Source organism: Tasmannia lanceolata, unplaced genomic scaffold (assembly GCF_043159265.1).
Source record: "Tasmannia lanceolata isolate RefF3 unplaced genomic scaffold, GAP_Taslan_0.1 ptg000006l, whole genome shotgun sequence".
Lineage (NCBI taxonomy): Eukaryota > Viridiplantae > Streptophyta > Magnoliopsida > Canellales > Winteraceae > Tasmannia > Tasmannia lanceolata.
In genome coordinates, this window is record NW_027518683.1 from 39063546 (window position 1) to 39135634 (window position 72089).

General features: G+C 40.1%; 2 protein-coding genes and 1 long non-coding RNA gene across 5 annotated transcripts; all 3 read right to left on the reverse strand.

Annotated features, from left to right (window-relative positions):
• Nucleotides 1-7326: 7326 nt before the first annotated feature.
• Nucleotides 7327-39480, reverse strand: LOC143880285 (GroES-like zinc-binding alcohol dehydrogenase family protein). Of its 2 annotated transcripts, XM_077383138.1 has the most exons (7): nt 38911-39480; nt 31428-31536; nt 14889-14980; nt 14088-14346; nt 13322-13465; nt 7596-7705; nt 7327-7505 (listed from the first exon to the last, which is right to left on the reverse strand). In XM_077383138.1, the coding sequence occupies exons 1-6, from the start codon at nt 39249-39251 to the stop codon at nt 7610-7612; spliced, it is 1041 nt and encodes a 346-aa protein (XP_077239253.1). In that variant the 5' UTR covers nt 39252-39480; the 3' UTR covers nt 7327-7505; nt 7596-7609. The 2 variants fall into 2 exon arrangements, with proteins under 2 accessions (XP_077239253.1, XP_077239252.1); XM_077383137.1 differs by having other exon boundaries at nt 7327-7705; nt 38911-39477.
• Nucleotides 39481-42853: 3373 nt separating this feature from the next.
• LOC143878981 (uncharacterized) lies at nt 42854-43883 on the reverse strand. Its single transcript, XM_077381193.1, has 2 exons — nt 43548-43883; nt 42854-43444 (listed from the first exon to the last, which is right to left on the reverse strand). Exons 1-2 carry the CDS (start codon nt 43881-43883, stop codon nt 42854-42856), a joined length of 927 nt encoding a protein of 308 aa, XP_077237308.1.
• A 1455-nt stretch (nt 43884-45338) lies between these two features.
• On the reverse strand, nt 45339-47165 carry LOC143878590 (uncharacterized). Of its 2 annotated transcripts, none has more exons than XR_013251030.1 (3): nt 46836-47165; nt 45813-45878; nt 45339-45474 (listed from the first exon to the last, which is right to left on the reverse strand). It is a non-coding gene; the product is annotated as an uncharacterized LOC143878590 (long non-coding RNA). The 2 variants fall into 2 exon arrangements; XR_013251031.1 differs by lacking the exon at nt 45339-45474 and adding an exon at nt 45481-45683.
• Between the last annotated feature and the right edge of the window lie 24924 nt (nt 47166-72089).

Consider the following 72089-nt stretch of genomic DNA (forward strand, 5'->3'; position numbering starts at 1 on the left):
CTGAGGCTTGGAGCGGGAAAGGTTATTAATTTCAGCTGATGGAGGCTTCCTGAATTCTCTGGTATTCGGGTTACTTCGGTTGAATACACCTTGAGCCATAGCCTCCTCTATTTGGGTGCCTGCCACGATAAAGTGTTTGAAGTCTGGATAATATTGCAATGACATGTGATACTGGAGTTGGGGGGAAATATTTTTCATGATTATTTGAACCTGCTCTTCCTCAGAAGGGCGCTCCATCATCTGGGCTGCTAGTCTCCTCCATCTTTTCACAAAGGTTAGAAAAGATCCTTCGAGTCTTGCTTGGTTCTCTCTAAATCATTTCTAGTGATTTCCGTCCCATCATCATATTTGAATTGCTTGATGAATTGTTCACACATTCAATCCTCAGAAGGTGATCATGAGTTTGCTGAGGATCATCTCTACGACATTCCTCTAGAGGAGGATACAGGAGCTCGTGAGGCTAAGCTTGACTGAGACCAAGGCCATGACACACTCATTATCCATAGGGTCATGATGTCTCCTAGGGTGCCTAGTCCAGATAGATGGTTGCAAAGTAATATTTTCCACACTACATGCACATCAGGAGGAAAACTTTACACCATCATTGTTGATAGTGGGAGTCTGGAGAATTTGGTTTCCCAGTTAATGGTCGATAGGCTCAAATTGAAGAATGAAAAGCTTAATCGACCTTACAACATCGTATGGTTTAAAGGAGGAGTCGAAGTGCCCGTCACACACCGATGTCTTGTGAACTTTTCCATTGGAAACGTTTACAAAGACGAAGTCTGGTGCGATGTGGCTCCTTTAGAGGTATATCATATTTTGCTAGGGCGTCCTTGGCAGTTCGACCGTAATGACGGGGAGCGAAATACGTACTCATTCGTGAAAGACAGTACCCGCATTACATTGAATCTTGTAAAGGATCCACCTAAGCCGTCTAGGAGTGTGCCAGCACCACATGAGCCACTTAGAGTGGGTGCTCTACCCAAAGGAAAGGAGCTGACACTATTCTTGTCACGATCTGATTTCGAGGACGCTTGTAGAGAAGCGAACATGATCTTTGTCCTCGTACCGAAGGAAGAGCCAGATAGTTCACCTATCCCGCCTGAGATATTGTCATTATTGGAGGAGTTTCGTGATTTAGTTCCTGATGATTTACCAGATGGACTCCCTCCTTTGCGTGACATTCAACATTGCATCGATCTTGTCCCAGGCGCAAGCTTACCTCACTTGCCACATTATCGCATGAGCCCGACTGAGTATGAGGAGTTACATCGACAGCTCTTGGACTTGTTGAAGAAGGGTTACATAAAAGAGAGCATGAGTCCATGCGAAGTTCCCGCCCTTCTAACTCTCAAGAAAGATGGGATGTGGAGGATGTGCGTTGATAGTCGCGCCATCAACAAGATAACTGTCAAGTATAGGTTTCCCATACCTAGGCTCGATGACATGTTAGACATGTTGAGTGGTGCACGTACATTCTCTAAGATCTAAGAGCGGATATCATAGATTCGTATACGGCCTGGCGACGAATGGAAAACCGCCTTTAAGACTTTGAGGGTCTTTATGAGTGGATGTTCATTCCATTTGGTTTGTCTAACGCACCCAGCACCTTCATGCGTGTGATGAACCAGGTATTACGGCCCTTTATAGGGAAGTTCGTCGTCGTTTATTTCGATGATATCCTTATTTATAGCAAGAACCCTAGCGAGCATGCTTCCCACATGCGTCAAGTCTTCCTTGTCTCGAGGGAAAACAAGTTGTTTGCGAACCTCAAGAAGTGTGTTTTCTTGACAGATAGTTTGACTTTCTTGGGATATATCGTGTCGGCCGAGGGCATTAAAGTCGATCCCATCAAAATCAAGGCCATAAGGAGTTGGCCAGTGCCGACATCGATTAGTGACGTGCAACGATTCCACGGGCTTGCATCTTTCTATAGGCGATTTATTCGCAACTTTAGCTCCGTAATCGCGCCAGTCACAGAGTGCATGAAGCGAGGTGTATTCGAGTGGACTCCCGAGGCTGATCAGAGTTTTAACCTCATAAGAACCAAAATGACGAATGCTCCCATCTTAGCACTCCCGAATTTCAGTAAAGTCTTTGAGGTTGATTGCGATGCCTCTCAAGTAGGTATTGGAGCTGTCCTCTGTCAAGCGGGGCGCCCAGTGGCCTGCTTCAGCGAGAAGCTGAACGATGCAAGGTTGAGGTACTCGACCTATGATGTTGAATTTTATGCCATCATCCAAGCTCTCAAACATTGGAGGCACTACCTGGTCCAGCGTGAATTTGTGCTTAATTCTGACCATGAAGCATTGCGCTACATAAATTCCCAGCGTACTTTAAATAAGCGCCATGCTAAGTGGGTTACTTTTCTACAAGAGTACACATTCAATCTTAAGCACAAAGCAGGGGTTCAGAATCGTACTGCAGATGCCTTGAGTAGGAGGACATATCTACTTGTTACTATGAGACCAGCAGTTGTCTCGCTTGATTCCCTTAAGGACCATTATCTGACCGATCCATTTTTTGGTTCTATTTGGGAGTCATGTCAGTAGACAGGAGCGGATCCTAGTTCGACATATGCTGTTCATGAGGGATTCATGTTCCATGGCACTCGCTTATGCATCCCAGAGAGTTCTTTACGTGAGAAATTGATTCAGGAACTTCATAGTGGTGGTTTAGTGGGTCATTTTGGGCAAGCAAAGACCCTTGCTCAGGTCAAGCAAAGGTACTTTTGGCCTAGGTTAAAACGGGACGTGATTCGCTATGTACGTCAGTGCCGAATATGTCAGTCATTTAAAGGTCAGGCCCAGAATACAGGTTTGTACTCTCCTTTGCCTATTCCTAGTAGACCATGGGATGATGTCAGCATGGACTTTGTCACAGGTTTACCCCAAACTGCTAGGAAGTTCGATTCAGTTTTTGTGGTTGTCGATAGATTCTCTAAAATGTCACATTTCATCCCATGCAAGAAAACTAAAGATGCCAGTCACGTTGCTAATTTATTCTTTAGGGAGGTTATTCGTCTGCATGGAGTCCCTAGGTCATTCACTTCAGATAGGGATACTAGAGTTTTGAGTCATTTTTGGAGAACTCTATGGAGCAAAATGGGGACTAAACTTCAATTCAGTAGCGCAATCATCCCCAGACAAATGGGCAAACAGAGGTGGTTAATCGCAGCTTGGGAAATTTATTGGGATGTTTAGCTGGAGAGAGACCACATCAGTGGGACTTGATTCTACATCAAGTAGAATTTGCATATAATAGTTCCACTTGCAGATCCACTGGCAGATCACCCTTTGAGATTGTTTATGGCTATCCTATTCCCCATTTACTTGATCGTACCCCCATACCATACCCCGGACGTAGCAGTGCTGAAGCCGAGGACCTCACTCAGCACATAAAAGAGGTACAACAAGAGGTGTTGGAGCGGTTGCGTGCTAGCACTGAGAAATATAAGGCAGCAGCAGATCGCCACCACCGAGAGCAGACATTCAGCGAGGGTGATTGGGTGATGGCTTACTTTCGACGAGAGCGTTTTCCAGTTGGATCCTATGGCAAGTTGAAGCGGAAGAAGTATGCACCTTACAAAATTTTGAAGCGGTTGGGCCCCAATGCCTATTTATTGGACCTCCCTGTGGATGGTTCGACGTCTCCCGTCTTCAACGTTGCCGACCTGTACCAGTTTCATGTAGATCCACCAGAGCACAGATCAGACGACATCAACACACTACCATTTCGAGAGAGCACTTTCACCGATGAGCAGATTGAGGACATTGTTGATGTGAGGACGACAGATACCCACCACGGATCACATCGGCGATACCTTGTTCGATGGAGGGATTGTCCGTTGACGGCTTACACTTGGATTGATAAGACAGAGTTACGCAGGCTTCACGAGGATTTATTTCAGCGCCTTACAGAAGTTTACTCGACGGAGTCGAGTTCTTCCCGAGAACCTGATGTGATCCTCACCGTTGGATCATTTGGACCACTATTTTATTTATTTATTATTATTATTTTGTGGTTATTGCACTTATTTTCGCTATTTGTATTTCCCAGATGTGAAGGGATGTTCACATCACCTAGGGCCCACCCTTTTGCGTGCACTTTAGCCTTTTATTTTATTAGTTTCATTACGATTGACCATTTTACCCTTAGTGCATATTTTCTTATGTGTTGTAGGAGGGATAGATTAGTATTTTTGCTTGACTTAAGTCACTTAAGTTATGATTTGTTATTTTTGGTTGAGATTGGGTCCACATAACATGATATATAAGAGAGTGGTGGAGGAGAGCAATCCTTTTTTTTTTTTTTACGTATTGTGAAAACCCAAAAAAAAAGGAGCCGTCAGCCCTCCTCTCCTTCCACGCCCTAGGGCGTCCCACTTCTCTCCCTCCAACTCACAGAAAGGTGAGTTCTTCCCCTCTTTTCTATCTTCTTCTCCTCTCAACCCCCTTTTATTCTCTTTCTCTCACCCCATCCCCTCACCATCGATCTTATTTCTTCATCTTTATCTCTCCCTTTTCCAATCTTATTTCTTCATCTTTATCTCTCCCTTTTCTATTCCATCTATTACAACCTACCTTATGAACCAACAATCTTTGTTTCTTCTTCCCCATCTTCTTTTCTCTAACCTTTTCACTTCTCTTCTTGCCCTTTCTTGGTTTATTAATTGATGGTAACTGCTGCCCTACTTGAAAAATATGCCGACGGGCTTCTCGACCGCTCTCTTTTGGTCTCTTTCAAGCTTTTGGGTTGAGGTATTGCTGCGTTTGTCGGGAAATATCGTGTTAGCACCCTTAAAACCCTCTTTCTTGACTAGTTAGACCGTTATTTCATGGTAGGTTTATGTCTTTACCCCTTAGTAGTGATTTAGGTTATTTTCATCCTAAAATAAGACCCGTGGGCCCTAGTTTTAATGATTTATGTTTCTGGACAGCAAGCATTAATAAATCTGATTTTCAGTTTTATGGACCTTTACATGTAGGGCTGCAACTCGAGCCGGGTTTTACCCGACCCGCATCGACCCGACCCGAAAATAGCCTGGGTTGGGTTCAGGTTTCATGGGTTTCGGGTCGAGCCGGGTTGAGCATTCAAAAGCCCGCATGAATCTCGAGTCGAGCCGGTTTTAAGGGGCCCGACCCGACCCGACCCGAGTTACATAAGTTATAGTATGTACATTTTTTTCTATTGTTAGTTAAAAGTTAAAAGTGAAAACCCACGCACCAACTGTTATTGCGTGTGAGTGTAATTTCTGCTTCTATGAGTTGAGTTGATTCAAGTGTTTGATTCAGCATTGTTTGATTGTAATTACAACATTGTTTGATTACAGCATTGTTTGATTCAAGTGTAATGTTAGTGTAATTACATCATTGTTTGATTCAAGTGTAATTTCTGCTTCTATGAGTTGAGTTGCCTTGCCAAACAAGAATTTTCCTTAAAAAATTGCGTCAACGTGAAAAAACCCGAACCGACTCGACCCGACCCGAGATTTATCATGGGTAGGGCCGGGTTTGGGAATCGTGGGTTTTCCGAAAAAAAACCCGACCCGAGATATTTCTCGGGTAGGGTTGGGTTCTCCAAAACCCGACCCGCCCGACCCGAGTTGCAGCGCCTTATGAATGCTATGGAACTTTTATATTCGATTACAATTTGATTTAGCATCTTTTCGCATTGATTTCTATCTCAACGGCTAACGTTACATGGGTTTTCTAAGCTGAAATTTGTTGCTTCTGTTTCCTTAATTATTTGGGCATAATATGGCTATGAAAACTTGAAATATTATTCCCCACGAGCTCCAATTTAGGTCTTGGCGGTTGTCGCGAGCCTCCGGTTTGCACCAACACTTCATTGTAGAGGGTGATTCTTCAAATACGATAAGCTGGGCCTTTGAAATCTCCAATGCTCTCTGGCATCTCCACAACTTCATCATTGAAATTAAGGACTTGGTTCACAAAATTCAACCGGTATTAAGAAGGCATCCACAAATGGAATGGCGGATGAACTAGCTAAACAGGGCGTGATACTGGAATCGCTGGTACTTCATGTTGAGCCGGAGATCATTTGACTAGAGTAGCCTGTATCTATTTCCTTGTATTTCTCGATGTATCTTGGGATGGATCTCTATCTCATCAGGGGACATCTTGTCCCCTGTTCCTTTTGAAGTCAATGAACTTCAATTTTCAAAAAAAAAACTAAGACAAAACAAAAGAACAGAGCATCTGTTGAAAGATGAGCATTTGACAAAAATCGGACGTTTATTTATTTTTTAATGGATTGTACACTAATTATTTTATGAACCCCTAAATTTAAAAATCACTAGAAAATTTTCAAGATAGAAAATATTAGTTGTTCATATTATTACACAATTGTTAAATTTTTCTAAGCATTTTAATTTTCATACTAAACTTACCTCTTAATTTCATAATCGATCATTATCTTCAAACCCAAACGAGTAAAGACCAAAAACTTAAGACCTACTATTTAACAAATTGCATTATTAATTAATAGATTCTATTTTGAGGTTGTTGACTTCTTGATTTTCTTCTTTCTATGCAATATCATCACTAAGTTGCTTTATTTTTCTTTTCATCTTTCTCTCTTATTTTTCTGTTTTTCCTATAAATTAATTCATTAGAGAGCAAGCCTTTGGCGCAACAGTAAGGTTGCTCCATTGTGACCTGGTGGTCACGGAGACAGCCTCTTTGCAAAGCAGGGGTAAGGGTGCGTACATCTAGCCCTCCCCAGACCCCGCAATGGCCGGAGCCTCATGCACTGGGCCGCCCTATAAATTAATTCATTAATGCTATCACAGTGACGAACCATGGTTGGACCTTCGGACCAAACAGGTCCATTTTTAAAACATTGCATTCTGGTTATCTAAAACTTCAAACAAACAATGGACTAGAAATTTCGGGCACCAATTTCGTAGTCCCACCTGAAATTGTAGCCTCCTAACCTCTTGGTACATTTCACAGGACCCGTACCAGTTCACAAGGTGGCCTCGCTACTCACATCAATGGAAGTGAGTGGACTTAAATCCGCACAGGCTACTAATCATTCTCTGTTTGGGAATAATGAAAAGGAAAATGATATGGAGACCGTGAGGACCATAGTTGGAGAGACCTACAATGAGAATCCGCCATGTGTGCAACAAAAAAATTACTTTTTTGCTGATTTTCATAAACCTAAGGCATGCTCACGTCACTTGTGATTTTTTTGGCGAGAACCTATTTGTTAGGTCTCCTACTTGGTTGCACTTTAGGTCTCCGTAGCATTACTCTAATGAAAATTGTCATAAACACCATCACAGAAGAAAACACATGCAACTCAAAAGCTTCTGCATTGTTAGATTTATTATATGTCACTGTTTTTATTTACAGTCTTGTCTTCACTGGTGGCGCCTTTCAATCCTGAAATTCACAATTCGCTAATGGATTCTGAATTCAGACAGTTAGGACGATTATTTAGGTATCATCTAATATGTTGATGTACACAAATTCCTATAAGAGGGGTACAATGCAGGAGGGAATTACATTGGAAAGCTACATGTATTCAAATGAAAAAGAAAACCCTTTTCACTGAAATGATACCTGGTTAGAAAAGATCAAAGCTTGGATTTTATGGTTTCATGATCCTCGAAAGTGATCATCACCTTGCCGATAGCTTTACGTTCTTTGATAGCAGAGAATGCAAGGCTTGCCTGTAAAGAGAATAAAGTAAAGATCAAAATAAAATATTGTATTCTGAAATGGCATGGTGACCATATCTGTCCATTGTTGACTGACTAACATTCACTGCTAAGATGTGGATGTGCTTCCCTCCGGTTCGAAACCTTTCATTCAACTAAGTTTTTTTTTTTTTTTGATGGTTAAGCTGGGGTTGGGCAAGACCCCCACCAGATATATTGAACCAAAAAGAAAATTACATGAAAGGAGGAGAAGTTGTCAAAGGACAACTAACTCAATGGCTCGGGCTCCATGAGCCAAACAAGAGCGTGAGCTCAACAATAAGGGAAAGTCAAAAAAAAAACATTACAAACGTAAATACATCTCCCCAGATATATCTCTACTTATGGAATCCCTCAGATAATTCGGAATACATTGAAGAGGAATATTCAGACTCTTACAGGGGTAGTCCCTTTTTGAAAGAAGATCAGCCACAGAATTTGCTTCTCTCCATATATGAGTTATCCTCCAGTCTATAGTGTTCAAAAATTTCCAACACTTACTGATCTCAGAAAGATTCTTCCATGGCGGGTCAGAGAGCTTTGCAAAGGAATTTACGGCGAAATTTGAGTCGGCTTCAATCCACAGATGTGTGATCCCCAGTCTTTTTGCCACTTCCACCCCAATGCAAATAGCCTTAATTTCCAGAGAGAAGATCTCGTCCTTTTGAGTGTTCACAGAGAAACAATGAAGAACCTCTCCATTCGAGTCCCTAAGAGTTCCCCCAAGTCCTCCCCCTTCATCTGATAAGGACGCATCGGTGTTGAGCTTGTATTCCCCTCGAATTGGAGGAATCCATCTGCAGAACTTATTCTGTTTAAGCTTCCGGATGCATTTTAGGCCGAAGTTACTAGCCATCCGGATTTTTTGGTCGTCACTATCATAAAAAACGTTGAGGCTTCGCACTTTCAGCTTGACATCATCTAAAATTTGTTGAAGAACCACACTTTTGTGGTTGAATTTTTTATCAAAAATTCTGCGATTACGCTCTTTCCACAATCTGTAGATAGAAGCAGCAAAGGCAACTCTGATGATTACTGCACTCTGACCCTTGCCTCTCCACTGGGTGCGGATCCACTCTTCCTCTGCCCTGAGAGTTCGTTTCAGTGATCGATGAAACCCACAAAGCCTGAGGATGGATTTCCAAATCCAAGCAGAATAACCACAGCGAAAGAAAAGGTGATCGATGGATTCTTTTTCAGAATGGCAGAGAGGGCATCTTTCATCGATGGACGAGTTTCTGAATATGATGTGATCTCTGGTAAGGAGCTTAAGATGAAGGGCCTTCCAAGCCATTAGAGCATGCCTAGGAACATGACCACTAAACCATAGAGTAGAAGCCCAATTCACACTAGCATGCTTCTTTCTGATTTCAGACCAGGCGCTTTTTACCGAAAAATTTCCGTCCACTGAAGGCATCCACACTGCTCTGTTCTTCGGGTCTTCATGAAATAGCGCTTTAATCAAGAGAGGACACCCTTAGCTGACTCAAGTGTTCCTTCTGTGAAGACCATAAGGTCATCAGCGAATAGAACATGAGTAATTGCAACTACTCCCTGATTAAAGGGAGTTTTGATTCAACTAAGTTCCGATTACAGTAGAGGTCCGGCAACTAAGGTTTAGAAACCCCAAATCAGACAGAGTAAGTTTGATCACACATTCACACTCAGAACCTATGGTTTTAAAACTTGAAAAGCTGGCCAACTACTTGATCGAACTTTGGGAGGACCACAAGTTCTCAATCAGATTTTTGAGTCGTCACTCAATCAAGCTATATTTGGGATGTTAAGAAAACCATGTTAACGCCCTTAATTCCACAAGTATTCATTGAGATGCATTGACTAACCAAAGAAAATGTGTGCCATGTCAGCTGACAGGCATCGTGGGTAAGCAGAGTTAAAATACGAAAACTTTCATTCAAGAGAGGGATATGACGTCGGTGAAAGATTTTTTTAGCCGCCGACCCGGCGTGGGTTTGGACGCTAATCCCATCCACTGTGTTTGTGGCACTAGTCTTGATTGGGCGTCTCCGACCTTTCTAGATTTACTCGATAGTGGATACTCGACCCAGGAAGCTTTTTCTTCAATTGGGATTTTCAACAGTTGCTGCCGGAGTTCTTTGATAGTTCTGGGCAGGGAAGCAGGATTCGTACCTGAGGGTGGGGATTAGCAATTCCCCGAATCGCGAATCGGAATCGTGATTCGATTCGATTTCCCGATTCTGGGGAATCCTGAATCGATTCCGTCGGAACCACGATTCCCAATTTATGGAAACCCCGATTCCCACTTTATAGGAACCCCGATTCCCAGGCGATTCCCTGCGAATCCCAACTCCCCAGCGACTCCCGGCGAATCTCCGGCGATTCCCCGACGAATCCCCGGCGAATCTCTGGCAAACCCACGATTCCCGCTTCCAACCATCCCAGGAGCCTTCGATTCCCGCTTTCGAATCCCGAATCGAATCCCGCTTTCGATTCCCGCACTGGCAACCTTGGTTCTGGGCCAAAAGGGACACGATCACCCCTCGTAGCCCCCCAGATCTTTGCCTCGATCGATTGGTGCTCAAGAAGATTTGGATTTATTGACTCGCCATCTTGACCTCAGAAATGGTTTCACTCGAGGAAAACAGTTTGTTTCAACTCATAACGCGAGTGACTGGAGATGCTCTATGTGCAGATACCATAACTTTGGGACTAGGCGTGTATGTAGAAAATGTTTGGAGCCAGAAAACAGGAATCTGGCTAATGCTGGCAGACAAACGCGTTCTAGGCAGCTATGGATTCCGAAGATGCCTCATCAATCCATCCTGGAACCCTCTAAGGGTGGTATCCCCGTAATATCTATCCCTAATGAAGTAATCATCGAAAGGAAGTACTTTCTGAAAATTGTTCAGTTGGCACCTTAAGAAACAGAGTTCTACCGGAAGAAATTGGGTCTTGGGCTAAACGACAATGGGCTCTGCCCCATCTTAGCAAACCTTTCTGCTTGTGGGTCCTCTATCGATGCTCTTTCCCTTTGAATCCCAAAGCCAAGCTATCTCCATTTTGCGAAAAGGGAGTGATGCCTTGGGAGGTTACCTTCTGTCTCTCCATCCTTGGTCTCCCATTTTGTCTACGGGTGCAAGATCGGTTAGGCTTAGATTCTCTAACATCCCCCCTCATGCCTGGTCATTGTCCACGGTGGAGATGTTGGGTCAGCACTTTGGTCAAGTTCTGGAATCTAAATTGTCGGGTAGCCATGAATATTGTATGGAATTTGCTACTGTCAAAGTATTAACTCCATTATGGAATTGTTTGTCATCCTTTATTAACATAATGGTAGATTCCAGGATTTTCCCAATCGATGTTAGGTTGGTGGAGGAGCCTTTAAAGCCCACTAATGACTTTCTGGAAAAAAGCAATCCGGTGGACTCGGAGCAAGGCGACCTGGTAGACTCAGCTCCGGTGGAAGACGGACCCTTCATCCACCTCGGGAATGGCTATTCCAAAAGAAGTGTTGAAAGGTCCTGTCCTTTTACAGGATGGGATTTCGTCTTATCCCAAGAAAATTTCAAGTAAGAAGTTATTAAAAGCTAAATCTAGCATTCCCGCGAGGAAAGGTACTAGAAAGGATTTTTTTTTACGGCAACCACCAACCCGATACCAATAGAGAAATCAGTAAAAGTCAAAAAACGTTTTTTTTGGAAGGAAGAAGAAAAAAATAATTCCGGAGAAAATAACCTCGAAAAATTCAAACAAGAAAACCAATAGTCAGTCATCAAGGAACTTCGCTGTCATAAAAAATGCTAGACCCCAAAAATGGCTGAAGGGGCGAGGAATGAATATTGAGAAAAAATATTTATTAGCTACAAAAGGGGGGTTGTCTAAAAGAAACTTCTTGGGTTCATATCAGAGAGAACAACCAAGGAATACCAGCCTAGCATCCAAGTTTAAATTTCTTCTAAAAGACTTTGATAAACCTTTCCGTCCTCTTGCCCCCTCTATGGATCCTACCCCTACTTCTCCTCTAAGTATTCAGGAGCTTGTTCCGTTTGAGGTAAGCGACCTTCAATTTCTTCGCGACTTACAGTATGATGAACAATTGGCGATCGTTGAATGTCCAACTCCCAAAGAAATTTACATGTCTATTTTGAAAAATCAATGGAAGCAATTCAAACGGGAAGCTCTGGCTAACAAAGAAAGCTTCCTCCAGATTTCAGGTATGACCGACCCAAAGGACGCATTTGTTCAGATTTATAAGATTAATTTTTTTAGAAGGCTTTAGAAGAAGAGTGTATTGAGCGGTGTCAGGGTTGGGAGAAGGCTAAGGCTATTGAGATTGATCGACTGGAGAAGTTATTAGGTCTCTCTGATGGAGTATCCCAGGTGTCTCGAGACACCCTTGACCAGGAAGTTAGCTTAGAGATTCGCAAACAGATGGGTGAGGATGAGGATAGGCAGGAAGTGGATTCTAGAATGGTTGATTTCCTGGATTCAGAAGAGGATGATGTCGACCCTCGTGAGGAAATGAACGAAATTCTGGCAATAGGAGATGTATTCGAAATTGGTTTTGATGAAAATTTGGAAGCAACAAAGAACCTGTTTCGCTCGATGGCTATTAGGACATTGAAGGAACACAGAAAATTGGATAAGGAGAAGGAGAACAAGGGGGGCGAGCGTAGTAAATAATCAACCTTCTGGCCCCAAGGAAGGGAAAAAAAAAGGAGAAAAAAGGAAAAACACAGAGACGAAGAAAAGAAAGAAAAAGAAAGGAGTAGAGAAAAAGAGTAGAAAAAGTGTAAATAGGATTGGAAAATAGGGAAGGATTGGGAAGGATAGGTGTAGACAAATACCGGAAAGATGGTTTAGTCGGAAGGATTGGAGTCTAAGTTAATTGAAGGTTGGTTTCACTGGTTGGTGGAGAAGTTATGCTACCTAAAGGTTTAATCCTCAGAATTACAATTTGTAGATTTAATTCCCTTGGGCACTTTGACTAGTAGCTTGCTGAAGTTTGAGGGATTCGTTCTCTTGCTTTTTTCTGTCTGGATATTCTAGCTGGGCTAGAAGTAAATGGTGGCCTTTCACATAAAGATGTGCACATACTGTGTGGAATGCAAAATGATAGAAAATAGTTTTTCTGTAATATATGGCTATATATACACCATATCAATGTTTTGCTTTCCCTTTGGACTGGGGTCGGCATGTCAACCCAGTCCACTTTAATATTTTGTAATGCTGTTTGGGACTACTGGTCCCATCTGCTATCTTAATATTAATGAAATATGTCAACTTTCAAAAAAAAAAAAAAAGATGCATTGACTAAGCAAGTTGTCAAGCACTCATTAAGTTTTTAAGAACTAAGCTGAATTGTTCGAAATTATGCTGCCCATCCATGGGTTACCATGGTTGAATATTTGTTGCTACTAGGGAGCTCAAGGGTTTTTCCTGACCTCTTGTGATGCATGGTGCAGGTAATTAACTTGGAATTTTTGCTCATGGTCGGAAACTTTGCAATAGGTGACCACTTCCAATCAGATATTTGGATGGGTAAACAAATAAAATTGAAATAAACGAAAACAAATAAACAATTAGGTGGAGTAATAAGTCCCTGACCTGTGATAGACTGTAAGCATGAGAAATATGGATGGTTATCAAGCCCCTCACTAGCCATGAAAACAGCTCCTTCATACTGTCATAAAGAACATGAGGTTGATGTATTGTGTAGCTTCCCCAGTAGAGTCCATGTACTGTCCAGTTCTAAAATACAACAGAAATGCAAGTAAAAGTTAGCATTTACATTCCGATCTGCAAGAAATTCTGGAAATATTGGAAGCCAACAACAGTTAGAAATTGCAATCAGCAAATCACAGTTTAACTAAGCAAAACATCATTTAAATGAAGTTTAAAAAGTCCAAATATCAACTTTGGACATGAGGACAACCCAAGTCCGAGTCCGCTAAGGCTTTGGTTCAACACTCAACCAATTTTTGAAGTTTAAAAAGCTTATGATGTAATCTGATTACAAGGCTCAAGTACTCAACTAAGTTTTTCGAGTATTTGACTGATAGTTTCAAGTACAAGATAAACATTTTTTATTCTTTGAATGCTTGAGCAAGTATTTTGGGGCGTTACTTAACCAAAGGTAAATGATATCTATTTTTCATCGCATCCAGTTGACTTTGCAAGTTTAGACTACTCAATCAAGTGTATACGCACTGATTTAAACTTTATATGATATCATGAAAAATAGATAACAACTACAAAGGCAAATTGGGATCGTATTGCGATTTGGACACTAAATAAAATTGCAGTTGAGGCAGTGCTAGAAACATAACCATGACACTAGGCAATCATACGACTTTAAAATCACAAGGTGTACCTTAACAAGAGCAATATTTGCTGGAATGACAGGAACGTCTCCACTTGCAAATCCTATGACCAAAATATTTGCTCCCCAATTCAATAGCTTCATGCTTTCCTTTGTAAGCTTGCCCCCAACTGGATCATAAAGAACATCAACCCCTTTGAGATTTCTTGCCTTCAGGAACCCCTTCACACTTTCTATAATGCTGCCTTTACTTAAGTCAACAACATGGTCAATTCCCAATGACTCGAGAAACTGCACTTTTTCAGCACCCCTGAAATCCAAAATTATGTTCAAAGCATGAATTATCTCCTCTATCATATTTGGTGAAATTCAAGTTTATAAACAGTCAAATAGCGACATGACTAAGCGTAGAGGTGCAACTCGAGTCGGGTGCAACCCGAACCCATCGGGTTGAGTTCGGGTCAGGTTCGGGTTGAGTTTTCTCAACCCGGGTTCAATTCGGGCCGGGTTTGGGTTGAGGGTTTTGGCAACTAGACCCGAGTGAAACCCGACATTTTTTCATCAAATTTTTTTTTGTAAGCTTAAAAACTCAGGTTGGGTCGGGTTGAACTCGGGTCGGGTCATGTTCAGGTCGTGTTCAGGATGGAAAAAGGGCCCCTTGGGTCGGGTCGGGTTGAACCTCGTCAGGATGGAATCATGGAAATAGGGTTCGGGTTGGAAAAAGAGTTCCTCGGGTCGGGTCGGGTCAGGTTGGCCTCAACCCGACCCAAGACCTGAGTTGCATCCTTAACTAATGGAAACAATAATGAAATTTGAGCTCCTGCCTTGTTTAGCTGATATGTAAGCAAATACCTAGCAACAGCGATGACAATGGCACCGCAAACCTTTCCTATCTGTACAGCTGAGACCCCAACACCACCAGCCGCACCAAGAACAAGCAAGACCTGCATTCTATCAAAATCACTTAGGCTTTTGCAGTCGACGTACACAAAAGCATCTCAGCAAGTTCATTTGATTGTTTACACAAGAAAATTGATTAATAAACAAAAATTTCATTCTGTTAAACAACAAATGTATTTGTCAGACTCAATAGGAATCAGTAAAATACACCAGCCTAGCCTATTTTCACAGATGTATAATTTATCAAATAGGACGACGCCGAATTAGTGTAGTACTAGTGGTTTATTTTTGTGAGACATTAATACATAGAATACATTATAAGGCAATTAGGAAATAATTACCTCTTGTCAATCACATAGTATAGTAATATTGTTAAACAAATTAAATGAAGAAAATAAGGAACAACTGAAAATATGCAGATGTATTGGTCCAACATAACTCTGAAGTCAATTCATGAAAAAAATTTCCAAGCATGCTTGATATATGTTACCTTCCCAATTTAGATGCACTCATGCACATGCATTGATCTAGTTGACAATGGCAACCCAGGCCTCAAAACACATCTTTTTTATCACAGTCAAATGGATTTGTGTATGGATGGACTGTGCGATGTTTTATCTGCATGCTCTACTTGGGCTATGATAAACATGAGTTGATCTGCTTTCGTTTCTGTTTTTTCTGAGATAGTTCGATCCATTTCAAACTTCAAACCATCCTACTAGTGTTGGTTTGTTTCCAACAAGCTGCAGCAAGTTCCTACATACAATTTTAGGGGGTTAGTCGCCCATGCTTTTGAAGACTGTGTGATGGGGACCATCCTAAGGTCCAAATGATAATTTTTAGGCATCTTTTTAAGTCCCTTATGTAATAGAAGGGGTACCACATTGATTTGCTATTTGATATTGAGAGCCTCTTAGAGAAAAGGCTTCTTTACCTTCTTATTTGGTGAGAGCCAAAGATTATTTGGTGAGATGCCAAAGAAACTAATGATGTGAAACCTTGAGATAAGTAGATTACTTCTTAAGTTCTTATTACTCGTCATTTATTGTTTCTACTAATCCTTTCGCTCTTTTTTTGGGTTTTTTCCCATAAACCACCTTCCCGGGAACCCCAAACCTATTAATCTCAGCCAAAACATCTTACATTATTTTCATCTATGTGTTACCCAAAACCCCTAAAATATCAATTATAAAAAAAGTTTCAAACCTTAGAAATATCGTTCAAATCCATCCATACCCTACGTCCCTTGCGTTTTGTCCCAAAATTATTTTACACCTTCCCGGCATATGTTGCACCCCTCCAAACCTATCATTAAACTCGTAGAAATATTTTCCCAATCTAATCACCTATTTTAGGACTCAAACCCTTAATTTTCATCCATCATTTGCACCCATATTCCCTACCACAATAGTTTATATACCATCATGGCATAAATCTATAACTTCCCGGCGTGTTTGGATACCTCTAAACCTACCCAAAGCCCTCTTTGAGGTCCAAAATCTTCTTCATAGGCATATTACTAATTTTTTGAGACCTTGTGAGATTTTGTATGTGAGATCGGAATATATTATTCGCGGGGTTGCTGAAATTTCCTGATTTTGAGAATGGGGACTTCTTGAAATCCTCGCTACTTGCATGCTTATGTGTAAATTGATTAAATCGTTAAATTTACTCATGGATGACCATAGAATCTCTGTTGTTTAACCATAATTTCGTGGTCGAATCATAGAAATTGCATGCTATCCATATTTACGACACTTTTGTTATTTATCCCTTTCATATTCCTGTACGTCCGTCCAAAAGATGATAGTTTGTCACGCTCCTTCCAGTTTCTAGATAACCCCATACAAGTACAAGTGTGATTCGTCCTACATTAGATTACAAAAAACTTGATAATTTGACATCCTTGTTCAAGTTTCTAGATAACCTCATACAAGTGTCCATTTCGGAAAAAAAAAACCTCATACAAGTGATTCGTCTTGCATCAGAATTGGTATCAGAGCAAAGTCTTAGTCAGTCCTTCAATCGTCCTACATCACAGTGTGAACTCTTGGAAACTATCCTTGATACTCAGGGACTTAGGAGTTGGGACTTTGAAAGCACGGACATCTAGGCTCTTGTGGACTTACATGAACTTTGATGGGATCTTCAAAGTCATGCAGGAATTGAAGTTACATTAGTCGTCAACAAATGTGTGACTTTAAAGTCTTGATATGTTTAACATTCAATGTTTTACCTTCTTTTTTTTAAATTGACAATTTCATTGATACTATGAAGATTACATTGGGACCAGGGATCCCTACCTGCATTACATAGAATCAATTAAGGGTGGCCAAGAGCATACTCCTAGGCCAGTAAAAACCAACAGAAGTGATCTTATGGGTCAACCGCTACAGTGAGGTCCACACTTCCATGCGCTGCCACCCTGCCGAATAACTATTTCACTTTCCTTTCAAATTCTTCTTCTACTACCACAGCCGAAAGTGTCTTCACTATTCCCCCTTCCTTTCCTTCACACTACCCAATGGTCTCAATTGAATCGAATCCAAGAAAAAGTGCCATATTTGTGGGCCCCATCAAGTCATATGTGTGACGTGCCACGTCACACAGACTTCTCCACCACTTTCTAGCTGGCGAATTCGATTTTCAAAAATCCCGCTCAAAAGCCTGAGGCGTTTGTGTGCCCCTAACGTGCCTGATAGCCAGCCCATCGAATCAAATCTTCAGCGGCCTCCACCTTGCGCCACCGCCTGTCCCGGGGGATCCCCATTAAACCACCAATCCAAAAAACCCTGGTCTAACCCTAGAGACCACCATTGTTCACCCTAACTTCTTCATCTTCAGTTCCACCAAAACCTAAATCCCTAACTCTACCTTTCCTTCCACCTAACCCTAGAGACCATCATTATTCACCCTGACTCTCTTCCTCTTCTCTTCTACCAAACCCTAAATCCCTAACCCTACCCTACCTTCCACCTAACCCTAATCTTACCTCATTCCTCATCCAATATCTCTCCAGCCACCACGTTCCACCACTCCAGCTAACTACCTGCAACCCAAAACACCTATCCTAACCTAACACCCCGGCCCTTCTAGCCCCAACCCTGCACCTCGATCAAACCATATTTTACCCCCAATCTCCAAACGGCAACCCCAATGCTATCTCCAACTACCCATCGCCTCCGCCACTCAACACGGACCCCAGATCCGGCGACCCACGGCTTCCCAAAGCCCTTTGCCGGTCATCCGCCGCACCATTTCCGACATTTCACGTGCCTTCTGCATTCCACGAGGGAGAGGAGGGTTTGGAATAACATGCCGTCTCAATACCGTTGTGATCCTTCATCATACTTTTTCTCCACCACCACCACCATCACCTCCACATCCAACCTCCTCCTTCCCCCCCCCCCCCCCCGGAATTCGGCCACCCTTTTTCATACTCCTGCCACGTCCACCACTTTCAACGACTCACCAGCCCACTTTCTCCATCCACCCTACCCAGTTCCGATCCTTTTCCCATTAAATCCGGTCCACTCAGACCCAAATCCGGCCATTCCGTACCTCCAGCCACCATTGATGCATCCCCTGCGAGATCTGCCCAACTCTGGGCATCATCCGGCCACCAACACCTCCCTTGCCCATCAAGGGAGAGAGAGGGAGAGATCAGAAAGTAGGAAAGATAGATCTAAGAGAAAGACAAACCAAAGAGATAGAAAGATGGGGGATTAGAAAAAGCAGAAAGGGAGAGATCTGAAATATGAAGGAAAAGAAGATAGGGGAGAAAGACAAAGATCGGGAAAGGAGGGAGGGATAGATCGGAGAGAGAGAAACCAGTGAGAGAGGGGGAAGAAAAAAATGCTAAAAAGAGAGAGAGAGAGGGGGGAGAAAAAAAACAAAAAAGGAGAGAGAGAGAGAGAGAGAGAGAGAGAGAGAGAGCCTCCCTCCCTAGGGTTTCCAACGACCTAGGGAGGGGGCGAGAAGAAATCGCCTCTTTTTGCTCTAGATCGCTTTTACCTTTACCCTAAGGGCTTGATATGTTTAACATTCAATGTTTTACCTTTACCCTAAGGCTATGATTTGTGGATACGGACACGAGTCTCGCATGTCAACACGGACACGGAGTGTCTGACACGGCAAACTCCTAAAATTTAGAAACGAGGACACGACTAAAATAGAAGTACATATAATCATGATTTGTGGACATAGATTCGTGTGCCGAGTTTTGACACGAAAATTTAGAAACGAGGACACGACTAAAATAGAAGTACTTATAATCATGATTTGTGGACATAGATTCGCATGCCGAGTTCTGACACGGATACGGAGTATATGACACGTCAGCTCCTAAAAATATAGGAATAGTTAGGGCTGCAACAGGGTCGGGTTGGGTTGGGTTTTTCAAAACCCTAGCCCAACCCTGGATCCCATTATCTCGGCCCTGACCCGCCCTGACCCTGAGTTAGGGCCGAAGAACGTCAACCCATGGCCCGCCCTACAGGGCTAAGTGCTGGCCCTGGCCTGCCCTGATTGGCCCTGATTGGGCCGGGCCGGGCCTAATTGACCCTAGTGCAAATACCTGTTAACTTGTTAAGAGTGCCAAAAATAAAGCAACCACTTATCATATAGAACAAAATGATCAATAAACAGAGAAAGGGAACAAAATAAGACAATATGAATTCAACAACATGACGGGCAACAGAGACAATTAATAATAATAATCTAGAGAAACATCAATCCAAGATTATAGAAAACATTAGCAAAAGAAACATGCATAGATGGTTCAATTCTATAATAGAAAACTCAGGGTCGAGTCGGGTCAGGGTACCCGAGGCATTAACTCAGAACCCGACCCGACCTGAGTCAAGGTCTAAAAAAATGAACCCTGACCCGCCCTCAGGGTTGGAAAATCCAGCCCTGATCCTGTTCGGGGTCAGGGCTGACAGGGCCAAACTTGCACCCCTAGGAATAGTAGCACAGTCATACACGTACATGCATGTAAGTTATTGACACTTCTAGCAGTACATTTAAAAGTGTCTAAAGGAGTGTCGACACGTGTGGACACAGTGTTGTGTCAGACACGACACGACGCATGTGTTGGCAATAAATTCAAAGTGTCGGCCAAATCATAGCCCTAAGGGCACGTTTGGCTACCATGGCTACCATGAATTGTTTTCATGATAAATCGGGGGTCTCCAAGTGGAGATGAGGGTGAAGTGGCAAAAAATCAGGAAACAAAATACAAGATGCTAGTAGATGATAAGTGGCTAAAAATCAGGAAAAACTCGATGAGATATTTTAGTAGAGTTTTTTGTTTACCATCACCGGAGACACTAGCTTCTTTTATTTTGTTTCCTGATTTTAAGCCATTTCACCCTCATCTCCACTTGCAGACCCCCAATTTATCATGAAAAACAATTCATGGCAGCCAAATGTGCCCTAAGAGTTTATGGGCTCCACTATTAGTGGGATTTTTGTGCCCAACTAGCGAATCCAAATACGAATGTGGGTTTTTTTGGCCACACTAGTGGATCCAAATAAAGGTTTGTAGGCCCGATTAATAGATAAAAACTCATATTTGACTATGATAGGTCAAAACAAAGGAAGATATGTGGGTCCAACTAGTGAATCCAGTGAAACAACCAATTACTCCAAAAACTTAAGCTATTGGAGAAGGCGTTATTTAATCTTTTATACTTTTAACCATAGTTACCGGATTCACCATCTGCCCTCCGATCCGGGGTCGCACGATCCGAAACGTTGTTCACTAACAACCCGGATTGCCAAAAATGACGAACCGCGGCAACCCGCGGGAGAGAAAGAGAGAGAGATGCATATAGACTAGAAGAGAGATGGAGAGAGCTACAAATTTTATATATTTTGGGTTGAATTGGAACTAGAGCTTTATTTTGAAAAAAAAATGTAGGGCATACATGAGGTTTTTTTATTTTTTTATTAAATGGATGTAGTATGGACTATGAAAGGATATTCATATATTCCAACGGGAACTTCTTTTTGAAAAAATATGTATGACATACACGAGGTTTTTATATTTTGTGTATTAAATGTGTGTAGTGTGTACTATGGAATGACATTCGGGTAAAAATATATGAAATTATATGTATATATATATATATATACCCTCATCGTACCGCGTACCGGACAACCATCGTACCCCGTACCCATACCGCGTACCGGAACGAACCGCATTCCAGGTAACCTTGCTTTTAACACTCCCCCTCACGTGTGGCCCTTCGTTTTAGTGTTGGCCTACACGTGGCACATGTGGCGCCTCTTTTGAGTAGGCCATTAGATGTGGATTTTTAATATCAAGGAGTTTTGAACTCAGGGCCTTTGCTCTTATACCATGTGAAACAACCACAATTAGTCCAAAAGCTTAAGCTGTTGGAGAAGGCGTTATTTAATCTTTTATACTTTAACAAATCCAAATACCAATGTGGGTTTTGTTGGCCCCACTTGTGGATATAAAAAAAGGAGGGAGAGATGGGGGGGATTAGTAGATAAAAAGTCAGATTTTACTATGATAGGTCCTGACACCAAACAAATGGAGAAGAGAGGAGGAAACACAAGTGAAAAACTGAGACGAATATTGATTGCTAATTTGCTATATTTAAAGCTGTGAGTAAATTCAGTTTTGACCCAAAAGATGCCCCAAAATCATGGACTGCAACTGTTTTTGGAGCTTTACGCTTGGGGCCTAGGCTTGGTGTGCCTAGTGGGCTCGGATTGAGGATCCATCTGAGATAGCTCCGGCGTCAGGTCCAAATAAAGGAATGCTTGTAGGCTCAACTAGTAGGTAAAAATTCAAATTTTACTTCAAAAATGAATTGAACTAGACCTTGTGGATTTGAATTTGGGATTAGACGTCATTTCGCAAACACTACCAGTAAAACACTGCCACATGATCCCTTTGCTATGTCATTTTCAAGATAAGTAATTCAGATGCAGAATCCATCTCCTTTCAGTATACATCAAAGTTCACTAGGAGTGCTAATAAATAAGCAAAGGGTTGGTTGCTTAAGGCCAAAGGGTGTGAGACTATTCTGTATATAAGGGTAACAAATGAAGAAGAAGATGGATGAAGACACCCGATCAACCTGACTTTCCCAAATGCCCACCACCAGCCCTTCTCCTTTCCGGGTCTTGATTTGTCGCGTAGTGATTAATATGCATTTTCAAAATTAAAATATGGATTTTCAAAAATTGCTGAATGTAAGAAGCAATTTCAGGATCAAGTGATGCAAATTTTGCAAAATAATGGCAGATCAGGTTGAATTTGGTCAAATAAGAACTCAAATTGGATGATTCATGATCAAAATCCAATAAATGAAGAACCAAGGACTACAAATCACATAGAGAAAAATACTCAAGAAAGCCTAAAATAGGGGGGAAAGGGGAATTGGAAGATTTGGTTTACAATGCAGAGAATCTGAATATGACAAAAATTGAACAAGATGAAAACGGGGATGGTATTTTATTATGGCCTGAAGACTATAGCGAGAAAACCCATTCCATTTCTGCTACAGATTAACTTTGAATTTGAATCCAATAGGGATACTTTTCTGAGATGGAAAGGGGCCAGAACACCATAACCATCACCAACAAAAAAGAGGAAGAAAATTAAAAGAAAAAAGAAAAACCGAACTCATAATCAATAACAAAAACCAAAAAAAAAAAAAAACTGACAAAAGGACAGTGATTGCTTTCTTCAAAAAAAAAAGGGCATTGATTGCTTTGAAAACCAAGCCAAGGAGCTAGTTTCAGCCTATATTGGACTCACTTTCAGAATTTCAATCTATATTGGACTGACCTTCCGTCCATATTGGACTGACTTTCAAAACCATTCCTACAACAGATTAATTTTGAATTTGAATCAAATAGGGATACCTTTACGAGATGGAAGGGGCCCAAAACACAATAACCATCACCAACAAAAAAGCCAAAGAAAAGTCAAACAAAAAACATGAATTACGACCAAACCCCAAAACCCACATAAAACACCACCACAAAGATACCAATGACATCACATAATTTGTCAAGGGGGCTTCACGGTGAAGTCTTTTTTCAGGAAACTAAATGATGAGATTGGCCCTCCTTCTCCTTATGCTAGTATCTGGAAACCTGTGTCACCACCTCGCATTTCCTTTGGATGCTTGCGCGCTGTGGCGTTAACACTTGCGACCGTTTAAAGAGGTGAGGTTTCCATCTGGCGAGGTGGTGTGTGCTATGCAAAAAATCGGAAGAGACCTTGAATCACTTATCCCTTCACTACCCGTTGTTCTTCAGTTTGTCGTGGGGATTCAATGTGGACATTGATTCCATATGCAGTTGTGTGGCACATTTGGAATGAACGCAATAATCAGATTTTTGTGGCAAGAAGAGACGGGTCAACCACATATTATTCTCGACACTAAATTGTATTATTAAATGGGCTCTTGCTAAGGGTGGCAACCGTTATTCTGTTGGGGAAATCCTGCGTAACTGCTTCACAGTCGCTTCTAAGAGAACAACCACATTAAACTTTTACCGAAGTGGACCCCACCTCCTGAGGGATGGTTCAAACTAAACTTTGACAGGAGCTCTCACGGAAATCCGGGCATAGGTGGGGTTTATTCGGGATCATATTGGTCCATCATTATGTCATTTTCAGGCCCGGGTAGTGTATGTGATGCAAATGAAGCGAAGGTTTCTGCCCTCCTAGTCGGTTTGAAATGGTATCACATCGCAGCCTTGGTCCGCTTATTGTTGAAGGTGACTGCAAATACAATTGCATGGGCTAGGAACAAGAATTGTGGACCGAGGCGTATAGCGTATAAGATTGATCAGATTCGAGATTTGGTTGTGTAGACACCCACATTTTGCTGCACTTTGAAAAGCAAATGATTTAGTAGTTTCATTGAGTTTTGAGTCGGTCTTCGACGTTAGGTCAAGCGTTCTTGCATTTTAGGTGTTTTGAAGTTGATTCGCAATCCTGAAGGTTTCTAGGGGATTCCGTTGATCTTTGGAAAATAAGAATTCGAGTTTCCAATCAAGTGAAAAAAACCTGCTATTTTTAGAATCTCTTAGGGTTTTCCCCATTTTGTGTATCTTGGGGTCATGTTTGTCATTTCTGATGTGTCTGAGATTATCCCGAAGGTATGACTGAGGAATCCTAGTTGATTCCAAGTATTTGAGAAAACCTGTTATTTTTAGAATCTCAGGGTTTTCATCATTTTTATCATCTTAGGGATAATTTGGTCATTTCCAATAAATCCAAGATCATCTCGAGAGTATGGCTGAGAAGTCGTTTCATAAACTATGGGAGACCTCCTAAATTTAGATTTCTCAGTGTTTCTCTTATTTTTTACACTTCAGCGGTATTTCGGCCTTTTCCAGTATGATCATTTGATCCTTGGACCGTGTTTGAGAAATCTCGAGTCGTTTCGTGAATTTTAGGAAACCTGCTATTTTTAGAATTTCTCATGGTTTTTCCTATTTTTTATCAATTTTTGCACCTCGGGGGTAATTTGGTCTTTTCCAATGTGTTTCATTTGATCTCTAGAGTGTGTTTAAGGAGTCACGAGTCATTTAGTGAATTTTGGAAAACCTGCTAAATTTAGAATTTCTAAGGGGTTTCACTTGATTCGAAAATTTCGTGTGTCGAGAGCATTTTGGGCATTTTCAGGGGATTCCAAGCAATCCTGTTTGATATTACCCACCAAAAGAAGCAAACTTAAAAACTTCCTATTTTTTAGGTTTGACCTTGAAGACTTTCTATTTTTAACTTTCCCCTTTGGGGGCAATCCAATTTAAGGGCATTTTAGTCGCCTTTGGGTGCGTAATGATCAAACAGGGGCATTTTGGTCCGAAAAATAATTTTTTTAAAAGGGGATGGTTCGACCATATGTCGAGGGTGCACCATAAATGTCATATGGGTTGGGTTCATCAATAAAAATTTTGATTTTAAAGAATTTTATTAAATTTTCATTGAAAAAAAACTCAAAATAAATGTCATAAGACCCATTGGGCCCCACAAGGTGGGGGTCCATGTGGACCCACCCATGTGGGTTGGCCACATAAGTGGGCGCCCCACATGGAGAGGCCACATGCAAAAACGTCCAACATGGGATGAGGTGGTTGGTGACATCATATTTGTTTTGAAAAAAATAATAAAGAAATGAAGAGTTATAATTAGAAAGGGCTAGTATGGTCAGGTTACTAAAATGGCCATAACGTTTTACCTTCTCGTCCAAAAAATTTGCAATTATACTTGTTCGAACGTCTCGAAAAGATCTACAACTTTCTAGTTTACGACTTTTCCTGATTCTGCCTCTAAATAGGTAGAAAACGAGCTCCAACGTTGGGCAGTCCTTTTTGGACGGGAATCTTTCATGTATATGCTATTTCCATTGTGTGAGAGCTTCTAGAAGAGTCTTGAAAGATCTACCTTATGCAAAATGGCATGCCTTGCTTTGCAAGTGATCCTAATTACAAGCTAATCTAATTTAGTAACTAAAGAGAAAGAAAGTGAAAGAAGAAAATTGAAAACTAGCTAAAGGTAAGAGCTCTCACATTAGAAATTACTATTCATTTTCCAAACCTAACTTTTTCTATAAAAGCAACCACACATCAACCCTTGGGCTGCTCGGGGGAAAAATCGTCCCTCTCTCTCTCCCCTTGGAATTCGTTCCCCCTCTTTTGGTGCTTTAGTGCTCATCTCCTCCACTTTGTTCTACACGAAGTGCTCTCACATTTCTTCATATATTCAACATATTGGAGGTAATACAATCATTCTTCAGGGTTTTCTTTTGCTATTATAAGAACTGGACAAAGCGTGTATATCGGAATATCAGCCCTAGAGACAAGGATTCGCGATCAACGACAGGCATTCTTTCATTTTTTCACTTTTTTGTTTAGAAATCATGTTTATGATGTTTTAGGGTTTAATTTTCAAATATGATCAAAACGGTTGAGTTTTTGGATGAAATTTGAGTATGATATAATATAAATCATCTTTTATTTTTCAGATTTCTGCTGGAAAATTGATTTTTCTTCATTAAAATATTAATTTCCTTCGATCTTTCTTCAATATGGGTTTTGAATGAGATTTTCAAAGCAAGTCCTCCAAATCATTGTGTTTTTCAAAACCTAATATTTTCTGAGTTTAATATAAAATTAAAAACTACTGGAAAATATAATTTTTGACCATGGTTTGATCGTTTTATTTTTCATTTTATTTTTCGAAAGATAACCCAGAAAGGGGTTATTTCTCGAAGAATAAAATAAAAAACGGGTCAAATCAAATCCATATTCGATGGGAATTTATTTCTAAACCGATTTTTAGATTTCCAGATCACTCAAAAAACTTTGGATTTTTTAGAATATTTTTAATCCGATTTTAAATTATTTTAAATTTAGGCTATTTCTAATAAATATCAAACCAATTTGAAAGCTCATGAAACTTTCCAGATATTAGGTTTATATATAAATAGAATTTTTCATGAAAGAAAATTTTGAAAATTTTGTTTTATTCATTGTTTTCCAACCCGAGCTTCATTTTTGCGTGCCATAATTGTTTCTTATGATAAAATCGATTAATTCCGAAATTTTTGTTTACAACCCAGTAATATATATTACTAGTATGTCTTAGAAATATTCCCATGAATTTTTATAAAGATTTAATATGGTTTTATATTTTTTTAACAAAGCGGGTTTTGATTTTCTATGAAACAAGTGAACTTTTCTTTAAAAATTGGGCTTCTTGGAGAAATTTCGATTTTTAAGTTCTGAAATTTGGAAGAGAAATATCATGATATATATTATATCTACTCTAATTTTCCTTTGATTTTAGGATGTCATTGAGTACGCCTTTTGATTGATTCTTCCAAAATATTCGGATTTTGTGTGACTTTTCTTTGATATCAAATCACAATAAAAATTCATGAAATTTTTACAGTAGTTTTCTATCATGATTATCTTGATACTGTAGAATTTTGGACTAATTTGGAATTTGTTTGCTATGGGTTGTTTTGTAATTCATACAATCTGGACTAAATCTAATAAAATCGGATTATTATAGTAAATCACCTTATTAATTCATGAGAGTTTTATAGTAATCTTCTCTGGTTATGAGGAAGTTTCTGTAAAATTTGAAATTGATTAGGATCAGATTGCTATAGGTTGCTTTGTAAATCAACAGCCTGGACTCAAGCTATTACAATTGGAAAATTAATAGTAAATCATAATAAAAATCAATAAAAAATTTACAGTAAGCTTATTTTATGATCCTCGTGTTACTGTAAAAATTTGAACTTAATTGGAATAGATTTGCTATGTGTTACTTTGTAAATCACCAATCTGGCCTCAAATTGAATCTTTTAAAAATTAATTTTAATTCCAAAAAACCATGAAAATTTTCAAAACATCTAAACTTTTCGGTAAGAATGTAATTTTTAAACCATTTAAACAGAAGCCATAGATGTTAGTAGTTTCCTTTGGAATTTAGAGTGTTAGGTTATTCCAAGTGCAAAGCTTAAATTCATAATCGTTTATTAATTGCATCCATCTTGTATAGTCTAGGCATCTAAACTATAGCATGTTGTTGGCTCCAAGGTCTTCTGTCCACGGAAATCCTGAGAACATACCAGGCAACAAGGTGTTATAATTTATATGCTAAATTGTATAAGAGTGGAAAGCAAGATTCCCTTCCATGAAGGCAACCTATGCATAAGAATATGTCAGCCCTTAGAGCCATTGGTATTCCTTAGATTTTAGGAGTTAGGAACGCTTAAAGAATTAAAAATCAGCAATTAAGCAAATTAAGTCCATTTGATCCATGCTTTTGGAACCGTTGGATAACGGTATCACCTCGTAGGAACCTTTAGAACCAATTAGGAACACTTACGTCACGTTCTAGGTTTTAGGATGTCCTAGAGTTAGAAAGTTCAGCCTCATCACGACCGATTGCTATTATTAGCAATTGAGTCATAGATCTAGTTACACTAGTTGCCCCTTTTTCCCATAGGACAAGCCTAGTTACCTAGGATGTAGGTTCATCTGCATTAGTCTAAGGGATGTCTTGCACTTAGATAGGACTATATAGCAACTTCGATGGAGTCCTAGGATAATAAAATCTACTTAACTTGAATTAAATAATCTCTTGAAAACAGTTGAAACAGTCAATCCAGTCTAGATTGGTGTCCTAGATGTCTTAGGCATGTAGCTTAGTTCAGGCACCGAACTACGATCGACTCTGATTCCAATGAGGCTTGGATACGTAGGCAGCTTTGGATGCTTTGAATGGCATACCGAGCACGAGTCGGCCCTCCTCACATGGTGGGGGGTTTTAGGATAGTTTACTTATTTCTTCTCTTAATTGAATTAATTAAAATACTTAGGATATTCTGAAATTCGAATTTAGGAGAACTCTCGCATAGATTGAATTCAAACAAATTAAGAAAATCAAGACACACATTAGGAATTACATTGAAATTAGATTTTAGGATGCATGTCACATAGTTCGCACATTAATATAGAGTTAAATGAGTCATTTAAAAGAAATTCAAGAGAATTAACTTTTGAAACTGAAGACCGGATTATCGAGCAAGAATGGTGCATGTGGTGGTGATTCCCATACCTTCCATTCTCGTAATCAGGTAACGAATCTAGATTTCTGGTCACTTATGGGTCCTAGATCTCTCATCTAGGTGGCGACTCTGTCATTCTCTTTTGCGTGAAATTCAGTTTGCTTTAGTGATCCCAAGTTCACAGAAAAGATGAATTAAATCAATAATAAAAATCACACACCATTCACGTGGGTACGAGAGACCAAGAGGGGGAGGCAGTTCGCGCCCCTCTCGCGGGATCAGGTCCCACAGGTTGCTATCATTCACCCTTCACTTACTCACATGCGGCGTTCTGCGAACAGCATGGCTGATGAGTTGGCTAAGGAGGGCATGGACCGAGACACTCTACTTATTGTTAATCATGCCAATTCTTAGGGCATTCATCACGTGGTTTTTTGTCTTTTTAGTTTTTCGGGCCTTTGCAAGGTCATTGTTGTGTTTGGGGATGGCTCGTCCCCTTTGTAATGACTCTGATTTATGCAATAAACTTCGTTGCCTTTTCAAAAAAAAAAACACCCAAAACCTTATCACTCATTTCAATCAATCTCCTAAATACCCAAACTCCTACTCTTCTCCCAAACTATCAATACACCATAACCCTTTACTATCTGATACCCAAAACAACAACTGCCCCTTTTCTCATTCTAATCTCCTCAAATATCCACAAACCAGTAACGCATTCCAACATCAAAGAAAACCCATCACCCTTTTCCCATCTCTATTTTACCTAAAAACCATAATCCATCAAGTTCTTTTGTTGATTCAAATCTCCATATAAATGAAGATACTTACGGGAATAGAGATGTCAGGTAAAACCTTGGTTTGCTTCATTGGGGAAACCCTGAATTTCCCGTTTTGGCTAAATTCATTGGAGAAAAAAGAAAGAAGGAAAGAGATAAAGGAGGCGTTAGGGTTCCTTCTCACGTAAAACTCGAGACAAAAAGTGTAAAACGAAAAGAGAGAGAGAGAGAGAGGGTGCGTTAGGATTTCAGAGAGAGAGAGAGAGAGAGCTGAGATGGTTTTCAAAGTTTCACGTGATTTGGGCGAACTTTAGGCTTACTATTTTAATATATGCTAGGGAACTTTAAGTCTCGGCCGCCATAAGCTTCTAATTTTTTGAGAATTTGCAGATACTTTCCAAAGTTCATCTGTTCTAGGCTAACTTTGAGCGGGTTATTTTAATATGTACTAGGGAACTTTAAGTCCAGACCGCCATAAAGTCCTAATTTTTTGAGAATTTGTGACTAACGACAGGATTCAAATAGTTTATAGAAACACAACGAGGGATTCGTCAAGTTTGAAAGGTCGCATGAGTCCATCCCGACTAAAGCCCCCTTAAGGTTATAGAAATAATCTCAACAGGTAAATATTCTATGTGTGCAAGCATGGATCATAAGCTGGGTCTTTATATCACATTGACCCAAAGCTGACACATGACACTACAGTTTAGAAACATTGGTAGAATCTTTGGTATCAAATATTATTCCTCATGACGTGAACAAGCACATCCAGTGATCCATGAGAAAGATAACAAGAATGACAGCAACATATGCCAATACAGTTATGGCCTCTTTTTTGCTCAAAAGTTGACAGTGATAGATACTTTTTTTTGGTGAGTAGAGTGATAGATACTTGTTCTCTCTATCGGAAGAGGGACAATACAATTGCAGGAACAAAAGTAGAAAACCATTTTATACCCCAAGTGGCTAGGAATTACAATATTCTGAAAAGTACACCCCAAGTAAAATATTTCTGCATCTGTACTCCAACCTGAAGGAAAACGCTGAGAGACACCAATTACAATTGTCATCCCCCCAAGTACAATATTTCTGCATCTGTACTCCAACTTGAAGGAAAACGCCGAAAGACACCAATTACCATTGTCATCTTTTTTTTCGTGTAACAACTGACAACTTTTGATAGCTTAAGGTACCAGAGAATCATCTAGTTTCCAGAAAATAAATTTTTTTTCTCTAAGCTCTTTGATAACCCATCTCATTCCATGATAGGGGCTCTCACAGTTTTATTGGGAGGTGAAAAGTGGTGATTTCTTCACCTAAGTATATAAATTCGGTCAGAATTAAAGGTTTAGTCAGTCACCAGACAATGTCATTTATGCTTTGATATTACACGTTTTCTTCTTTGTTACTTTTCCACCATTAAACGTAAGTCTTCTCAATCCTACTGGAATGTTGGTTACAAAATTATTTTGTCCATAAACTACTCTTCTTAATGATCAGTGTTACCTTCCAGAAACTTAGTTCTCTCAAAGAAATAATGTGTAATGGTTTAGATGTTGCTCTTAGTTTCTCATCTTTCAATTGTTCTTGAAGGCGAATCCCTTAACGTGAATAATGGTTTTAAAGAAGCATGTCCTCCACAACGAATCTGACACTTCTTTTCATTAAAATTATATATCCGGCATCCTATCTCCTCTTGACGATGTTGGGATTTCCATGTCATTTGAAAGTAAATCAGCAGGGGAGATAAATTAACTAATTTTGGGGTTCCATTGCAAAGTAAAAGGTATAGTTTGTATTTCAAGACATTAAGCTCCTTTCATTTGATTTTGTGTGGCTTTCCACAGAGGTTCTTTTTCAATTTTTCTCTCTTAATGGGAGATTTTCCTGACTTCCAAACCCATATGAGAAAAAAAGACGTAAATAAGGAAAAAAGATAAATACCTACTAACTAGTGAATCAAAGTGCCAGTTTACATATAACCCTGACAGAAAATAGCACTTCAAAGATATAAAAGAAGCACCAACAATAACGCAATGCCTAACCATCAACATTTCAAATTACCATATCCCAAAACCTACACAAAATTTTCAAGAAACTAAAAGAAGAAAAATGAAAAAAAAATATACCTGACCAGAGCCCAATTGTGCCCTGTGAACAAGTGCTACATGGGAGGTTCCAAATGCAACGGGAAGGGCACCAGCAGCAACCAGATCACATCCATCAGGCACTAAAAATCTTCAATCACCCACATAGCAAAGAAAATTGCAGATTATAAGCTTAACCTATCATATGTGTCTGTGGCTAGCAAAAAAACTTATTGAAAGGAGGCTTTAGAAATCATAATGCCATCAAGTCTCCATAAAACCATTTTCATACAAATCAAACTACATTAAGATTCCATTAATTTACCCCAAACAAAAAGTTTTTTTCTTCAAACTTACATCACTACACTGTCACAAGCAAATCTTTCACCTTGGCAACTATCTGCCCGGTGAGTGAGAGTCACGACTTATTTGGATTTAGACTATATTCATATATCCATGATGATTTCAAAATATAAAATTCCAAAATAATCTTTTGGATAGAGAAGTAGGATAGTCCAATAATTGTATCTAAGCCAATCCAGACCACATAACAATTTAATTATAAAAATGTCATACATGTGAGAAAAAATGAGGTATGGTCAGTGATCATGAAATATTCTCTTTTTACCAGGCTCGGTCAGTGATCATGAAATATTCTCACTTTTTCTATCTGATTTGACAAAGGGATTGATGTAGGACTGGTTAGAGAAAATCGACTTGGGACTGCTAATTTTAATTACAACGTAGGGTTAAGGGACCAAAGGTCAGGGGTTGAGCTTTAGTAGAAGGTTCTGGTGTAAAGGAATCAGGAACAAGTTTCTAGGGGGTTTGGAATCAGACAGGTGGATTTCTGAGATTGAGACAAGGGATTGTTGAGACTGTTGGGAAAGGAAGGTCATGACTGACTCGGGGAAAAGACTGTTCGACTGATTTAGATTGGTCTGGGTTGTGGTGGGCTGAATTAAGGTAACAGATTAAATTGGGAAAGGTTTATGATGGCCGATTGGCTAAAGAGTGTGCTTAGGGTGGTCGATTGGTTGGAAAAGCGTTGATGGTAATTGGTAAGGAGTTTAGGACTATAGTTATAGGATTATTAATTGTAGGCACGGGTTTTAGAACTGTTCTTGGAGTTACGACAGATCGAGAAAGAGGACTGGTTTTGTAGGTCTAGGTTTTAAGACTGTTCTTGGAGTTATGTCAGATCGAGAAAGAGGACTGGTTTTATGGGGATTTTTTGAATTTGTGGACAGATAAAGAATATAATCAAGAGAGGCTCATGGGAGGGTTGTCTGCTATGCAAGTCTTGGGAAAATATCTAGGGGATTGAAATAGTGGTAGTGATTGGCTGAGTTTTGATCAATAATCACAACGAATTACATATCAAGAGAATCAAGAAATAAGTACAAGAGTTCTAGACAAATCAAGCCCCACAACCAGGTAGGTGTGGGTTAATAGAAGTCCACTCCTACTAAGAGCTCGTAGGGAGGTGGTTAATCACCCCGTGTCAGAGAACTCAGCTGGGCTAAGAGCAAGCAGGGAGGATGTTACGTGAGAGAGATCCGTGTAGAAGCACTCAGCCAGGCTACGAGCACGTGGGGAGGCTGTTAAGCAAGAAAGATGCGTGTCTGAGTACTCAGTCAGGCTATGAACACGCAGGTAGGCTGTTACACAGGTTGAGCGCACCTCACCCTCAGATGCGGGGTTGAACGCAATGTTGCACTGTAGGAAGTAGGAGCGCTAACACCACGGTCAGCCATGGGAGTGCGTTGTTATGTACTTCTGGAGATATCCTCGTCTGACGAGTTCCACGATCTGCTCTTTCAGTTACCGGCACCCTTCCGACTCTGTGTCGTGCCCAAAGCAGCGATGGAGTTGGCAGTACTGGCTTTGGTCCACCCTCTGCCTGCTGGAGCAGAGCAGAGTTGGTCACTGGACGAGGTTTTCTCAGTCCAGAGAATGCTTTCCCGTGAAGTGTTCAGTAGGGCATAACTTCTTGATCGGACGGTGACTTAGCCCTCTCAGCGCGGGTGGCTGCTCCGGCTGCATCGAGAATCTTCCACATCTCTTTTTGGCTGTTGGGTGGGGATTTGCCCCAGCTTCTTCCTGCGCAAGCAGGCGCTCTTCGTGGTCGATGTACGTGTCGACTCACTTACGAAGGTCGCTCATGTCGTTCGCAGACTTCTTCCTCAACGATTATTGGAGTAGTGACAATGGTTCTAGCCTTTCCTTGAAGGCGAGCAGGGCAGCTCCCCATGTTAGATCCCTGACCTCAAGGGTTCTGGCGTTGTATCGTGTGATGTAACTTTTCAGGGATACGCTCCTCTGTTGTTGGAGGGCCATAAACGGGGAGGAAGTCCCTTGATGCTCTTGGTTGGTGATGAAATGATCAACGAACAGCGTGCCTAGTTGTCGGAAGGAGCTGATGGAGCCGGGCTGGAGCGAGACGGCGTACCAGGTATACGCCGCCCCCTCCAGGATGACAATGAAGGTTCGGCATATGATGGTGCCTTCTGCTCCGTCGATGGCCATCGTAGTTTTGAAAGTGTCTAGGTGCTCCCTCTGGTTTGTAGAACCGTCATATGGCCCAATAAGGGGCAACCTGAGGTCTCCTACTATTGGAGTCTCTATAATCTTGGAAGTAAAGGGGCAGTCATCGGTTTCGACCCAGATGGGACCAAATGTTGTGGCGGAGAAGTCTCCTTCGTAAGAGGATCGGCGGAGTAGCACCCGGGCTGAGCAGGAGCATCTTTCCTGGCATGTTCTAGGTCTTATGTTTTCGCCACCCGAATGACAAGACGGGTCAAGTTCTCCACGAGCAGATCCGTGCGATGCACTCTTCGGGATAGTGGTTCTATTTCCGGATTTCAGGCGGTGATCACAAGGGAATGGTCGTCGGGTGCCTGTGCGCCCGGTGAATGGTCAGAGTGTGGGATGGTTTGGCTGCTTCTGTCACACGTTCGTCTGGCAGATGCCTTGGTGCTTAGTGGGAGTGAGGCTGGTAAAGGAAACTCGAACGAGGAAGGGGGCCAGGAGGTGCCACGTGATTCGATCGCCACCTCCAGCCCCCTAGTGCGTTATCCTCTGGAGCTAGCATTCAGGGCTCTTTTACCGTAAGGACTTCGTCGGGGCCCACACTGGGCGCCAATCTGTTGCTGCTCAAATCCGTCTAAGTGTGAGGATAGCCTTGATGCACTATGTCCCGCCTTTAGTCTGGTTGGGATGGAAGGAGGTTGCCTCGGCCTTCAACCTAAGCCCACGTACAAAAGGTTAGGGACACCGAAGTGGGAACCCAGGGGCGACACTCAAACCCAGGGGCGACACTCAAGTCAGGTAGGAGGCGACAAAAGAAGAGTTGAACACCGGTAATAATGCAAACTTGGCAGTTCGCAGGTTATTATGGAGAACCTTTTGGAGCTTAATGGGTTAATCTTTACATAAAATAGCACAACCAGTCCCAATTTCAGATTAAGTATTCGATAAGTTAATCAATTCGTCTTTAGGGTTTTACTTTGGAGTCAGCCTTTAAAGAATTTCCATCAATGACTTTAATTCTATTCAAGCATGAAATTTTCCATCGCAAGCCACACCAAAAGAGAACAATATAAATATGGGCAGCAATAAATATATGGTCTAGATACAATCTGAAAATAAAGAAAAGGAGAAAACTAGGGCTCAATGGAACCACCAAAACTAAAGAAAATAGGCTCAAGGGTAAGGTGTATGCAAAGATAGCAGTCCTAAGGGTATCAGTGGCTCAGAATAGGGTCTAATATGGCTAAAATGGTGGTAGGAAGGATCTCACCTAGAAAAGTCAACTCATAGAGCTCAAATCTCGTATGCTGGAAGTCCAAGAAGGTGGTGAAGATGCGGGGAAGGTCCAAAAACAGTCGAAGATAAACGCAGCCCGCAATGGATGGAACCAGAGTGGAGAAATGTCCTTGTGTGCAGCCCGAACAACAAAATCAATGAGGAAATATGTATAAGGCAGCCAGCAAAGAGATCGGGATCAAGAAGAGGGATCTAGATCAAAGAGAGAGATTAAGATTAAGATTAAGGAAAGAACAGATGATCAAGATCTAGAATAGATCCAGATCAAGAAAAGAGGGAAAGAAGATCAAGTAGAAGAAAAGGATAAGGGGGAAAGAGGAACGGTTTATAAACCCAACCAGGAAGGGTGAGAAGAATAAAGGGAAGAAAAATAGATGTAGGATGTAAGAAGGGAGAAGATGGGAGAAGGAAGATGGGAGATGAAAAGGGGAAAGAAAAGAAAGAAGAAGATAGGAGAGGCAAAGAAAGAGAAAGAAAGAGGAGAGATGAAAAGGGGAAGGGAAGGGAGAAGAAAGAAGGGAGAAAGAGGGAGGAACCCTAACCTTGGGTTGCTATTCGCATTTTTTTTTCCAAAGATACTTCAATTAGGGTTGTAAAAAGACATTTATAGGTGATATTTGCCTTAAGTGAGTGGGCTCTATTAATAGCCAATAGGATATAAGAGTTTTTAAGTCATAAATGATTGATAAATGACTTAAATACCCTTATTAAAGTTACAATTAAATACTACTCACTTAGGGCTAATATGGGCCGAGTAGGCGATGAAGTAGGGTGTGATGTGGTGTGGGCCCTAGGTGATGTGGACAACCCCCACATCTAGGCTCCCAAAATAGCAAAAATACCAAAACAGAAAATGTCTAACAAAATAAAGAGAAATAAAAACTATAAATAAAATGTCCCTCAAGATATCAATCTATCAAGTCCAGACCACAATAGGTAGTTTGCGAGTTACCTGGGTGATAAGGATCCAACCTTGAATAAGGAGTGGAGGGTTCACTTTTATAGGCGGAGGTTCAATATCTCGCGGGTGCGATGTGACAACGATGGGACGTTGTGCAATCGCTGGTACGAGCACCGGCACGTCGACCCTGGACAAGTACGGCTACCGCGGATGTTAGGTCCATGATGTGACGTATCATGAGATAATCTATCGCCGATAGTGACGGTCAGGAGATGGCGCTGATAACCCGGAATTGGCGATGATGGGATTGTACAGCTTCTAACAGAGATGGGGAATTATAAATGACAGAACCTTGTACGGTCCTGGGGAGATTAGTTGGCGGGATTGGCTGGATGTTGGATGATCTCTAAAAGTAGCGAATGAGCAGGCTGGCAGACTTTGCGGTGCCATGCGATCCCTAGGTACCCGGGGACTTGACGTGCAGCCGCAGACGATTGCGAGTGGTTGGTCGCCGGTCGGCCGAATGCTCTCTTCTCCGCCAATGGTGACAGCGAGGCCGCGTGGCAACACTTGGCTCGGGGTCCCTAGATAGCCCGACCATCCTAGACGTTTGTGGGCCTCCTGCCACGTGGCATCGATATGTAGGCATACCTGACTTTACCCCCAATAGCCTCCTTTGGTGCAATTAGGATTTACCTCACCACACAAGTAAATAAAACATCCACATCATTATGTGGCACAACATCATCTATAAATTCCTAGGCCTCTTAATTAGGATCCTCCTCCTTGACTGCGGCATCAGCTTCCTCTTTAACACACATGTGTAAGTTATATGTAGGGCATTGAAAGGCATACTAACCCTTTCTTCCTCTCATCTCACAACGGATCTCTCACATGGACCCCACAACATCCTCTTCATGCCGAATCAAGACTGAGGCTTTGGAATTTAGTCCTAGATGTCTCCTCTCATGCACTTTTAGTGGCTGCTTTAGATTCCTATCATGGATTTACATGGACCAATACATGATATTCTTTTATAATTCCGGGATCACGTATTATAGCAGGTAGTCTAAGAGTAGTATTACTTATCAATTCAATTTATTATGCCTTTTCATTGGGATTGGTTCATGTTCATAATTATTATTCCATATTCCATCTAACTCCTGCAGTGTAGTTGTTTCACAGCTCATTTACATGGCAGTCGTAAATTTCTCGATCATATTTGTTGTGATGTTTATGAATGGTTCATAATATTATAACGAATTCTATCTTTGGACTATGAGAGATGGGGCCACTTCACTAGTGTGTACAATTCATCTTTTTGCAATAATTACTAATATCTTAGATACATCATGGTATGGGATTATTTGGACTACAAGAACAAACCGGATTATGGAGTAGGATCTGAGAAGTAATGTTCAACAAATTAAGATTCATTTATCAACAGATGTTTATGTTCCATTTGAACTCATTTATGTAATTCTTTTAGTTGCTTTGTAGGTGCAATTGCTATGGCTCATCAACAATGAATACCCAGAATTAGAAATCCAAAAAATAAAAATAAATAAGGCATTTTTCTTTCTTATTGTATTGTTATCACGTCTACTTTCCATCAATTCAATTTGTATATTGTCCATATAATAAATAAAATGGAAAAGTATCATTTTTGTTCGACCCGTTACCAATACATTCCTTTGTTGAATATTGTTTATATTCTAGTCAATCAAATTGGTTAAATTGTTGTTCATATTGAAACAAATTGGCATTGTCGCTCGCATTCAGTTCTCAAAAAGTGTCACTGAAAAGAGAAATTTTGTTTCACATTTCCATGACTAGTTACAGATCTCTCACCAAGGTCAAGGTACGGTAAAAATTCTGAAACTAAAATGTACTAAAGATCTTTTTGAAGCAATTATACAAATCCCCTACAATATCACTGAAAATGGAATTTTTCACATTTCTATGAGTACTTACAGGTTATTCACCTTGCTGAGGAAAAAAATTCAAATTAATGCATCGGGTTGTTTCTGACTATTAATTACATTAATTTTTCATCAATTGACAAAAAAAAAATCAAACTTTTGACATTCCCGTGGCTACACACAGATCTTTCAACTTGGTAAGTATCCATTTTTAAAAAAGCAAATTTTGTATTCAACTATCATCAAACTATCATGGGGAAAAGGCAATTTTTTCCACATTTCCATGACTATTTACAAATCATTTAACTATGCGACTCCCTTTGTCACGTGATATCTCCAAAAACTGTCATCAAACTCATCATCTTTTATAAAGATATTTTTGCAGTAACTACACTAAAATCCCATACACAGAGACTTCTCACTCACCCAATTATCTGTTGTAGAAAAATCCGAAATAACATTCAACAATCATCAAATTAGCATGTGAAAAAAGGATTTTTTTTTTTTAACATTTCATGATTATTTATAGATCTTTCACTTAACCCTGTTTGGATTGCAAGAATTTTCAGGAAAAAGTTGGAAAGGAAAAATATTTCTAAAATTTCCTACTTTTTTTACACACGAAAACTATAGAACCAATCCTATTTAATTTTTATCTAGAGGAACCTTCAATTCATGATGATATCACTCTAAATTAGCCATAATCATACCATTTCCCTCTAAATTATGGAAAGAAAAAAAAAATCCCCCCCTCATAAATGTTTTTCTTCCAATCCAAACAGGCAATTAAGATGAAAGATATCAAAAACTACTCTCAATTCTCATCTAATTGCCATCCAAAACCTAATCTTTCAAAATTCAAACAAAAACTTACAGATCTTTCTCGTCCGCGATGATAAATTCAGCGAAAGATCCGAGAGAAGCCACCGAGCAAACTCTGTCTCCGATCTTAAATTTAGAGACACCAGTTCCGACAGATTCGACAACTCCGGAGTAATCGGAGCCAGGAATGAAAGGGAGAGAGGGTTTCTCTTGGTATTTTCCCAAGATCTGAAGGTAATTTGCGTAGTTTAAGCTAGTGGCTTTGATTCTAATTCTTATAGCAGTTGGAGAATTTAAGGAGGGGATAGGATGGGATCTGGAGAAAGAGATTGGAGAGGTATCGGAGATCGGGAGAGTGGGATCCCCGATCTGGTTGCAGATCAGAGCTTCCATGGAGGAATTGAGAGAGAGAAACGAAGAGACTATGAAAGAACTGCTTGGGTTTTTTTTTCTTCTATTTGCAGAGAGAGAGAGGGTCGTTAGAACGAAAAGAAAAATGGAAAAAATCCTGTTCGTCAGCTACGTTCGGTTGCTGGAATTTTTTTTATTCTTGAGACTTTTGTGGAATTTAATGCAGCTGCACCTACGTTTGGTTGGTGGCCCAAAATAATCCCAGGAACCAAAATAACCCCGAACGAAACCCCATGAGGGACAAAAAAAAAAAAACTCCCAAGAAGCAAAAATAAGCTTGCAGAAGGTTTTTTTTTTTTTTTTTTCATCCCAACAGTTCTAGCAATCAAACATTTTTTTTCCACCATAGTCCGGTCAACCAAACATCGGATTTTTATTTTACCGGGATACTTCCAAGGAGTTTTTTTTCCCACCAATCTCCCATGAAGTTTTTTGTTCCACAAAAATCTCAAGAACCAAAGAAATTCCGGCAACCAAACGGAGAAGTCATTGTTTGGTTGCTTGAAAAAAATTCTTCTACACGCTTATTTTTGGTTCCTGAGATTATTTTGGTTCTTGGGAGTATTTTTTTTTCCTCGCGGGGTTATTTTGGTTCCTAGGATTATTTTGGGCCCACCAATCAAACGCTGCGGAAATTCTACAAAAGTCCCAAGAATCAATAAAATTTCGGCAACCAAACGTAATATAATTTTCTAAGAATGACCAAATGATATATGGTTGTCTTTTTAGAGGATAACATAAAAAATTGTAGGTCCTCTAAATGAGACTTCAACGACTATTGGTCAGAGTTTGCCCGATTCATATGTAATAAAAAAAACAATAGAAAGAGCTAGGAAAACGGGATTTCATTTTAGGGAAAAAAACAGTACCTTGATTTACTGGAGCGACGTCCACTAAATTCTCCATTTCTTTCAATGTAAAACTGGACGTAAAATTTGTTTTATGTGAACGCAAAACAAATTTTACTTCCATTTTTATGTCGAAAGAAAAGCAATAAATACGTCTTGAAAAGTCAAATAAGCAATCACATTAGGCTTTTTTTAAATTTCGAAAGAGAAAAGTACGGAATGTGGGCCGATGTTTAGTGAAAATACAGATGACGGGCACCTTTTAAAACAAAAACAAAAACAAAAAAAGGGCTAAGCTTCAAAATCGAGTGGGAAAAAAACACCAATACCCTTCTAATACCATCAAGACTAAGGTGGACTCCTTGGAAGTTGGTCCTTCTGAAATGATGTTAATAATCCTCTATATTGGTTCATTCTGCTTGCAGATTCATTCTTCTTGTATCTGTATTGTGCCGGTGGCGTATTGATAAATACATTTATGTGTGAATGGTAGTAGTATGAAACATGCATATTTTTATCATTTAAAGTGGCGCGACTAATATTTTGTGTGTTTCTGGTGTTACAGGATTATCTATGAATTTTTACAAAAAAATGAACCTAAAAAGATAAAAAGGCATCGGTTTGGTCGAAAATTAAGAAGTGGGTGTAAATATCACTTCTCTTATACAATGATGGCACCCATTTACACATCAGCTCTCACCATCCTCACCCACGTCGCACCAAGGGCCCACAACGAAATAGTCTCATTTGCTATTTTCATCTTTGATGCAAGGGCAGTGCTGTCACAATGTTGTTGGTCCGTTTTTCAACCATATTTTTAGGGTATTAAATGATAGAATTAGGAAAAGTGGTAAACTACAAAGTTTTAAGTTTTCTCAAGATCTTTCCAACAAGTACTTTTGGCCAAAATTTAGAGCGGCGGTTGAAAAGTTATTGCTGATTTAGTAAGCTGTGTCTGTGTGCGATCAAATGGGCTGTGTGGATCATCAATATTGAATGACTTGGATCATGCCATGAACGTGAGCCATACACAAGCATGTGCGAAGAAATATGGCAGAATATATTATTTCGCTATTGATGTGGCAAGTTAAAGTGGGATGTTTAGAATAAAAATCCAAAGGACAACCTGCTTCAAAAAAAATAAATCCAAAGGACAACCAACTCCCATTGTGGGCCATCATTTGTGCGGATTGGATCATTCCGTGGAATTTAATTAATGGGCATACTCAAGTTGCAATCAGCCCATAATTTGGACGGTCTAGATCATCCTGTAAAAATGATTTAAGGGGGGTGTAACTAATCCGTATTGGGGCTCACCAAATGGACGGTTCGGATGAACCTATAGAAATGATTTGCGTAGCGCAATCCATTCACATGTTGACCCCATATAAATGAACAATTCGGATCATTTTTGGTAAGAACCCACCGATTTTGGCATCTCGCAAAAACGTGCATGCATGCCATTATGTAGTAATTTTAAAATTCTAGTAATATGAAAATAGTACATGTGAATGGATTCAAGGGAAAAAAGAAAAAAGGCATGCATGGAGGTAATTTCTAAACCGACAATATCTTGTTTCGAAATTGCCAGCTAATCCGTACAGTTGCTATTCTATAAGGCTCTGTTCACTTGTTTTCCCCGGAAAGGAAAGGAAAATGTTTCCAGGGAATCTGACGTGGCAAAAAGGAAAAGGAATCCAGGGAAACTGTGAAGGAAAAGGTTTCCTGCGCGTGTTCACGTGGCCAGGAAATCCTCGGAAAGGTGCAGGAAAAGGTTTCCTTCGCTCGTTCACTTGCCAATTACACGGTGGTGGGAAACATAAACATAAAAACCCATTTTAATCCTACCTAGTGGTTAGAGATTCGATCCCAGCTTACCTACCAAAAAAAATGTAGTATAAATGATTAAATGAACCCAAGGCTAATAGCTTAAGCTTTTGGAGCAATTGTTCGTTATTTTTTTATCTAAATGTGGAGTAACTGTTTGTTACACAACATTTATGTATTCAATCATCGAAAGAGTGGGGAGAAAGCTACTCACCCTCGAAGAAGAAGAGTTACCTACTCTTATCAAGGCAATCCTAAGTAATCTCCCTAAATACTACACCATTCCTATCTTGATGAATTTTTAAAATTGAGCAGCTTAAAGTAATCACCTAAAGGAGGCATTAGCAACCGACAGTTAAAGGAGGCATTAGCAGCTTAAAGTAATCTTGTTGACTTGATCATGACAGTCTGGCCAATTGTCATATACGCCTACCTGTCTTCCCTTGAATACCACATAAAATTTTATTTTTGCCATTACCCTGCAAGCAAAGAAAATAACATCCAAGTACTAATAAAACTTGTTAGATAACCAATAACAAACCAAACATAAAATAAATTTCTCATTATAACCACAAATAGTAGGTACCAACATAACGAAAATAAAACCCCACATACCCACCAACATAAGTGTAATAGTCAACCCACCATAAACATAACCATAACATTAAAAGTCTGATAGTCAACCCACCATAAACATAACCATAGCATCAAAAGTCTAAGTCAACCAACCCACCATAAACATAACCATAACATCAAAAGTCTTATAGCCAACCAACCATAAACAAAGCCAAAAAGAGACCCACCACAACCAGAACCAAATGATCCCAACCACAAATAAGTCTGATAATAGTCAACCCATCATAAAGAAAGCCAAAAAGAGTTTAAGAAGGCAAACCAGTGACGATCAAACTACTTCTCTAAAATGCCGATTAATATCTCATAACGTCCCTCCTCCTCCAGGGAAAGGAAGACCTCAGCTTCCTTATGATGGATATGGAGGTAGTTATAGGCCCTAACCCGTTCCCTGTAGGAAAAACTCTGCATGCCCATCACCGAGTCTTTAAGCAATCCCAGGTCGTGCACCTCAGAAGTCGATGTGATGGCCTCAGCCATCATCCTGATACTGTCGGACAGCTTATCCATATCCGTTGAAAGCTTCGCATCACCAACCCGCCTCCTTCTCTTTCCGCTGCTACCTGGAGTAGGCTCTTTCAAAGGGGATGAGTCACTGTACCCCATGCTGGTATTGTCTCCAACAGGAGAAGAATGGCGTGATCTGGTACGTGAAGGACCTGAAGGAGTAGATACAGAGGGGAAACTGTCAACCATATCGTCGAGCCCTAATGGCCCCCTGCATGGAAAAGTACCCAGATCATCCTGTTCAGGGCCATGGCTGTCGTTAGTGAACTCCCCTGTAGCATGTGACTCCCCAAAGACATACTTCCATTCCTCGTACAGCGGATAACGGTTGTTAAAATACCGAAGATGTCCGGGATTAGTCTATTAAAAAAATTCAAACATTGTAAGTAATAACAGGAATCTGATTAGACAATTGTAAGTAATCACCGGACAATAATTAGACAAAAATTAAATTGGAGATTACCTTTAGGTATTCATTCTTTACTTCCTCCTCAACACTTATCTTGCATAGTTGTGTATCCCAACCTATCCCGCTAAGAGAGAGGATAGTGTGAACAGCCCTGTAGGTGGTTTTCAAGGTCTTTATTCTATTCCGAACATGGTCTTTTGTGATTTCCCTTCCAAACTTAAGGGTAAGCTCATGTGCCACTGCGTGGATGCCAACTTCTTTAAACCCGTTAGCGATTTTGTTGCCCTGGGCAACTTGGTTAGATAGGGCCGCTACAAGATATCTATCATCATCGTCTCCCCAATGGTTATTTTTTTTCTTTCCCTTGTCAACCCCTGAAATAGATGCCATCTTACCTGTCACGCTGTTTAATTATGAAACATCATACCATCAAACACTTATTTTGCAAAAGTCTAATACAAGCAAAAGTCAAATAAAAGAAGACAAATACTAAAACTCCGTACTAAACAATCCAAAAACATAATAACAAACAACACATTGTTTAATATAACCCAAAAGTGGATAATATAACTACATAGTCTGAAAAAAAAATCATCCTAATTATGACCACGACGTTGCTGAAAATCACGCCACAAATGATCCATAATGCCGGTTCGGATTAATCCTCCCACTCTGAGATCCTCAGCCCTAGAAATAGCTGCCAAAGGAACAGGTGGCGGAATCTCCTCTGGACGGGCTACCGCCAACTCACCATCAACCACATCAATGTACATGTCGTTAGGCATCTCCCTCCTGATGTGGTTGTGGATGCAGCAACAAGCTAACACAATGTCCACCTGGCGTTTGAAAGGATACATGGGTGGCGCATTTATTATGGTGAATCGCTTCTTCAGGACCCCAAAAGTTCGCTCGATTACATTTCTAACCGCTGAATGCCTTTGATTGTATAACTCCTCAGGAGATCGAGGTATGCGCCCTCTGATCTCGTTCAGGTGGTAACTAGGGCCGCGGAATGGAGTTATAAAATGCGTTAGGCATGGGTACCCGGCATCGGCAAGATAGTATTTTCCTACACTCGCAAGAAGGATTACGTTAAGTAAAAATATTCAGACCATAAAGTAAAGGTAAGGTGTAGAAAATAAAGTCTTATTAACCACCTGTTAGACACGGAATGGGATTCTCCTTTGATAAAGCGGATGCCAAGACCCGTGAGTCTGATGCCGACCCCTCCCACCCAGCTAACACGTAAGTAAACTTCATGTCGAAGTCACATGCAGCGAGCACATTCTGGGATGGGTATCCCTTACGACACCAAAATCTGCCTTGGATATCTTCATTTACTCTTGCATGTATATGAGTCCCGTCGATTGCACCAATGCAATCCTAAATTGTAAACATTAACCGTCAACATCTGAAACTAAGGCCCTAATCAATTACTAAGAATACAGTTCGAATTATGCTTGGTACCTTAAAGTACGGCATCCAGTACGGATTTTCAGCGATTTGCCTTGGTGTCTCCCTTGAAGGAGGTAAGATGAACACTTTCCTAATGCTTAGCACGGCATCCAGAACCTTGTTAAAATACTTTGAAACCGTCACCCCTGACCGTCTAATGGATGCTCTGATACTGCGATTCCTATCGTTGTGTGCAAGTATGTGTAGGAAAATCGCCACTTGTTCCTCGACACAACAGTGGATTGTGTCTTCGAGCAGGGCCATGTTTCTGAAAATGGCCACAAAACTGCGGAAGCAGCGAACATCCATACGAAGCAGAGCGACACAGTGGTTCTCTGCCTGTGTGATACGTGTAACATAATCCCTGTGGGTTAGGTACCCTTATTCGTAAGGGGCTCTTGTCCTATTCTGCACTTGGTTTTGTCTAATCCTAAGTAATATTGCAGTCGCCGCAGCCATAACTACCGCTGCAGCTCGAATAATAACCATCCTCCTATTTGTTGCTTCTTGCGGCATGATGGTAGCCCTACAACAGAAATTTTTCATTTCATTAACTCCCACAATCTCCTTTCAGACAAAACACCCAAGCTCCCAACCACAAAACACCCAATCTCCCAACCACCCATAATCACCCATTCAAACATGGACCACATCGAAAGCAATCCCAACCAAGAAACATAAGAAGCCCCAAACAGATGAAATATGTGAGAGATGTTATATTCAAAAAAAGACAGTCTGCCAAAAAAAAAAGATGAAATATGTGAGAGATGTTATATTCAATAACGGAGAAGCAAGGGAGAAATTAATCTCCCATTACGTCGAAGCCTAACAAAAACATATAGCATGTGAAGCAAGGGAGCTTACATCTTTTACTCTGTAGCAAATGTGACTGAAGCGTGCACGGGTGAGATCGACGAAAAACCTCTGCTTCTGACCAAAAAAACAAAGCCAAAAGTATCAGAGATCGGTCATAACCCAAATACATTTTCACATTTACATCTCCTTCGAACTCCATAACAAGTGAAAATCCAACAGTTTAAATGTATTGGGTTTCATCAGATTCCAGTTGTGATGAAACCCAGTTCATCATTCGAACCCACATTTAGAACAAAATGCTCAAAATCTGTAGAAAAACACATCATATATGAACATAAAAAAACAAAAACAGGGGTTTTTGTCCCAACACAAAATAATGAGATAGATGAACAAAATCAGAAAGAGGGGTTTTGTTTATTGTGAAAAATGAACCCACATTAACAACAGAATAATGAGAACATGAACCCACATTTAGAACAAAATACTCAAAATCTGTACAAAAACAGTAATGAGAAAGATGAAGAAAGCAGTCCTTGCCCAAGGAAAAAATCACACAAATCCTTCACCCCTTTCGACCAAAAAATGGGAAAAAATAAGAGAAAGCTATGTCTGAAACTTGCATTAGCCATGAAAACTAACAAAAAAAAAAGGTTCTTTCGTTTGCACCTCAAATCCCTCAAACCCACCTCAACCCAAAAGACCATCCCCCGGACCACGGCAAATAAAATTTTCGCCGGAGGGGGGTTTCGCTGGTAGCACGACAGAGGAGAAGGAGAGAGAGGAGAGGTTTAGAGAGGGGGGTTTGCAAACACAAAAAAAGAAAAAACAGAGGAGAAGGAGAAGGAGAACAAGAGAGAGGAGAGGTTGAGAAAGGGGGTTTGTAAAAAGAAAAAAAAACAAAGGAGAAGGAGAAGGAGAGAGAGGAGAGGTTGAGAGGGGGGTTTGTAAAAATTAAAAAAAACAGAGGAGAAGGAGAGGGAGAACGAGAGAGAGGAGAGGTTGAGAGAGGGGGTTTGCAAAAAGAAAAAGAAAAACAGAGGAGAAGGAGAAAAAGCCGAGAGGAGGGAGTACCTTTTATGGGATGGGGTGTTCGTCGGAGGGGGTTTTTCGCCGGGAGCACGACGGAGACGGCGAAGGAGAGAAACGGCGAAGAAGACGAGCTTTTTGGCAGACAAAAACGTAGAAGCTCTCGTCTCTCCTTTTTCTGCTTTCCCTGGAAAACAAATCCGATATATTATGTCGGAAAAAGAATCCCGATGGAGAGGGAAAAACCCCATTTCCACCTAATATTTTGATTTATTTAATCAATTCCACATCTGATATTATCTTTTCCCTGGAAAGCAAGTGAACACCAGAATTCTGTCTTGTCAAGGAAAAAAGAGGCAGTTTTCCAGGGATTTGCTTTCCAGGGAACGCAAGCGAACAGAGCCTAAGTGCATGATTTGGGAAACCGACTCCACCTCTCTTTTCGTCCATGCATAGAAACAGTGATTTCTAATTACTTCTATATATGTGGGACCCACTTGGAGTACAATTGAATGAAATTTTGTTTTATACATAGCAGCCCACGTCTTGCTTTGCTTTGAAAATAGCAATCGCTAATCTCATATAATATATATATTATATAATATATAAGTGGGACCCACTTGCCATTCAATACAAGCATGCTATTTTGTCCTCTTGCCCACTTGTTTATATATTTCATAGGTGGGACCTACAATTAAGAAAACAAATAGTTACCTATTCCCACGTCAGAGCAAGGAAAAGAAAAAGTCAACAAACCTTTACCAAAACGGAGTGCTAAGTTAGTAAAATTGTGAGAAAAGAAAAGAACAAGTTTGTAGTTAGCAACAAATGGTGGAATTTAATAAATTACCAACTACATGTGGGTTGCTAAAAATACAAAAAAAAAGATGCCAAGATTGTTTCTTTTCTTGGAGATGAAAATAGAAAGAGAAGAAAGCTACATATTGGAGTGAAGAAGACATTCTCAAAACTCTCTCCTCTCTCTACATTCTCTAATTCTCTACTTCTCTACCACTCTCAAGCTCTCTCTCTCTCTCTTAGGTTTTCTTGTTCTCTCTTGCTCTTTTTCATGCTCTTTTTCTTTTCTACTCTCACCCAAGGATCAATCATCCAAGGTGAGACTAAAGCTTGAAGAGGAGGATTTGGCCAAAGTTGGAGGAGAAAAAGACTAAGTTCTATTTAATTTTTGTTATTTATTTTAAGTTCAATTTGAAGTAATTTTGTTTCAATTCAAGTTAGTGAAGAAGTAATTTGATTTTGTTTCATTTCCTTTGAAGTTCTATATGGCAATTCTTCTCCCATCTATTTTTTTTATTTTTGTTTTTCTTCCCTTCTTCATGAATAACTAAATCCTAATTACTTAGGGTTTAGTTGAAGCCATGGGAAATGAGAAATATTTATAATTAAATCAATCTACTCAATTGAAAAATTGTGTAGGATTTTGTGTTTCAAAAATTCCAATCATTCATGCCATTGGCTTTCCCCTTTCGTATGAATGATTGTTGATTAACAAATATAAAGTTCTATATAATTAATGTAAATTGGAGAGTAGATTTGATTAATTACTTATAAGGAATGACATCCCTTTGATCTTATTCATTTTTGACTAGTTAATCGAATTTTCAACCCAATTCAAGAGTTGTTTTAATTAATCAATCTAATCCAAACCCATGGTGGATTCTAACCCTAAGTAATCTTTTATATTGAATTAAGGTTTTTACACTATTCCAAATTATTTTTGCAATTTTCCAATTAACTTAGGCCCTTAGAATTTTGATTTTTTAATTAGACTAGATAAGTAGTTAAAAGAGATCATTAGAACTTTAGTACACTTTGCCTAAATTAGGATTTTAAATAAAAAAGATCTTGGTTGAATTTGATTCTTAGATTGAATAGAATATACGCTTATATATAGTGTTGGCTCCGAGGTCAAGTCTACGAAAATTCTGAGATTTTGCCAAGCAACATTATATCATAGCTAGTATTCTAATCGGTATAAGAATATGATTGACAACTAGATTTCTCTTCCCTAAGTTCGACCCTGTGCACTTGCGGATATTTAATTTCACAATCACGTATCTACATTATACCGGTGGCGTATAGTATTCATTTTTGGTGGCACATGTTAATGTACCATTGGCGTACATTTGTTGTAACTATTTGTATTGTCCTTCGTAGCGTACCGGTGGCGTATATACTTTGTACCGATGGCGTACCTGATTGAAAGGGCCCCATCAATATGAAGCGCCGTTCTAGGAGGCGGTAAAATCGAACCGTCACATTAAGTCAATTTATTTGTGCCTTGGGTTCTTCTCTCCCATCCCATTCGAACCGTCCCCAACTCTCTTCTCAAAACGATGGCGCAAGACCTCGATCTTTCTACACCAGGGCTCTTTGAGGCTTTAATAGTGGACGTGGACTCCTTGCATGAGGCTGAACTCCCAGCCCCCTCCTCCGGTGACCGAGAAGAAGCCAGAGGAAGGTTCCTCGAAATCTCGCGCTCCATCCCCGGACACGTGCGAGATGTACTACAAGAAGCTCCTCTGAGCCTTTGCTGGAGAATTCCAATGATCGGTGAGATGCGTGAAGACTCTGGGTCTAGAATTCGCCACCGAGTTCCTCCAACTGGGGGATGAGGTGTGTGACCTCCAAATGAAGGTCGCGCTCCTGGAGGAAGAGAACACGGTTCTGAAGACCCGGCTCGAAGGCTTATCGGTGGGTGCTGGTCCTTCACAGGCGGAGGTTCCTCCCGAGGCACACCTTGCCGAGTGATTTCCTTCACCCGGATCTCCTTATCGAAGAGGCGAGAAGTCCTTCTCTGCAATTCTTTTCTAAGGATTCTAATATCGTTGTCAAGGAGGCAAGAAGTCCTTCTCTGCAATTCTTCCCTAAGGATCCGGAAACACCTTTTTGCCAGTTGTATAGGAGTCTCAATCGCTACACTATCAACCAACTATTTTTTGTTTAGTTTTTTCTCATAGAATTTGGCCTTGAAGCCCCACTATTAATTAAGCCCAACTATATATATGATCGATTAATCAATACAAATGTTAAATTGTTATGTTCATGTTGTCTAGGCCCAATCCATCTAATATGAACTTGGGGTTACATCACAAATAAAGCATCCGATACAAAATGTCCATGATTATTCACTGACTAATTACTGGGTAAAAAACCAATCCAGATTCAATACTTAGATTACAGGTGGATAGATATCAGAAGATATTGATAAACTGGGTAAATTTCATAAATGGTACGCCACCGGCTACGTGGTACGCCACCGGGATATACGGTAGAGATGATATGAAAGAGTTCGAATGAATAAAATGGTGGATAACACTAAAAGACTCCACCGAAATGTAATGTACGTCGACGTTCTATCAGTTCAATTCACAATCAAACGAACCAAAAGAATCCAATGTTATTGTGGCGGCCAAAAAGCGTAATGCTAGTGTAAATGTATCTTACCAGTGGTGTACCTATCTGGGTTTAAAGGAAAATTTGAAATGCAAACCAAACCAAAAAGGCGCCGCCGTTCTATCGGTTCAGTTCACAATCAAACGAACCAAAAGAATCCTCGTGCAGTGCGCCAACGGATGTTAATAATGGCGTCCAGATATAGTTACGCCGGCGAACCTATCCAGAAGTAATGAATTGATTGGAAAGGGTACCATCATTATGAAGCGCCATTCCAGGAGGAGGTAAACCCGAATCGTCGCCAACTTATTATAAAATAAAATGTAAGTTGGGTTCTTCTCTCCCATCCCACTCGAACCTTCTGCAACCACTGCAATTTCCTTCTCTGAACAATGGATGGAGAACCATCTGAAAGAAATTATGACCTCTCATTCCCGCCAGGATTCCCATTAGTTGATGTGGAGGCTTTACCAGACAGTAAATACCTCCACCAGTACATTGGACCGCCGGTGGCGAAGAAGACACGCTCGTTGAAACCTACCATCGAAGAACCTAATGGAAATCCCCCTCCCCCTCGCCATCGTCTCCGTCCTCCTCCTCGTCGTCTCCGTCCCCCTCCTCCGATGACTAGGGTCGCCACCCTTGAGAATGGCTCCCAGGTTTGTCCCAAGGTGGAGGAGGTTTGTCCCAAGGTGGAGGACTTTTAGATTGTATATGAACTTTTTATAAATATGAACTTTTGTTTGTTTGATTTTTGAATCCATATATATAAATATTAACCTTTTGGGTACATGACTGTTATTCCATGTGTGTTGGTATAACGATAGAGATGCATGTGTGGTAAATTACTCCATGAGTGTTACGATTGCAGAAAAAAATTCGGTAAATTTCATGAGTGTGTGTGTAAATGCGGTGACGAATAAAAAATGCCGGCGCTATATAAAAAAAAGCAAGCACTATAGTCAACATAAGCGCCGGCGTTGTTAATATAGAGCCGGCGCTTGCTGACAATCTCCAGTTTATTTTATGAAAAACGCCAGCGTTATATAAAAAATGCCGGCGCTATATAAATACGCCGACGCTGATTGACTATAACCGGCACCTACAGACAATAGCGCCGGTTTTTTTTAAAGCGCCAATGTTTTTTTAAAAGCACCAGTGTCATGACAATAGCGCCGGCATCGTTTTTCTTATTTTCATTATATGAACTCTTCACTTGCTCGGGTAGGAATTGGTACCGGTTAGTGAACTCCCTTTCATGTAATCGCAAAATATTGACTACGAATGACAATGTACGATGAATCAATGGTAGAAATAGGCATGTACGTTAACAATGTTGGATGATCTGTTTCTCTTAATTACAATAGAGGATGGGAATATCGCTGCCGGAAGTCGAATACATACAGATAAATCATACTTCATTCATCATCCTATACCCTACATTTTTTGTAGGCCCCGGCCAAAAATTGATTGAATAGGGTGTGTCTTATAAGTGGTATGTCACCGGCCGTGAATGAAAAGTCACAGTCCATCAGTAGGCACTCCATATATTTCATCACAAATACCCCACAATCATATCTGCACGCAAAGATGTGGTACGCATGTTTAATATTCAGTAAGGGAGAGATCATATCATAGAGAGAATCGTTTTAAATATACTCACTAGTTGCTTTGCAGTGGTTGCTTTATTGCAATCATAATTGGTCACTCTGCAGGATTTTTTCCTCAATTTCTTAAGTATATCTTAAAAAAATTCACCTATGCCGACATTGATTATATATAATGTTACTACGGTTTTTTCCAATGTAGGATGTGAAGCTAATATGATTAATAATATGGAACACTTACAGCATGCTGTACAAGTTGGGTGCCTTCTAAGCCCAACGAGTCGAACTTTACGAATGCATTGCATTCCATATCTACCATAAGAAGAACCCAATGCCCCGTCGCCTATCGGAAGAAGTATTCGTTTCATGTCATTAATGGGAGCACGGTCTCCGCTCCTGAGGTATGGTGCTAGAGATTGCATGGTCGGGGGGTTGGCTTGATTTAGCTTTGCCTGCATTTACAAGGTAGTCATCATAATAACCATGTAATGGATAAAAATGGTAAGAATGCAATCAATGGTGGCTTTCACCTACGGCAAGGCGGCACCGAAGGGTAATGCACCGACCCTTACCCGGTGCTCCGCTTTCATCCATTCGATTAAGGTGCTCACCATAAACATCAATGACCTACACAAGAAATTGTTCAACATAGGTCAAGGATCAACCACCACATTATAAGTTTAGCCAGTTTCCCTTACAATGTGGGCATAAGGAAGGTGTTGAATAATGCTCACCGAATCTATAAGAAGCCAGTTTAAATTATAGAGGGTCATAAGATGGCTCTTCGTTAGAAAATTATTTTCTCCATCTACTATGGTTTCCCTATAAAAGACAAGAAGGCAGCTCAATCGACGTACATACATTACCAATATCCCATTCAAATCTTAACCGCATTAAAACAAAAAAAAGACATGGGATTTTTAGTTCATCCTTACCTTTCTCCTAGTGCCATAAAGGTGGCCAACTTCTCGTCTCGACTGGACTCATGGATCTGCAGCTCCTTAAATACTATTATTCTATCCGACCGGTCAATAGCGTCTGCTTCCCTTTCTACTCTTTCGACACGGTTAAGTTGTGCTTGCCCCTCCTTAAGCACATTTACTTATCTGACTAGCTCACTTAGCTTCCGATCGTATTCCTGATATTGTGATTTGATTCCTTACAGCTCTCCCTTCAGCGCCAAAGTCTATGCTTCCGCAGCTTTCCTTAGCAACCTCTCATGTAACAGCTCTTGATGAAGGTCATACATACTGTAGGCCGTTGTCTCCTGTTAGACGAGACTATTATTAGGTTCATCCGTATTATCGCCGCCTTGATGCGCAACGGAAGCAAGGATCAAAAGATTGTCAGCATTTGTTATAGGGTTCGACCGATCCGCTTCGCCTAGGTTATCTTCAAGAACTCGTACACCAGTGGTCTGTCACAAGAAGGGATGTGTGTTGCAAATCTCGATGTACCGAAGGATGAAATATATATAATATCGGTGACGATGATACATTACCAGGTCCATGGGAGGCATAAACGTAGCCTCATCCGGAGTCGGTGCTACAACCTTGATGTCCTAGACATTGATTGCAATCAACTACTGAGATGAACAAAATCATGCAGATTACATGCACTTTAAATTAACTAATTACTGTGATGCCTCAGCTGGGAGTCACCCAACTGCATCTCCTTCACCAATGTAAACATTCGTTTATGCTCAGACCTCCTGCTGTGTACAGTTCCTTTCCATTTGACTATTCATGGGGTCGCTCCAGCGTGATTGCAACTCCACAGATTAGTATGCTCAAACAACCATATCTGAAGCAATGCGCATATACGTTTTAAGGTTTTCATGTAAGATCTTACAATTGCATCGTTCGATTTGCCATAATGTAGTGGCTTACCTGAAGGACAATCAAGCATCCGGCGAGATGACCTTTGCCAGTTGCACTTTTGTTTATAGATTGAAGAAGGTAGTCATAGACAGCATATGCCCATGCAAAATTCGATATATTTTGAAGATTGTCTATATAAGAGAAAAAGAACGCATCCACATTGTGGTCAGTCTGATTAAAGAGAAATGTACTAAAGAGGAGCAACAACAGAAGTTTAACAACCAAATCAATATTGTCCTCCTTATCGCTGCATACTAAACTTTTGATTTTCTCACATATTTCATCCGCTTTTACGGATGGTTTGGTAAACATCCACCCGGGCACATTTGCACCTCCGTCTCATCGGTATTCTTTCGCCACTAATATGTAGGCCTAATACTAATGCAACGTCCGACACATGAAATGGAACTAACTGACCAGCTAATCTAATCGAATTACTCTCACGATCCCACAAACTAGTAGCATTGTCAGTATAGATTTATGTAATACAAGGTCTTCGAGATGAAATAGATGTCCGAATGGAGTTCTATACAGTGCATCATAGTGAACATCCCTAAGCTCTAATTGTAGACCCATAAGATACGAGACGAAATTCCTTGGAGAGCATCTACTCATCACGTACTTATCTTTTCCTCTTCCCAGCATTATCAAAGTGGTACAAGAAAGTGTGGATTAGTACAGTTTTTTCCATAGGAATATAGGATATATATTCCGTATACGAAGAGGCAAGAAATCACCTGTACTCCTGCCCCGATGGCTGCATCGTCTGTCCGTTTATGTTTCATGGCTTCACTCGGTTTTACGAGCAAGATGGTCCTCAGCTAACTCCACCAACAACCAAAGAATAGGGAATGGTATCTTACAGCTTGAAAAATGCAATATTGCCTATAAGAATCCCACACTTCATACGGTTTGGGAGATAAAACCCACGAACCTTTAAAACCCTAAAGTGGGTTCGTCTCTTAGAGAACGATAGTTTACAATAGGTACGCCAGCGTTGTCTGTTCAAACCCTAATGACAACAATTTCAAATTTGCAAAACCGGCGCCACCGTTCAACTGGTACGCCATCGTAAAAATTATGCCGTCGGAAATTGTTAATTCCGCCAGCGTAACTGCTAATTCTTAGATTAGAAATTCATTATACCGGCACCGTTTCTAAATACTCAAACCATCGATAAAGGGCTTAGAACCCGACTTTTACATATTCAAACCCTAATACTCCGGAGACCGCGAGAACTCAGAAACCCTAGAACGCAGACGTTGTTAGATATCTCTATTTAGAGATGGAGAGAACATCCTCTTGAGGTGCTCCAACATTGTTTACAAATTTGTAAGGCTATCATTTTCATGCTTTTCGTTCTTTCTTTGGTCTACGGGTTAATGTGAACTTGGATGGTCTCTTTCAGGTGTTCCAGACAAAGAAAAGAAGAATGTCATCTGGTGAGGGAAGGAGGAAAAGGTCAGCTAAGGTCGATGCACCGGTAGATCGTCCATCCATAAAGTCACGATGCTCCACCAGTAAATTGCAAGATGGGGTAGTGGAGGTGAACCTTGGAGTGCCAGCCCAGGTTGTACTTAACAAAATCCCCTTTGCACACATGTTTACATTTCCTGATATCACTCTTCATAGGGGAGTAATGACTGCTATGCTTTCCCTGTGGGACAAAAAGACTAAGGCCTTTAAATTAGGGGAGAGATATGTTCCATTTAGCGCAGAGGATATTAGCGTAACATTAGGGTTGGGCAGCGTCGGAGAAGAAGTTTCTTTGGAGACCCAGATCGTGCAATCTCCACTACATACCCGGTTTTTTAGTAAGACTAAACACATAACTAGTGTAGATATATTGAAGTCAATAAAGAGTACGAGAGACCATGAGTCAGAAACTGCGGCGAAGTTATTAATTTTATATCTGTTCTCATCGTTCCTTTTTCCCGACACAGCCTACGTGTAAACCACAAATTCGTTAGAAATGTGAATGATTTGACTACTATAGGTAACTGTGCATGGGGAAAGGCCGTGCATCAGTACATAATACGCGACATTGATAAGATCTCGTGCAGTGGATGATCCAAAAAGGAGGTTTACCTCCCTGGCTGCACCTAATGTATGCAGGTAAGAGTGGAAACCATAGAGGTAAAATGCATATCTACTGTTATACCCTCTCCCTCACTAGTTTATTTCTTATTAAAAGGTCTGCCTGTACGAGCACCTCATGACCTATACCAGTGCTAACAACAAATATCCCAGATTCATCAGATGGGAAGAAACAAAATCTAAACGCAAACCAACCAATGTAGTGGAGATGGTGAGAGGGCTGCAGGATGACGAAGTATAATAATCAAACACTGTTATTTATTATCTTATTTCCTTACGCGAGCTATGTAACTCTGAGTTATGAGTAATTGTCTCTCTATTAGGTGCGACTGGAAATAGTTCCAGATGATTGTGAGCTCCATCTACTTACAACTCCCTGTAGACACCCCATTTTGACCGGACCCTAAACTTGTGTATTTGAATAAAATCCCAGAGTTGAATAAGGTCCTGAAGCGTGAAAGAATCCGAAAAACCAGAAAAATGCCTACTTGCATATTACTGTTGAAACCTTTGTGGAGCTCAAATGATCCCTGAACCGTCATTGGGACCCTCGTCAAGTGGCCTAAGTTCTTTCCCTTATTCTCTTGAAATTTGCAAAAATCACATATTACCTTTGAGTTTTGGCATTGGCACTCCTAGCCATATATGTGGAGAACAAATGGTGACTCCATAGGTGTAATTGTAGACAAGATTGTCTCACTAGTGGATGTACTGTAGGGCTCTGATCTCTGGCAAAAGGCTGATGAAGGGCCCAAGTTTCAACAAAATTTGATATAAGGAATCTCCATTTTGGGTTTGAATTTACTTGGGAAATGAATTGGATGGTTTTGGAGCTTGATATCCCTTGAACTTGCCTCCAAATGGTAGTAAAGAATAAGGGCAAATTTAGGCCTAGAACAATTGTCTCTCCAGCTCCAATTTCATTTGGAAAGTGGGTTTTCAATCTCTTATTAGATTATGCAACTCTGAGTTTGTATAAATTCTCGGTGACAAAGAATCTCCAATGAGTGTCAGTAGATAGCCAAATAATGGAGCTTAGTAAATTCAAGTTGCTTTTGTAGTAAAATGTCTATTCTCGGTTGCATGCCAATGTATCAAAGCTACATCAACAACCTGAACATATATCAGCCCTCAAGCTACCCGTATTCTGCAATGAAATTCTAGCCCTGTTGTGTGAAAAGAGTAGTCAAAGTACTCTATAAGAGGTGCTGTCCAAGGAGGGGAGGGGGTATGCAAATATCACTGTTTCTCGCAAAAATCCAATAAGAGAAAAAAGGCAAGTAGAGGAGTGTGCCTTTACCAAAGCAAGGGAGTTTCAAAGTCAGCACAGCCCTCATTTATATATATTAATGATTTAAGGTCTGTTGGGGGAAGATCCAATTTTTTTTTAGAAAGCAGAGGGGGCGTGAGTGGCAATACATAGAGTGAGAGAAGGGGCTGAATTTGCTATTTTATCATATAAAAGGAGGGTTATTTTATCAAAGCAAGGTGGTACCAATATCTTTCCTTACTTAAATAAGTAAAAAGGAGTGCATTACCCAAATGCTTATATCAGCCCCCTTTATAAAATGGGAGGCCGGTCAGAGTATGAAGGAGGGAGGGATTTTTTTCTCATGAAAAAAAAGGAGTGATTTATCCACATATGGGTGTGCCAATGCCAATTACTGTGTGGCTGCAACTAATGGGTGAAAAGATTACATGAGAGGGAGTGCAATTACCAAGCTAAAGGGGTGCTCATATCAGCCCCCATTCGCATCTATAAAAGGGCATCGAGTGGGGTTTAGAAAGGGGATCTCATTTTTTTTATTGATGAAACAGAGATAGAGAGAGAGAGAGAGAGCGAGAGAGAGAGAGATCCGACCGGTCATCTTCTCCGGCGGATTTCTTGCTGGAATCCGGTCGGCATCTCCATCACAAAATAGAGAGAAGATTTGAGAGGAGGACAGAGAGATATACGGAGAAAGAGGAGAGCTGGTATTATTTAGGGTTTGGAAAATTCTTAAGTTCTGAAGGAAAGTAGAAAGGAAGAAAGTAAAAGGGAGATATTAATCTTTTTCAGCTATTTCGTCGGAGCTCCGTCCATTCCTTCTACCGTCGGCAAGTATTTCTAGCATTCTCCTTTGTCCCTACTCTATTAGAACTTGAATTTAAGCTTTGCATCATATTCTAGCCTCAGATTCACTCATAGAAACCCTAACCTTAGCTTTTCCCTAAGCCATTCATCTTTTCCGGTAGAAATCCTGCGGAATCCAATCGGAATCATTGATTCCAACTATATTACTCAATCACCAATATTTCTGTTACTATTTTTTGGATCTGCAAAGAAGAAAACGAAGAAAAGTTAAGTTTTTAATCCCCAAAATTATCTTCTCTGATTGATTTTGCTGGATTCCGGCCAAATTCCAGTCATTTTTCCGGCCAGAACAATGCCTCCAATTTATTAATAAAAAATCTTTTTCTTATTTGATTTCTTCATCTTAATTTGTTGTTTTTCTTTCTCAGAAGCTTCAGATTTACCGTTATTCTCTTATAAAGTCATAGGTTTACATTTTCACCTGTAAATTCCAGATCCAAACCTCTAGCACGTTCTTCTTCTTAATTCGAGCATTAAAACCCCTGTTTTACAGAGCAAACGTTGTCAAAATTTGATCTTTGTGTTAGAATCTAATTTTTCTTGATCTCAAAGTTAAGATCCAGTTATTCTAGCACTTACATAGATTTGAAGAAGAGAAGAGATAGAGAGGGATATTTGTAGAAGGGCCTTTGGTGGATCTATTTTAGATCAGCCTTCAATACCTCAGCTGCTCATTGAGGCAAAACGTAGAGGAGCGTCTGGAAATTTCATTCTCAGGTAGTTTTATTTATTTTTCCTTCTTAACATTTGTTGATAGTCTGATTCGTTTCTTTGAAATCAGTTTGTGACTTAAATTTCTTCTTGTTAGTTGAATGGATCTTCATTAAGTAATTGAGTCTCGAAGTGATTTGGTTAGAATGTTTCAAATAGGAATTCTTTTCTTGCCTTGATTTGGATTTATGGCTTTGGATGATTGCAAAATGAATGTCTCATATGTTTCGAAAAAAAATGGACTGATCATCTTTTAAATGATTCCTTACAGGAATTTAAGACCATTTGATTGTCAGATTAGATGAATAGAGGTGCTAGATATATAAAGCTGTTATGTTTTAATGAAATTCCAGTTTTACACAGTTAGCATAATATGAAATTGGCTTGTCTTTAGTTTGTTCCCTGCGAAGAGATGGTCATTTGATAGATGAAAATTTTTGTTTGGGGTATTTGCCTGCCAACTGTGATTTTATTTTTATGTGTTTGGACATATTTTTATGTACTACATGTGAGTTCAAGAGTGTTTGGGCATTTATGATATGACTGAGATTGTTATTTCGCGCATGGATTCAAGCTAAACCCTTTAGGAGAGAGTATAATTTTAGGAGACAAGCTTTGTCTCATTTAGAGAGTCACCCATAGGAGACTTACCTAGTCTCGTATCAGAACGCCCCTCACTAATTAGAGGTCAGTCTAGCCTTTTAGATAAGCACTCCCATTCATCATTGCATGGGCAATGATAAGGTTACTTGGAGCCCACCTCTGAGTTTAGGAGACTTGTCCGGTCTCACTAGCACACTTCTTTATCTCATTTTCTTTTAGGAGACTAACATGGTCTCATTAGCACTCCCCTCTTAGGGTTGTGCACTAGGAGTCAGTCCTTTCGTATATGAGTCATGTCTTTAGCTAGAGAATCCATCTTTAGTTAGAGAGTCATTCTTTAGCATAGGAGTCAGTTCTTCAGCCTTTCAGGAGTCTGTCCTATCATCATAGGGGTTAGGATTCTGTCCAACCTCTCATCAAATCATGTGATTTTTTATCCACTCTTGCAAGGTATAGGATGTTGTCCAACCCTTGCAGAGTCGTGATTCTGTCCAATTCCCCCGCAAAGCATAGGATGTTGTCCAACCTTTGCGGGATATCAGGAGTCTATCCTGCCCTTATGATGATAGGATTCTGTCCTCTTGAGTCAAAAATATATGAAAAGCCAAAAAATCTCAAAAGTCTTGAGTCTTAGAGTAGTTAGGAAATTTTGTTCCGAACTACGTTGGCTTGATCCCTTTCCACAGGGTACGTAGTGCAGCTTGGGATCCACATCCCAAGTCCAGCCAAACCTTTAAAAATAAACATTTTAAACCTTCAAAAAATACAAAACTTCTTTAAAACCTTTTCAAAAAGGTCTTCCCCTAGAGTTAGGAGTCTGTCCTAGATTTTTGGGGTGTTTTAGAGTTAGGAGGCTGTCCTGATTTGTATTGATATGGTGTGTCATGTCGTGTGAGTGTCCCTAGAGTTAGGAGGCCTCAAGTTGATCGGTTAGACATTTAGTCATACTGATGGCTAGACTAGGAAGCATATAGTCAGCCCATGATTTTCATTAGGTTGCACAGCCTAGTTACACATAGGATGTAGGGCCCACCTGCATTAGCTTAAGGCTAATCAACTTGCATTAGTTAGGGCATATAGAGAGTCCTAAAAATTACAATTCACATGAACTTAAGCAATTATACAAAAAGCTTTAAAAATCAGTCGAGTCTAGTGGATCGAGTCTAGGATAGCGGTTCTAGATGGTTAGGCATCGTATTTTAGAATAGGTCATCGAACTACGTTGACTCCGATTCTTTCCGAGGCCGGGATACGTAGAGCAGCCAGGATGGATGGCCATTCTGGTCTGAGTCAAGTCCTGCATTAGAGTTTTAGGATTTGTCTTGTCCAGTCATGTATAGAGTTTATTTGTGTTGTGTGTTTTGCTGTGTTTTCTTACTTTCATGTACAGATCCTATACCTTTAGCTGTAGCATGCATGTGTTTGCACACCAGAACTCAGACACCAATTATGTATGACATTCATAACCTAGTCATTCTCAGGTGACACTTATTTCATTTCTTTTATATGTGCTTATCATTCATCTCCAAGACATGCATGATTAGATAGACGTCTTCTTGGAGATATTCGTTCCTATTTCATATGACTTTTGCCCAAAACTCTTCAAAATCAATAAGTAAATGGCATAAGAGACCAGGTGTTTGCACTTGGGCGGATGAGGTGCTCTTCGGACCTTCCAAATTCGTAACCAGGCACGAACCTTCTTTTATATATCTCTGGTTATCCGTTGCAACAGAGCATAGTATGGGATCCAGAGCCCACTTCCTTGGATGACGACTCTTCTTTGTTTAAGGTACGTTTCGAATCCGGGCTAGTCCCCGAATCGAGAGGTATCTCACCTTTTATCGCCACTCATGCTGTGAGAGGCACATTCTTTCGAGAGTTCCTTGGTAAAGCTCTCCATTCACGTGGATGATCCAGAGACTCCTGGGGGCTCGTCCCCCGCCTCTCTAGGATCGGGGTCCACATTCCCGAAGAGCAGGTTAGCATAAAATGAAAGATAATATATGTTGTTCATTCTGTCGTCCGATATTTAAGCAATGAAGCTAAGCAAGCACTTGGTTGATGGTGCAGACAGATGCGGATTGCATTCCCGAGGAAAGGGAAGATGGGCAACAGTCGGTTGAGATGCATATGGACTTGTCTGAAGGCGGCCAGCATGTGGTTGAGGCGGAAATGGAAATGTCGGAACACAGGGAAGAGGCCGTTGACTCACAAATGGAATCATCGGAAGAGGGGGATGTCAGTACAAAATTTACGATCCAATACAGAACATCGTGGGTGGAGAAGAAACTGACATATGACCTACTCGATCCCCACACTCAGGAGAAAGTTATCTCCGATTACTTCAGCAGCGACTTCGAGTATGAAAATTAAAACCATAACACAATTTATTGATTCTGTTCCACAGTGCGAACAATAAACAATTTGATTCTTTCTTTAGTAATACTCTACAAATTACCAGTAGAAGTCACTGCTCAAAGGAGGAGCTGAGAACACTGTATCATCCCGAGGGTCTAGTCCACAGCTCGGTAAGTTTCCAAGTCTAAGGGCTTACCTATATATCGCCAATGCATATTTCAAATAGTTTATCTCATTTAGCGTTCCACTATAAATCTCATTCCCTTGAAGGTCATAAATGTGTACGGCAATCTTTCCATGTCCAAGGCAGCGAACAAACAATGTGTATGCCTCCCTACCTATGTCTTAGTAAGTTCTACACCTGAACGCTTTACCATTACAATAGCCTTTATTTGTATCCCATGCTTATGCGTTGCCCTATAATTGCCATGGTTTTTAAGAGCTTGTGAAGCATGGTAAGGACGATGCGACCATCATCAATTCCTTCCTAAGCGATATGAATGGGGTGGACAGAATCCTGGCCCCAATAGGGGATGGAAAACACTGGATATTATTAATGGTCAGTATGAATGAAGGAAAATATATAATGTATGATTCACTGGCCAGAGCTCACAATAGGAATCTTGCAAGGGGAATGGTATGTTTCTTGCGTAGTGATATTCCATAGTTCAGTACGTTTGGATAGATTTTCTCAATAATCTCTCTCGGCGTGCAGATTACTTTCTTTAGGAGGGTTTTAAAAAGATTTCAACCAGCGGCGGATAAGTGGGAAGATACCGTCGAAACAAGAAAACCAATTCAAGAAAACGAGTGAGTACTCCTACTGCACCATTAAGACAATATACTCATCATCTATTTCCAGGTGTAGGTTACACAATATCAACTGCTACAATTTGTATTGGTAGAGTTGACTGTGGGGTGTTCGTCATCGAGTTCATAAAAGCTCTATGCCACTACAAACAATTTGAGTTCACAAAGGTAATGATTCTTAGAAGCATACAAAGAAATTACTCATTGGCCGAGTACTTACAGTTCTATGCTACGGCATGAGGATATACGTCGCCTACACGTGGAGAGAACATTCGAGATGATTTGGGAATGCATCCACATGTAGCTTCTCTTCTTCAGTACTGCAGATTCCGCGGGGATTATAAGATGTAGGGAGTAGAGATGTTGATTACAAATGTTTGGAAGGCTGACTATTAGAAGATGTGTAGAAGTAGATGACTGATTGTCCAAACCTGTTCTTGTATAGATTACTGATTAATCATATCATTCTTCTTTGTTTTGTTCCGTCAAGGCCAAATCCATATGATATTATGTTCTAGTTACATCACACATCAAGTATCTTTCTCCCACCATAACACAATTTACTGGGTAAACTCCACTAAGTACCAAATTGGTTCTCTAGATAATTTAATGGGTAAAAAAACCAAAACAAATTCATTACCTGGATAAAGGTGAAAAGAAATCAGAAGATAGTGATTAACTGGGTAAATTTCACCCCAGCCACCGAAACAACTTCTAAGCTGGCCTTCAGTAAGGGTACATCATTGTATCATCTTGGTCCTCCGGCGTTCTTATATTACGCCGGTGTGTATAGATACGCCGGCGTTAATTTAGGCTGGCCGTTGTACATAATGAGTACGCCGACGTACATAATGGGTAAGCAGGTAAGCCGACGTAATGTCTCGGGAGACCTCACCGAAATGTTTTGCTCATCACTACGTAAGGGTTGGGACATAGGGACATAACGGCACCAGAAATTTTAGGCAACGGTTCAACTTGGCGGTATTAGTAAAGGACGCCACCGTTTCATTATATGTCCATGTGTCGTTGATCCGTCCGTCTGTGCATATTAGCGACGGCCAAGATTTAAACGAACCGAAGGGACTCTGGGTTCAAAAGGAAATTTCAAATCCAAACCAAACTAGCAATAAAAAATGCGCCACCGTTCAGGAAAAGTTTATTTAGGACGTGTCAAGCATCCTTCCGTCTGCACTTATTTCCAACGGCCAAGATCCAAATGAACCCACGCTTCTGTCGGTTCAAATACGCATTGAGACGAACCCAACGAAACCTCGTGCAGTGCGCCAAACGTAAATGGGGATGAGATGGATTAAATACAGGGGGTTTTCCCTAAGAAGAAACTAGTAAAATAATGAAAAAGTGAATGATGAGGATCAACATACGAGGAGTCCTCTTGTTGTCAGAAGGGTATTGGGGTCTTTTCCCACCCGATTTTGAAGCTTAGCCCTTTTTTAGTTCTTGTTTTAAAAGGTGCCCGTGATCCGTATTTTCACTAAACATCGGCCCTCATTCCGTACTTTTCTCATTTCGAAAACGGATTCCCGTTTTCGATGTGTTTTCAAATTATGCTAACCGAAACATAGAAGTTTGCCTGATTCTCTATACGTCAAACATGTTTCTCATGTTTTTCTTTTGAGAAACAAAAAAATAAGAAAATATTTTCTCGAATGTATCCAAACGTAAAGTTTCGTCAAGAATAAGATTCATGAGCCTAGTGTTGTCATGAGCCTAGTGTTGAATGGTAGTTGCTCTGCCTAGTGTGGAATGGTCTCTCTCTCTCTCTCTCTCTCTCTCTCTCTCTCTCTCTCTTTGGAGATGGATTTGGAAGACTTAGGCGGAACTTAAAATCGGTCACTACCAAAACAAGATTCTAACTTTAACTATGGCCATATTCGGATTGCAATAAGAACATTTGGAGAAATTTTAATTTCTTAGAAATTGTTTTCCTAATGCACTGTTTGGATTGCAGGAATTTTTTGGAAAAGTTTGGAAAGGAAAATATTTCTAAATTTTCTTACTTTTTTTACACTAGAAAACGATAACTTGAACAAAACTTATTCAATTTTTACTTATAGGGGCCATCAATTTATGATAATATCCCTATACATTAACCATAAGGGCAGTGATAAATTGACCCCATATATCTTAAATCGATCCCCATATAGGGCAGTGCTTAGAGAGAGAGAGAGAGAGAGAGAGAGAGAGAGAGAGAGAGAGAGAGATTGGGGCCAATTTAAGATATATGGGGTCGATTTATCAGTGCCCTAACCATAATCATATCATTTCCCTCTAAATCATGAAAGGAAAAAAAATGCAATCAAAATTTTTCTGTCGGAAATGTTTTTCTCGTAATCAAAACAGAGTCTTAGAGAAAAATGACATAATTTTGGTTGGGGAGTCAATGGACTCAGATGATCTAATGGACCATCATAATCCAAACTTATATAATTACAATAACAAGATCCATAAATATTGTTTACACCCATTTTTGGGTTTAGTCGCTCGTAAAAGACCAAGTTGTAAAGTGCTGATTCATTTGGACTGGGTCAATGAACTGATATGTCACGCTGGCATTTGATGAGCGGATGGAAGAACATGCCTATATTGGATCCCAAAGGGCTGGGCAGTTATTAGAGATTCCCCCCACAACCTGTTTATCTTTAAAGCCAATCGATCAAGTGGTACAGAGTTACCAAGATACCATCTGGATGGACTGATTCAGAGATGTGGTACTACAGTTGCCAATCGTTGGGACGTAGATGATAACCACCTGGAAAATGGAGGACGTGAGAATAAGGGAGCCTAGCATGGGCAGTTACCAAAAAGTTCCATACAAGAGAACATGGTGTGATGAGGAACCGAATAAGCCATTGAAATCTCAGTTGGCAACCAAGAGGGGGTTGAATTGGATTTTACAAATTTTTTACTCTTATTAAATGATTGATTACAAATTAAAATAAAAATAAAAATTGGACACTAAGCACAAACAGCAATGAGAGCAATTAGCCCAAAGAAGATAAATCAAATGCACAAATGAAGATATAGAAAAGAGAGAGAGAGAGAATAGAGTGCACCAGATTTATAGTAGTTCGGTCCAAGCCCAAACCCAGACCTACTCCACTCCACCAAGTTTGTCTCCTTGATGGCTTCACTAAACTCAATCCTTTTAAGGGTGAGGATTAAACCGTTTACAAAGAGGATGGCTATGCTCTTCACCACTTGCCGTCGAAGGTAGCTATTCGTCTCCGAACACTTGCTCACAAAGAAGTCTACGCATCTCCGAGCACTCGCCGCATACAAAGATTGAAGAGAAAAAAGAACGAAAGAAAAGAATGTCTTTATAAAGGCTATGAATGATGGTTGATGATGTACAAATGAAAGCTCTTAGTCCAATCCTTCACTTTGATCTTAAGAGAGGCACATATTAGTTTTTCCCACTCATATATTCTTCCAATAAGACTTTGGAGTGCTAGAACTAGGTTTAGGGGGTTAAGAAACCCTTATATAGAGAGTTGAACCCAAACTAGCTGTTTTTGGGCTCCAACGGTTCTTGCGGTCGACCCCATGAACTAGCAGTTGGGCTTTTATATAAAAAACAATTTATCGGGTCACAGTCGATCGCGGCTCTCGGTCAACTGCCCGATGAACTCTGTTCATCTTTTGTTTTTTTACGGCCAGTAGCCTCATGGTCGATCTTGGTCCTCAATTGACCCTGCCCAGTTGACCACGATACCCACGGTCAACCGCCATGCACATTATTTCATGCTTTTGATTTTCCATTTCTTTCCCCTCTTTGGGGTTTTGGTCCATTGTTTTACCTTATATTTTTTGTAAGCCCAATGGTTTCCACATTGGCATTCTCATCTTATTTTGATGATTCCAATACACAAGTGATTTTAAATCACCAATGTGTTTGATTGTCTAAGTTGTAGATCACATTGGTGCTAAGACAACATTGCTTGGATTAAGGCCAAGAAGATCTCATTGGACCACATCATGAAGGCCAAAGACATCGTAGTCCAAGACAAATGAAGACTTGAAGAATCCATTGAAGATCAAAGTCATATTTGAATGTATAAGATCCAATGTTAGTTTTAGATTTTATGAGGCATAATTAAGTTAATCTCACACACCCTAAATGTATAAGAGATTGTCCTTGTGGTGTTCCAACAATGTGGAACCCTCATAACAATCCTAACTTGATGTAAAGTTGGAAGCCCAAAAATAAGAAGTGAAAATCTGCTTGACATAGGCTTCTCGGAACTCCGAGAGATTCCTCGGAGCTCCGAGAAATGGTCCAGTAACATTTTTCTCACTTCTGTTTGTATTCCCGGAACTCCGAGAATTTCTCAGAACTCCGAGAACACTATAACGGTCGGATTTTTAGCCGTTGGGAATTTTCCAGGAATTACCACAATGCCACTGAACGGACATATTTTGGTTTTACTATATATATGGGCATTCTAAACTTCAAGACCATCAATCCTAACACTCTAAAACTTCATTTGAACATCCAAAGAGTGAATCAAACTTGATTATGCCTCTCATCCTCTAAAGATTAGGATTTGGATCATAGGCTCAATTTGTACATCTTCTACAATTCTTGTAAACCCTTGTAAGGGATTTTTTGTTCTTTCTTTCTTACTCAAAGAACTTGTATTGGGCGAGTGTTCGGGGAAGCGTAGCCCACTCTCCGTGGTGAAGATTGCCACCAAGGTTAAAGGCATTCAGAATTGTAATCGGCATTGATCTTCGCCGAAGTTAAGAAGATCGCATAGTGAAGCCATCAACGGGTTTGGTTGGTGGAGTGGAGTAGGCCTCGCGTTTTGAAGACCGAACCACTTTAAATCTCGGGTGCAGTCTCTCTTGAACTCTAGCTCTTTATTTTGCATTGCACCTCTAGATTTAACTTGTGTGCTTAAATTTCATTGTTGATCTCTTAATTTCCTTTTTGGGTTTGAGTTTTTAAAAGGATTAAAACTTGCTAGAAACCTAATTAATTTTCACTCCTCATAGTTGCCGTACTCGGGACCACCCTTGGAATTTCACTTGGTATCAGAGCCTTGGCTCTTAAAAGATTTTCATTTCTTAAAATCTTTGGTAAATTTTCTTTAAAAATTTCAACAAGGGAAAGATCATAAGATCTTTGGCAACTTTCTAATTGTGAAATGGCGGATAGAAATGGAACCGGACTTCCGGAGGGCCATTCCACAACTAGACCTCCCTTCTTTAATGGGTCCAACTATGGACATTGGAAGACAAGGATGCGCATCTATCTTCTTTCGATAGATGTGGAACTTTGGCATATTGTTGAAAATGGATACATTTTGCCTTCCACACCATTTGAAGAATGGAATACGGTAGAAAAAAGGCATGCAAATTTAAATTACAAAGCTATAAATTTCTTGTTTTCCGCCTTATCTACAGAGGAGTTTAATCGAGTTGCTCTTTTTGATTCCGCCAAGATTATTTGGGATACACTTGCCGTTACCCATGAGGGAACATCACAAGTCAAGGATTCCAAAATAAACTTGTTAAAGAGCAAATATGAAATGTTTAGAATGGATCAACATGAAAGTATTTCCGAAATGTATACTCGATTTTCTAAAATTTCTAATGAATTAGCCAATCTTGGTAAATCTTATCCTACTGATGAGCTTGTGAGTAAGTTGCTTAGGTCTCTTCCTCCATATTGGGATCCAAAGGTAACCGCCATACAAGAATCAAAGAATCTCAAGACGCTAACCATGGAGGAGCTTGTAGGATCTCTCATCACCCATGAGATGCTCCTCACTAGCCGACAAGAGGAGAAGAAGCCGAAAGAGAAAGAAAAAGAGAGTCGATCTCTAGCTCTAAAAGCCTCCAAAGCGAACTCATCATCCTCTAGCGAGGCGGATAGCGATGAAGAAGAAGCTTTAAGAAAATTTAAAAGCTTATGGAGAAAGAAACATAAAAAGGATAAAAAGAAGAAGAAAGAAGAAAGTGAAGTTGATGGAGCTTTAAGATGCTACAATTGCAAGAAGATTAGACACAAAAGACCGGATTGTCCACTTCTCAAGTCGTCTTCCTCAAAGTACAAGGGAAAGAAGGATTAGAAGAAGCACAAGGCTCTTGCCGCCGGTTGGGATGCTTTGAGCACCTTGGGACAAAGCTCAAGTGAAGGGGGAGAAAAGAAGGATGATCTTTGCCTCATGGCACTCTCCCATGAAGTTGAGGTAAATTCTAACCCCTCTTGTTATTCATCTAGTAGTGATAGTGAAAAAATATCATATGATGAATTGTGCTCAACCTTGCACTCTCAAATTTCTAAAAATAAAGTTCAAAAGAAATCCATTTCAAAATTAGAAAATGAACTTAATTTTTTGAAAAATGAATCTTCTTCCAAATCTCAAGCACAACTTGAAAATTTTAAACTTGAGATTGAAATCCTTAAGGGTTGTTTGGATGAGAAAACTTGCCAAATTGCAAAACTCCAAGATGTGGCAAGCTCTTCCAAATCTTATGAAGATGAATTTAATGATTTTCTAAATCAAATAACCCATCTTCATAATGAAAATAAAAGGTTAAGATTATATCATGGATTCTTAAATGGTGACAAAATTATTGACATAATCTTAAAGAAGACTAGTCAAAGACCTAAACATGCATGTTATGATAGGACTAGCGTATCTAACCCTCATGTTAGATGCCATTATTGTGGAATAAATAGTCATTACCAATTCCAATGTGCATCTAAGATTAGGGATAACGGTGGATCCAAGAAAGCTTGGGTTCCCAAAGCCCCCATATGATTTTCATCATATGTGCTTAGATTAGGGGCTTGCTCTAAAATTGAATATCTTTCTATGGATAATTAAAATATCCCCTCTTATGTTGAATAAAAATTCTAAATAGGGGGAGTTCTAGGTTTGTCTTTTTCCTTGAAAAATGGGGAGCCTTAAATTGAATATTTCTTCCCTTTGTTTCTCTTTTACCCCAATCTTTTTTATTGATGCCAAAGGGGGAGAGAATTCTAGTGTAAGGAAAATATGTATGCTTTTATTGAAAAATTTCTTGTGCTTGTCATCATCAAAAAGGGGGAGATTGTAAGCCCAATGGTTTCCACCTTGACATTCCCATCTTATTTTGATGATTCCAATACACAAGTGATTTAAAATCACTAATGTGTTTGATTGTCTAAGTTGTAGATCACATTGGTGCTAAGACAACATTGCTTGGATTGAGGCCAAGAAGATCTTATTGGACCACATCATGAAGGCCAAAGACATCGTAGTCCAAGACAAATGAAGACTTGAAGAATCCATTGAAGATCAAAGTCATATTTGAATGTATAAGATCCAATGTTAGTTTTAGATTTTAAGAGGCATAATTAAGTTAATCTCACACACCCTAAATGTATAAGAGATTGTCCTTGTGGTGTTCCAACAATGTGGAACCCTCATAACAATCCTAACTTGGTGTAAAGTTGGAAGCCCAAAAACAAGAAGTGAAAATCTGCTTGACATAGGCTTCTCGGAACTCCGAGAATTTTTCTCGGAACTCCGAGAAATATTCTCGGAACTCCGAGAACACTATAACGGTCGGATTTTTAGCCGTTGGGAATTTTTCAGGAATTACCACAATGCCACTGAACGGTCATATTTTGGTTTTCCTATATATGGGCATTCTAAACTTTAAGATCATCAATCCTAACACTCTAAAACTTCATTTGAACATCCAAAGAGTGAATCAAACTTGATTATGCCTCTCATCATCTAAAGATTAGGATTTGGATCATAGGCTCAATTTGTACATCTTCTACAATTCTTGTAAACCCTTGTGAGGGATTTTTTGTTCTTTCTTTCTTACTCAAAGAACTTGTATTGGGCGAGTGTTCGGAGAAGCGTAGCCCACTCTCCATGGTGAAGATTGCCACCAAGGTTAAAGGCATTCAGAATTGTAATCGGCATTGATCTTCGCCGAAGTTAAGAAGATCGCATAGTGAAGCCATCAACGGGTTTGGTTGGTGGAGTGGAGTAGTCCTCGCGTTTTGAGGACCGAACCACTTTAAATCTCGGGTGCAGTCTCTCTTGAACTCTAGCTCTTTATTTTGCATTGCACCTCTAGATTTAATTTGTGTGCTTAAATTTCATTGTTGATCTCTTAATTTTCTTTTTGGGTTTGAGTTTTTAAAAGGATTAAAACTTGCTAGAAACCTAATTAATTTTCACTCCTCATAGTTGCCGTACTCGGGATCACCCTTGGAATTTCATTTTTACATCATTTGAGACCTTATTTCTCTCTCTTTTGTGCCTCTTATTCGATCTATGGTGAGGATTCGATTTACATTCTAATTGACTTGGAAATGCAATGATCTTCAACCTAATTTTTTCATTTCAAGTCTTCTTGAATCCTTGGATCTTCTTGGCTTCCTTAGACCGTAATGATGTTCCATTTTAGGCTCGAATGCCTCAATCCAAGCTCCTTGACATTAATCAAATAAACATATCTACAACTGAAGCAATAGATACATTCGTACACAATAATCACTTGTGTTTGGAATCATCAAAACGGGATAGAGATAGCCAAGGGTTGAACCATTGGGCTTAGAACTATATAAGGAGGCGACTGTCTCCAAGGAAGTGGCCTGGAACCAAATCCAAACATGTCTTAGCACTTTATCTTTACTTTTCAGCACTGTACTTTTTTACGTTTTTTGTACATGTAACTTTTCTTTGGATCAAGGAAGCAATTAATTCATCTTTCTGGGTGAGTCTCTCTCTAATTCGACCATCCGTCGAACTAGCGTTTTGTTTGTGTCGTTTAGCTTGAACCGGATGGCCTGTTGACCCTGAGAGTCGGTCTACACGCATTGCCAACCGCCAGTAGTTCACATTCTGCGCGTGTCAACATGTCGTCCATATTCTGCGTGTGTCTTTCACATCCCCACATTTGGTGTCGCGTCTGCACCTAAAGTCTTTTGCATCTGTGTAAAGACAGAGGAGCCCAAGGAAGAAGTGTCGTTCCCCTCTTCTTCTCACTTGATTTTTCTGATTTTCTTGCCTCGAGAGAGGCTGGCACGCCCGTGCACCTCTCTCTCTCTCTCTCTCTCTCTCTCTCTCTCTCTCTCTCACACACACACACACACACACACACACACACACACGGTCCACTCCACTCCTCACACACGGTTGCACCGACCGACCGTGTCTGAGCATCCTTAGACCGAATAGATATATTTTTTAAATTATTTTCGATTAGATCCAGAGAACTAACAAAAACTCTTTAGACTGTTCTAAATCCGACTTTATTTGTGAAAAGGCCCTTTAATCTTTTATATTTTTAATATTATTTTAATAAAAAAAGCTATATGCTTTTTTTTTGAACGATTTCTATATTTTTATTCATCTTCTCTCCTCTAATTATCGTTTCGAAACTCATTTGTGTCAACGTTGACTCGCCCGAGTCAATGACCTTTTACATTGGTCGTGTTCTTGTCGAGGACCATGTTTTCGAACATTTTTTCATGTGTAATAAAAACAATAGAAACGAAAGAAATTCCAAGAACAGTTTTTCCTTTCCAAACTTTTCAAAAAAAAAAAAAAAATCTGTACAATCTAAGAAAGACTAAGGGTATAATGGATGTATGAAATGTGTAAATAAATAATTTTCACTAAATCTTGAAAGATTACATAGGACC

Bases quoted from the DNA above. Each gene is read 5' to 3' on its own strand.
- LOC143880285 (XM_077383138.1), bottom strand. From the start codon at position 39,251: ATGGAAGCTCTGATCTGCAACCAGATCGGGGATCCCACTCTCCCGATC. The intron at 13,466-14,087 runs GTACACCTTGTG...GTTGTATTTTAG, and splicing joins CAAATATTGCTCTTGTTAAG to AACTGGACAGTACATGGACT. The intron at 7,706-13,321 runs GTCAGGGACTTA...TTCTCTTTACAG, and splicing joins ATGCTTACAGTCTATCACAG to GCAAGCCTTGCATTCTCTGC.
- LOC143878981 (XM_077381193.1), bottom strand. From the start codon at position 43,883: ATGGCATCTATTTCAGGGGTTGACAAGGGAAAGAAAAAAAATAACCAT. The intron at 43,445-43,547 runs GTAATCTCCAAT...TTTTTTTAATAG, and splicing joins TAAAGAATGAATACCTAAAG to ACTAATCCCGGACATCTTCG.